The sequence below is a fragment of the Phalacrocorax carbo genome, chromosome Z (genome assembly GCF_963921805.1).
Source record: "Phalacrocorax carbo chromosome Z, bPhaCar2.1, whole genome shotgun sequence".
Taxonomy (NCBI): domain Eukaryota; kingdom Metazoa; phylum Chordata; class Aves; order Suliformes; family Phalacrocoracidae; genus Phalacrocorax; species Phalacrocorax carbo.
Window position 1 is genome coordinate 71,617,399 of NC_087548.1, and position 60,948 is coordinate 71,678,346.

The following is a 60,948-nucleotide window of genomic DNA, read 5'->3' on the forward strand; positions in this document are numbered from 1 at the left end:
CATTATTTATGTCAACTGCACATACAAAATGTGAGAGAGGACAGAAGTGCAATGACAGGTTCAGTTTACAGAACTGGCCAGCTTTGCAAAAGACAGAATTGCAAGCACAAACAAACAAAAAAAAATCATATATACAATAATTATGCAGCAGCTATGCTATAGCAGCTATAGCTATGCAATAGTACATATTTTGAAATAAGCAGGGCATTTTTCTTCAGCAAGACACATAAAGTATTAAGTTAGATGCTTGTGTCCTGAACATATTTGAGAATATTTACTTGTGCTTCTGCACATTCATTTTAGAAGCATCATCCCAGGTTGTAGTCAGGTCATGGTGATCTGAAGAAGAAGGAAAGCAATTCATACTCCACAACTGCAACAGCTTAGAGGGTTACCAGGGAATCACAGACCTTTTAGTGTTCTACAGAGGGAGGTATGGTTTGCTGTCAGTTTCCCTCTAAAGTTCAATCAGCCTCTGCTTTGCTATACTTTTAGGGCCTTTTGGAGATAATTTTGACTTAAAATTTAAGGCAAGTAAGGGCCCACGTAATATGCTCTTCTACCTAACAGATCACAGCTCTTTACCTAATAATTTCTGTACCAGACTCATAACCTTTGTTTGTGCTGCAGCATCTCTCTGGGAGAGACAATCCTGATTCCAAAATGTCAAATGACACGCAATTATTTGTTGAGCACTATCATGAGTATGATATGAATTGTGAAATGAACCCTGCTCTTTTAAGTAGGGAACTTGGCATCTTAGCATCAGATGAACATATTGTAACCATCTATTTCTGTATTTGAAAAGTCCAAGGGAAACAACTGGATTGATCAAGCTAGCACGAGAATTGGAGAAACAGACTGTGCACAAGATGCTATTTTTTGCTGCCAGTTCCAAGGTCCTAGAAATGGTCGCATGTATAAACACGTCTGCTTGTCATAGATCACTCCTGTGTAATGAGGCAAGCAGCACATGGTGCTGTAGAAATTTAAAATGTGCCAAGATGAAGAAACCAGTACCAACACACCAACACAAAAGCACAAAACTAGTCATGCAGAAGATTCTCAAACAATACTAGCTGGAAACTTAAATATGAACCCTTTTTATTAAAAAAAAAAAAATGTTTTCTGTTTACTTCATTGTAGCTGTTTGCTACTTTATACTTTATGTATGCTACTTTATCTATCTTTATCTATCTCAATTACAGCAAATGCTGATACCTAAGTAATACCTATGGGCAGGCTCTTTACACAGGGACTACGCTTACATGGTGTCACACGCAAAACAAGGCAATTTCTATCACAGGTAGAATTAGCAAAATTGGTAAGAATAAAAGAATAAGAATAAGAATAAGAATAAGAATAAGAATAAGAATAAGAATAAGAATAAGAATAAGAATAAGAATAAGAATAAGAGTAAGAGTAAGAGTAAGAATAAGAATAAGAATAAGAATAAGAATAAGAATAAGAATAAGAATAAGAATAAGAATAAGAATAAGAATAAGAATAAGAATAAGAAATAAGAATAAGAATAAGAATAAGAATAAGAATAAGAATAAGAATAAGAGTAAGAATAAGAATAAGAATAAGAATAAGAATAAGAATAAGAATAAGAATAAGAATAAGAATAAGAATAAGAATAAGAATAAGAATAAGAATAAGAATAAGAATAAGAATAAGAATAAGAATAAGAATAAGAATAAGAATAAGAATAAGAATAAGAATAAGAATAAGAGTAAGAGTAAGAGTAAGAATAAGAATGCAATCAAAACAGGGAAGTTTGGTAAACTTTCTTGCTCTGTATTTGAGATAAACTCCAGGTGATGTCTCTGTGTCAAATGTCAGTAATGAATTTCCTATTCCACAAACAATTCATGAGGGTGCTAAACAAGCAACCAACACAGCCGTACTTTTTCATTTGGAGGAACAGGCAGCTTGCATCACAAAATTTGGGCCCGCCTTCTCAAAAAAAGAAACAAAATGAGAAAAATCTTACTATTACCCTTTATTCCTCCAAGGACTCACACCGATGTTCCTCCTTCCCTCCAAATTAATTTGTCCTAAAACCTCTTTTTCCCTATTTCTGCCACTCTGTTATTTCAAACTTGAACTCTTCCTTTCCAAACATCCCATTTCACTACGTCTAGCCAAGAATGAGTTGCTACTGAATGTGTTCCTCCTCCAGCCAGAGCCCACCACAGACTTTCCTAGCCATGTTCCCATGCAGGTGGGTCAAGCCCACAGCAAAGGCATCACATTGCCCCCAGTCTTTGTTGGCCTCAGACTGCTTGCTGCTCAGTCCCTAAGACCAAAATGTCATAAAACTGTCACATTTTCTTAAGTGTTCCTAGAGGAGTGACCTACTTAACTGTGGTGGACTTTCAATCACTGAAATTTAAATCTCAATCTTAAATGTTTTTTCTACTTGCAATATGCTATGTTAAATAAAAAGATAATTCAGGAGTCTCTGCATATAATCTCTGGGGAAATTAGTTAGTGTTTTTATAGCATTTTATGTGACCACTCATTTTTTTAAGAGTTCATCATCCTCAGCAGATTGTTGCCGAAGTCAGTGATGTCAAGTAGCTATGATGACTTAAAGGAAACTAAAATATACAAAGCACACTGCTTCCAAAGAAACTGCATTTAATAATGTAAATCACTACAAGGATCTTTCTTTTCAATCCCTCCCAAACTCTTGCAAAAATCCATGTTGTGTACATTAAAAAGGTGTTTCCCAGCATGAAAGTTTCATATTTGTTTCTGTTCTGAGGTAAGGTGAATGATCTCCCAAAATCGTCTGACTACTTTGCAGCTGAGAAGCATGTACATATGCATGTACAAAAGGCTGAAAGATTGCTGAATGTGTTTGATATTTTAGCACTTAGCATTTCTATAGCTGCATCACTTCTAAGCTCTGTACTAATATTTTCTAACCATTAAACAATCGTTCCAGATCTGGGAAGGACTGGGAGAATTTTTCATCTAGAGTCTTTAAACGCGCACTTACTCCTCTTAAGATCAGTAGCATAAGTTTTAGTTAAGACTGAATATTTTAGATCTATTTCATGACAGGGCATTATACATTAGGAAGATGGAGAAAAGCAGTTATTTGGATTTTTATTACTCTGTAGGTACAGGCTCAGGGAGTTGTACTTTCTTGATGCAGATTTGGTGCAGATTATTTAGCTTTCAACAGTGACCCCTTCTGGTGTGCACAGGGAGATTCTCCACACTGCACACACCATACTGAAATTGTCATTTCTTATATGAAATACTTTGCTTATAAAAATTATTACTTTTTAGTCGTGATCTGAGGAGCATAAGTGGAAAGAAGGAGTCTGACATAAAGGCCTAACTTTCTTCCTGACCTTGCTTTATTAAGACATCTCTGAGTACTCTTGATTTTTTAAACACTAAATGTCATTTAACCGAGATCAATGCCTCTTAGCAGAGCTGCATTACTTAGAGAATATGAATCGATGCTCACTTGTGTGCTAAACATAGAAAAGACTATAAGTAGGGGTCTTGGGCAATAAGACCTGCCAAACAACTCATTATTTTTTTTCTGAAGGTGAAATACTGAAATTTCCATTCTTGCGAATCCATTCCTCCCATCATCACATTTGCTTCTTTCTTTTGAATTAAGAGCTTTAATACCATTTAAGAGTTTAATGGCTCCTTTCAAGACCATTTGATTGTAATGATCTGTGTTGCAGAGCTTTCATTTTCTACTCCTGTTCTGAGACAGTCTTCATTAATTTATTAGGCAAGGGCCTGTACTTTTTAAGCAGGGCGGTTATAATCCCAGTACTGCAATGAAGTTCCAAATAAACATAATATACAACGTAGCCAGAAATTAAAATCCTGAGTACATTCATTGTTTGTTGCCTTCATTTTTGCAGATTGCTAGCTTGTCTTCTAGACATGCTATTGTTTCATTTCAGTTGATAAGCCTTTAAAATTTATGCCTTTCTAGATGAAAAATTTGTTGTTTCTTCTGGAGTGGCATAAGATATGCTGTCACATTCCTCCGCAAAGTGACAATGTTTCTTCATCACTACAGTTTTGCTTTCTCAGTGCTGTTCCAGCATTTGGTTCCACTTGTTGCTAGTTTGAGGGGTTTTTTTGCAGAGGGTGGAGGGGCTGATCTAATTAGATGCGGTTCTAGTGGGAGCCCTTTATAGTTTGTGATATTGCAGAGCCTCTTCTACGCACTGCAGTGCACTTGTTATATAATAAATTCTTATAATTTATTATTATAAATTATAAAGCCTAGCAGGAACTGCAATCAATTTAGTTGCTCCCTTGCTCTGAAGATGATGCAGCACCACCACAGCCACTCCAGCCAGAGGCATATCCAACCTGCTCCCACAGACCCCCAGGGCAGAATCCACACTCTCTTGGGATGGTTTCTTCCAGGGTTTGGATAATGTCAGAAACCACTCCTGATGTCCAGGCAGATTCTCCCTTACTGCCAGTTAATATTGCCACCCTGTTGTCCTGCTCTTCATGGATGCAGAAAACATGCATTTCTGTGGTAGTAACTACCTTTAAGTGACTTGAGTTCACTCGCCTCAGCCGACTGTAATTTTATAGTCATGACTGCATCTCAGGTTTGATCTCTGGGGGTGACTGTTACAATGTCTCTGCTCGGGAGATGGAAAGCCAGCCAACAGACCTCACCACAGACACAGTGAGCACCCAGTCAGAGGGATGGCTGGAGCCACTGCCTCCCATCAGCTAAGGTGGGTTGATCATTACCAAAAAAGCTGCGATAGTCTTTCCCACACAAAGAATGAACGTTTGTCACTGTCCTTGAACTCTGCTTCTTCCATGTTTCTGTCTCTGCTGCTCTTGAGCTGCTGTGGCAAGCCAGGGAGACAGTGCAAGTTTTTTCATGCTTGCTTTTTTCCCCCTTCTCTGCTGTGGCTGTCAGGCCCTGTCTCTGGGGTCTATCAGGTTGTTCTTCTGTGACAGCTACAAGCAAAGACTAAAAACGCAGTCAAGTGTTTTCAGTGGGAGCTGAAAGCTATCACAGCTTTGTGGGCAGCAGGGATGGTCAAGGAAGCAGTGAGCAGTGAGCATATCCCTGATGCATGGATCTTAAATGAGGCTAGGGAGGAAGATGCTAATGCACAACATTGCATAAGACCCATAACAGAAGGTGCTGCCATGGCTGAGCCTAAGATGGGACAGGAGAACTGGGAAAGCTATGACTGGGCCAAAATAGCCTTAAATGATGCTCCCTGATACAGGGGATGGGACAGGGCAGGACATGTGAGAAAAGAACAGCTCTTAATACTCCTCACCCAAACCCATCAGACAAACTGTGTAAACTCACTGTTTAGGACGCCTTTAAGAGCAACTGGCCTGAAGTTAGTGGGAAACAAACTTTCTTGTTTTCTTGCAGTTTTATTGGCATTGGGATGGTTCCTCATTGATTACATTCACTGTGAAAAAGAGGGTGTGAAAATGGGAATTACTTGTTCCCTGTTTCCCAGCTACTGCAGGATTAGCTTTTCCCCAGGCTATTTCAGGACCTAATTCCTCAGCTGGAAAACAGGAAGAGCAGCATCTCCAGAGGATCCTGTTAAGAACATCCAGCTGCTGCCAAAGGCTATTATGTGGCTTACTCATGCATGATGGACCATCACAGGCTCTTTGCCATCCTTTGGAGTATATTTCATGACAAAAGGCATGGGGGGTGGTACATATTTCAAATACCGGGAAATCCTCCTGATGTGTATTCATTTTAATATCATTAGGCCATATACTGCTGCCACAACTTTCCCAAATGGTGAAGTATGCTGAGGTCTGAAAAGGAGGCCAGTGCTCCTTGGAGCATTATTGACTATACTTATAGTGTCTTTAGAGCACCAAGAGCTTTGTTTCAAAGGATGCTCACTCATTTTCAAAGTCCACTAGCTTCTAGGCTTAGGATATTATTCTTTTTCCTCTGTTTTTCTCCAAAAGGGCAATAGAATGTTTTATTTAAAAAAAAAAATAAATTAAAAAGTAGGAAAGAGTTTGAATACAGTCAAAAGTTTGAAACAGTCAAAAATTACAAACTGGATACAATTTGTAATTGTAATTTTTTTTCTGGGTTTTGTTGCTAGCTATATGAAGATTTCTTTCTTCTGTTTGCTTCTCAAAGTTATTGCATTAGACTGTGGAGCATAAACACTTTTAATGGAAAATCTCTAGAGAACAACCACTGCCAGGGAATTTTGTACTGCAGTATTCTCACAAGCAAAATGCAAAAAGGGGTGAACCCAGTCATGCCAATTTGGCTCCAGAGTTAGCCTTCCAAATCCTTTTCTTCAGGTTCTTTAACTCTGACAGTGAAGATTCTTATAAGAAACAAACAAAAATTATATGTAAATTAAAAACTAAACAGCATTAATACTGTACAGATTTTTTTTTCACTGTTACATTTCAGTGTTCTGATTCTGCAGTGTGATATAGGTACCCGGATGCCTGCATTTGGCAGCTTAATGTGAACTGTAAACATGAAAAAATGCTTCTTAGAAGTACAGACCCCAAACTTTCCAGTGCCCAGTTCCATGAACACTCAGTCAAATGAGAGGTGAAACACAGGTGACATGATAAAAATATATTTAACCAGCACTTTGTCACTGTTTCTTGTACAAAGTAAGCACTGAAATTGTTGTGCAGTGAACATGTTCATAGGTGTTTCCACTTAAAAAGAACCCCTCCAAGGGAGACTCGGGTTTAGGTTATAAGTTAATATCTTTTCTCCTTGAGTTTTTGCTCTGATTGTTATCAAATGTATTATATTTCTTGCTTTTGATTTCTTTTTCTGCATCAGACCGCAGCAGAACATAGTGAACCTGTCAAGAATCTGAACAGTCAATGGCAACCAGCAATTTCAAAAACAAATCTGTTTAATCAAGGTACCTAAGGTGAACAAGATACTTAGGCACTTTGCAAGAAAGGGAGGCTGACTTGTCATAGCTTCTTACACTGTTCTTAAGTTCATAAGGGCAGAGTAACTCAGGTCAAGGAGGGAAATCATTGAATAAGAAATAAGTCACTGAAGTGCTTTGCTGAATCAGGCTTTAAGTGTATATTCACATGCAGTGGGAATTGTGCATCAGCTTGAAATTTGGGCAGAATGGAAATCTTTTCAAAGTTTATCGCATTCTTAACTGATAGCCTGAACAAGGGTTATCTGCTGATTTAGTGCTTAAGAACCTGGTCTGCAAGCTGCCATGTTCCCTTCACTATAAATACCCTTTATAGATGTTTAAAAGGTTTGGGGTGGGGATTTTTTTCCCCAACAAAAGGTATCTGGCAAAGTTACCAATTTCTTTACCCTTATTAATATAGTTGTCAGTGCTCTTGCACAATTGCATATTTCTTTCATACAACCCTTATGCAGGAAGTCTTCTGAATATACTCCAGCAGAAATGCCCTCTCTCCCCACACCTGCCCAATATTAGCACTCCAGAGTGCACAAAGGCACGGGTCCCTGCAGCACTGCATCTGCACCCTGGCACTGCTCCACTGAACCTTGTCAGCTCCGCTCACACCACCTTATGCAGCTCGGTAGCAGTCACACTACAACTGATAGCATAATAACCGCACCTTGGAGATTACTTCAGTTTTAATCGTGTGTATATAGGTAAGACTGAGCCTACCTGCCTGCTTGTATAAAACCAAAAACTTTTGTATAGGACCATGCCAGAACTTGTAAAGGGACACCATGCTGCTCTTTGACAAGTGGAGCCCTTCAGAGAAGAGCTCTGTTCCTTCCAAAAAGTTTGAAAGACTGTTATCAAATACAGAACTTCAGAAGCCATAGCTTTCTTGCACTATTTTGGCCTTGCATTTTCATCTTCATAGCTCTCCCCTGCACTTCTGCAATTTGTATTAACCCCTTCTGAGCTCAGTGATGGAGAACTAACTTTATGCAAGAGGACTGAAGCAGCTCAGCTTGTTGCGACCAGCAAAAAAAGGGCTTTAAGCAAGGATTTAATTCTCTCTGAATACAGCACAGTAAACATTGGGGAAGGATACGGACTATTTAAGCTAACAAATGATGTTTTGAGCTACTATGGCAGTCTGTCAGCAGACTTCTGGAAAAACATCCCTATAGATCTTCATACTCCCTTCACTTTTGGAAAGATTTCTTTGTCAGCATGGGGTTAGGAATCATCCCCTTTCCTTTTATTTCTCCTTCTCAAATGGAAGATTTCAGTCCTCTCTGCAGTTTTGCAGCAGGTGGCTAATGTAGAAAATGGAACAACTGTGGAATTAAGAGGACAATTAAACCAAGTATCCCGCTACTAAGTCATTCTGTGAATCAGATGTGAAGATCTTTTTAACCCATGAAATTTTGTAACACCCTTATGTCACCAGTGCGTACAATCCTACTGCTGTTGTGCCTCTGGGAAGCCATACTGACCTTGTGCTTCATACCAAAATTTTTGTGCAACAAAGAGCTACAGGTCACGCAGCCTGGAGAGAAGTGAACTCCAGAATAACTCACAGGCAGGAGACAACAGCTGTTTGTGATGGCTCCCATTGCCCCACTGCAGTACAGCACGGAGCTGGGCATGCAGAAGCGAGCTGGGTGCTGGCTGCAGTGGCCCAGATCATCTGCCTTTCCCTGGTGGTTGGGGGTGAAGGCTGCTCAGCTGCCTTTCTGCCCACACAGTTCCCCTTTCACATGTGATGTTCCAGGACAGGCACTTACAGGGGTTAGAAAAGGCTGTGTTACTCATATTACTGCCCATTACCACCATTGTAGCAGCCAATCAGAGATTTCCAAGTACATTTAAAATACTCTTAAAGTACTCACTCACAGTAGGATTACAACAGAGATAGTGCTTCATTTATAGCGGAACTGAGCATCAACCTTTACAGAAATAGTGCCATATATAGTAACTCCAGCTCTGGTTGATTTGTGGTGCCGGAGAACACAAGTATAGATTTACCCATAGGTGTGCAATGTGTGTCTCAGAGGAAAAAAATGGCACCCTCCTGCTAAGCAAGAACAGTAAGGGTTAAAAATAAACCACTTCGCTGCTAATGAACTCACTGGAATGGACCTTTAAAAAATCAAATCTACCATCTTCATCAATGTCTAATTATTGGACAACAACTTGTCTTCTTTTTGCATTTTTTCTCTGCGAATGTCCCTGTCCTTACTTGTTTGCTGATTCTTGCTGCAGATGATACAATAATACCTGATTTACATATAGATTAAAAATTACCCTGAAGCTTGTTTACTCCTTGGTGAGGAAAGGCAGTAGAACACCATACAGATATATAGGTTCCATTAAGCCCATTTCATATTAAATATTAGAACAAAACATTTTGGGTTTCAGTTTTGCTGGGTCAGTATCACCAACTGGACTTCAGAAAACAGTTGTTTTCATAGCAGTTCAAAGTATTACTCCAGATACTAATAGCTACTGCTCAACTGTCGCTATTTACTTTAGAGTTTAACAATGATTAGGCTTGCTCTGGTTATCAAAAATTCCTCAGTTTGTTCTTGTGCCCTGTTGCATTATCTTCAGCACATCTTACGAAACTTTCCCCTCCTTCTCCCAGTCTCAGACATTGTCAGCCCAATGTGCTTTCAGATCTGGCACCATGAAAATAGCCCTCCCTCCCTCCCCCTCCCTCTCAGTTTTGCCTCCCAACACTGGTTTCTGTATCAGGACATGACCTGCATCCCCAAAGGACGTTAGTCACTGACGAGAGCTGCAAAAGCATAATTCAGTAACAATGGCGAATGCTTTTTCCAAAGACATGTATATGGTTGAACATCCAGCTATCATCATGTTTTCAGTAAGGCATTCTCTGCATAGTAAACAAGAACTAGAGCTGGAAAAATAACGTGCAGCAATGTAAATGAATAAGATCTTCCCGTTTTCCTTCATTTCCTAAGGAAATTATTAAACTTTTCTATATTAATTTATTGAGGTCTTCACACCTTCTACCATGCATTAAGCTTCATTATTACAAAATATTACAGATCTTTTATCATCTCTGACTGCTTGTTTTCAGCTTAACAAGAATAACAAAAGAAGCAATTGCTGAGAATGAGACAGGCATACACAGTATTCCTAAGCTTACTGATTTTCTTTATGCTCCATGTATTATTGAAACTTTGTAGTCAGCTGAAATACATCTTCACTCGTCTTTTTTGTCTCCTTTCTCAGAAGGCGATGATACATATTTTCCCTTTCTGAAGAAACTTGTAAGTAGAGCATGAACTTTGCCTTTGTAAATGCATTTCGGGTATTGAAAAGACTACCGGGATGCTGCTGGGCAGCAGTTCTGCCAGACACAGGAGCTGGAGGCCCCGGCTGGGGCACGTGGCAGCACCCTCCTCCTGACAAGGGCCAGCCCTGCTGTCCTCAGGAACAGGCATCTGCATCACTTGCTAGCCAATTATCTAGTGACATTGAGAAGATGGGTTATGCTCAGTTTTAGTGTTCAGGTGAAGTGCATGTTAGTGGACTTCTACTCATTTTCACTCCTCTATAACTTTAGGTCTAGGCTGCAATGGCTAGTAAAAGAAGGGTACTCATAACTTTCACAAAAACAAAAACTCAGCTTGGAGACATTTGCCTGTTTGACTGCACACACGTATAGCCACGGCTGAGTACCCACAGTTCAACACTTAATCTAATATTCACTTTTTAAATGAAATCACACCTCCTTCACAGCTAGATCAGGTGTAGGACATTGTGTTAAAAAAAATCGGATGAGAAAAGACATGTTGCCAACTGAAGTGCTCATTATTGTGTTAAAAAGAATACCTACCCTAAAACTTCAGGAAAAAGCACCTTTAACAATCGGTACATGTTCCTTGACAAGAATGCCTTTTCAGAGCATATAATGGGTCCTCTAGCATGTGTAAGAAGGTAGGTTTAGAGCATGCCTAAACCTTAAGGCATTGACTGAGTCTGCAGGCTTGAAGCCCTTGTGCTGATTCTCATTTGCAGCAGTTCACATCCAACGGCACCATTTGAAACCACTGGACTAAATCAAATAAGGAGAAAAAGGACACGAAAACGCACATCAGAGTTGTGAAATGACTCTATACAGGACTCTCTAAGCTCCCAGAGTGGCTGCACTTAGAGCTCACTTGGTACTAACGGGGTGCCTGAAGTAGGACCACTTTTCTGGGAAGCAGGAGTAATGGCAGTGTAGCCCCATCCCTTCCTGGCTCTGAAAACACACGCAGGCAGAGTAGCTCTCACTCGCACTCTCTCCCCCGCTTCTCAGTCAGAAATAACCTCTCTTCCTGGCTTGTTTTCTCCCACATCACAGCCTACCCAGGCCTCTGAAATACAGCACCACATTTGCCACCACAGAATGAAGGGCACCACAGCAGAGAGGAGGGGGAAGGCATTAAACAGCTTTCATTAAAAAAAAAAAAAAAATGCTGCTATTCATTGTTATGGTTCACAAACATTACTGAAAAAAGTGCAAGTACCTAACACAGAAGCCAGGGTGCACAAAAGGGCAGGGTTGGCTATACTGTATAAATTTTTCTTCCTTCTCTGTAAAATGGAAGGTGTAATAAAAAAATTGCACCTTCCCCCTTCAACACAGTATTGAAATGTTGTGTCACAAACATACATGCAAGGACAAATTACTGATTTCATTAAAATCATTCCACAGAATAGCCTTTTTTTAAAAATTAATACAGCCCCTTCACGGTTACCCTTTCACTTCTATGTTCATTTTGACATATATGATTTAGTTTTTTAAGACCGTTCACCATGGATCCATTGTGACAGAGGGATAAGGGACAGATTCACTGTAGAAATAATTTTTTGCTGCAGTAATTTTTCTCAGTTCCCTATCTCTTTGATTTCAAAAGAAAGGCCACCAGCTTTCATTTTTTCTAAGCTTCTCTTTTCAGTGATTGTGTTTTCATTACATCCTCTTACTGTATCTTGCACAATTTGATGGCTGTTTCAAGTACAGGAAGGCCATATGTAAGTAAAGAAACCAAAAAGAAAACACACAAATATGAATAAAGTAGATCTGAGTTAGACATTTTTCTTAAAGAAACCTACAAATGCTTATGTTGCAGCATGAATCTTTGTAGTTATGCCAAAATCCTTGCTTTCTTGAGCTAAATGAATTTCAAGAATTAATGATGACATAACCTTTTGATAGCTGGGTGGGGTTTTTTGCTGTCTTGATAACCTTGATATAATTCTGAATATTGGTTTAATCCTCCCAGACAAATCTTTACCCAAACAAAACCCCTCCTTTCAGTGAGGCCAACATTCTAACTTTTTTTTTTTCATTGTAAGTACCAATTTTCTTCATAAATGGTATGGTCATAACCATACTTTTCCTATAATCAAACTGGAAAAAACTTTAACTGGAGGTAAGAGTGCTTCCTATGAAAACTATGTGTTCCACTCTCTGTGTGCATGTATGCCTGCATCTTGGTACATGCCCACTGCACTCATAACCCTGTGTCGTCCTGATATCCATAGGGTACTACACGCACTGCTCCAGTAGGACTCTGACAAGTCAACTTGGAGTTCACCTGTGATTGGCCTTACACAGGGTGCCTTGGCACACTTGTTGTCTAATTATATAACTGATACAAATAATGGTCTTAACCAGAAAGAAGTCAGATGTTCAAAAGGCCTGCAGAAAAAAAACCACATTTGTGGGCTATCTATGGAAGTAGAGTGGATATTATGCACCTGGTAGGATGAAAAATACAGACATTGATCTTGGGATGTTGTTTTTCCTTTGTATTTCATGACTGGGTTGCTGCCATTCACAGCTAGGCACATACCCACTGAATGCAAGACAAAGGTCAAGCGCATCAGCAAGCAAATAACTGAAGGAGCTCCTAACTCAGTCTGTATGTGCAAGCAGTTAAGAAACAAGGATTATACATAAGGAAGAACAAGCTTTGAATTCACCTGAACTGCTGCTAGATAGGAATAAAAGAAGTGCTCCAATGTTGATCACTCAGAGACAGACTGACTGGATGACTTGGGTGTCTGTAGCCTGAGTGGGGGAATCCCCTGGGCAATGACGATGTGGCTCTACAGACACCACCCTCACTTCCTGAAACCCTCTGCTTTCCACGTGCATTATTACGGCCCGCTGCATCCAGAAGTCTCCAAGTAACAGTAACTGGCACTACTGAGGGTGCATATTTTGTAGTTTAGACTATACTATGACTTTTTGATGTTAGTGTCCCTGTAGCTTTTCCTTAAATGGGTAACATGATTTTTTTTCTGTGAGTAAATTAGGTATTAGTTTATGACACAAAACCTCAGCTTTAAAAAGGTATGGCTTAGAATTATTCTATTTTATTCCCATCTATTTTTCTGTGCAACTACTAAGGGACTTGTCCTACAGACCTTTTTATCCCCTTTGAGCAAGGGGAGGATGAGAGTTATTGCAACAGCTGCAAAAGCCTTTGAAAAGGAGACTTTCAGTGTAACTTGGGCACTGAACTACTGTTGCCTTGGAAAATGTCTCCCTTAATGACATGCTTTGGCATCTGTTTTAATTTTGGTTGCTGACATAGCAGAGAGAATTTTGTTTCCCTTCATTATTGTTTTCCCTAGGGAGTTTCCACAGAATATATATAACACTCATATCTTTCTCTTACAATACCTGCGAGATGGATTATACTAGCAGCTCCTGTATTCTTTCTATACCTCTAGTCAGATCTATTAAGAATACCTTTGTTTAGTCTTTGAGAAAACAAAATATATATTTTTTACTGCCATCCTGAGGAACTGGTTATTTCTCTGCATCATGCTGTGATACTGCCTTCAGTCACATCACTCTGGAAATCACCCACGTGTTTTTTCTCTATTATATTAAGACATAAGAAGATTAAAGTTATATATTTCATTTAAGGTGATGTTTAGTTTCAGGTGTTCCTAATCCAGAGTGTTTATGCCCAATTAGATACTCCGGAGGGCTTATCATTTAAAGTTCTTTCAACTGGCATCAGAAGAGTAACGTTCATTTTTTAGAACTAGCTAAAATTAAACCTAGGTCATTACAAGTCATTTGAACTGTGAATCACAGTCTCCATGACTGGAAGTTTCCAGTTGTACAAATACTATGTGCTCCTTCAGAGCATTCCGAAAGGAATGGATGTACATTTTCATAGCTATGTACAAGTCTGCATCAAAAATAGTCTGCAGTATAGGAATGGTACTGAATGGCACCAACATTCAGTACCATGCCTTTGGTCTAAATAAAAACAAATAAGTAAGCCACGCATCCAGATCTTGCCTAAATTAAGTACACAACTGATGCAAATGCATAGTAACAAAGTGATGAACAGCTGGCCTCTGTTGACATAAAACAGGATTTTAAAACAGTATCTAAGGATGACTGAGTTGTAATAAATCTTTATCCCTTTTAAAAATACAAAATTTCATGCACATTTCCTTTTTTTCCCCCTTTAATTCTCTTAACTGTTTTGGGAATTGTTGATCTGAACTTGGATGAGACATACCTGGCACTCTTTTGCATGTGTGTATAGCTTTAGTTGCATCTCCTTTCAGATGTCCGTCTTCCTTAAGTATTTCAGTCACACTGAGGGCTGAACATATGAGAACTGTGTCAGATTTTTTGTCCCCTTCCCCACCTGTCTTCAACAAGGCTCCTTTCTCACATGAGCAAAAGCAAGACCTGGATTCCAGAATACCATTTCAAGAGTGATTGAAGTGATTGCCTTTAATCCCTGCTACCTCCTGTAGAGACTGCATGAGGTCAAATTAGCTTTCCTTATGCCAAAACGGATGAGCATGTTGCATTACTCCTGTCTTAAAGAACGATTAAGCTCGTTGTAGCCAAAGCAGAGATTTCATAGAATAGAATCATAGAATCATTAAGGTTTGAAAAGACCTCTAGGATCATCAAGTCCAACCATCATTTCTGACACCTAGAAACTAGAAGTGTACTTCTCAGGGTATAACATTAGCTTGTCGTAAACCCAATATATGAGTACTAAAAAGTATAACCAATAGCAGCATGTAAGTTTTTGTGCCATTGTGATAGCATAGACATACACAATGCATAGGCATTTTACATATGTGTCTGAGCAATGTGACCACCAACAGGGGAAACAACTGTACATATAGCTGCAAACATGAAGCATCCAACGAAGAAAAAGTTGACAAAGGACAAGATAAATATAAAAGCTGCAGTAGGCAGGGCATCCTGCTGTATACAAATGAAGATGACTGACAAAACCAGAACCGAGGAAAGCAACAAGAGAAGCAGAAGAGATCCCTCTTTCAGGAGGCAGGCAAAGAGTATATAAACATCAGACAGGGAGAGGAAAGACAGGAGGAAGAGGACAGGTCCACATATGATCAGACTTTCCTTGTCAAAGGGCTCTCAAGCCTAATCGCCTCCACCTCCATGATCAAAGCCACCAAGGACACAGCCAACAGCCCTGACTTCATGGCATCAGCTTCATGGTACCACATACCCAGAGATGATTTAGGATATTAGTGTTAAGAACAGGTTTATATGTGTAGTGATGATGATAAATATTCTGTAAGTACTAAATATTAGCACAAAATGAGTTGCTAATGAATGAATTTAATAGAGGCTTTTGAGTTTAAAATTGGCCTATTTTATCAGTCTGCTGAAAACTCCAACCATAATGATTTCTAGTTCCCTCTATTTAAACATCTATTTAGTTACAAGGTAAACCTCTTTTTAGCTTTATGACCACCAAGTGAAAATATGAACAACTATTTTTTATGGGTGCCAGGGTCCTTGATTATAAAGTTCAACCCATCTTTGCTGTGAGGGTACTGTGTCTGAATCCTACCAGGACATGTGCCTCTTTCTCAGTGAAAAGAGTTAAATAGAGGCGATTCGTATAGCAGTGCGAGCATCTTAATGATCAGAAAGTGCCAAGCTGAATGAAGATTGTGCTAGAACTACTGCAGTTAAGTAAACGCGTAACTTTTCAGTGTAATCGGATGGCAGAAACGTTTGCAGGACACCTCCTTCTCTGGTGTTAGTTGGCCAAGCTCCATGGCAGTCCATCAGACCCATCTGAGATACTGGTCCTATCCATGAAAGCTAATGCTTTGCAATTTTATCACGTCTCGAACACTTGCTAGCAAAACATACTTGCTGAAAACTTTAGCAATTAATATTCTGCCTGTCTGTGTCATTTTTAAGGTGTCACTGCTTATGTATCTAGTATGGAATCTCCTGCTGCTGTCAACACATGCTCTATGTCATTTTTAATCATCCCTAATTTGGCAAAAGCATACTCTTTAGCAACCCTATAGCTTCACAGGAGATGTGTGTACCTTGCTGTCCTCCACTTTACAAAGATATAACTAGAATTTCACCACCTCTTCCCATTCCACTGTGATTTGTCTGAAGACTTTTTTAAAATTTTCTTCATAAACTTTGAATGGAAATATTAGTGACAGATCACACCAGCCTTGTGTTTAATCAGCAGTGCTGCCCATTTGCCCAAAGCATTTGATCTGAGTATTCTTTAGTTAAATGCCACATCTTCTTCAATTTTATATTAGAAGGATATAACCTTGCTAGTCTGCATCAGAAGCCATTGTTATTATATTTCTGCAGCTGATGCTGTAACTGAAAGCCTTCTCTGCCCCAATGCAGGAATTTAAATACTTTCTATTTATCTGAAACTTTACTCAGACATCCTGTAACAATGCATACAATTGATGGGTTTTGTCATTTTCATTTTTAAAAATATAAAAATTTAAATTGTACTCCACTAGGTATCAGGAAGTTGGTAATATCTTAAAATATTTAATAATGCATTCAAACTTCAATTTTGTACCCCTGTGACTTTGCAGGCTGAAATGGAACAATGTCATAAAAGACGCCCAGATTAGGTTTCTGTGAAGTAGAGATTAGAACAAGTCATGCAATACTAGGCAAAAGAGAGTTAATTTGAGTCTACAAGCTGATTACACTGCTCCCTTGCTCTGATTAAAATGCCTTGGTTGTCCCACTTCAGACTCCACTGATAGTGCAGGCAATTTTCAATCCCTAAAATACATATTAGTATATATAATGCCATTAGGAATATACTTAACTTCTCTGAGTATGCATTAATCATAATTTCTGTGAGACTTGGTAGGTGTTTGTGGATCTAAAGCTGGTGACCTGTGAGACACACGACGTTTTGTCTGGTCCTCAGTACCAGTGGGAGTTATGGGCTGACTAGGACTCCTCCCTACTGGCTTGTTAGAGCTTCCTCTGCTCTTTCCTACAATCCTGTGCACTGTAACATAGAAGGGAAAGCCTAGGCAATAACAGTAACTCATTTAGAACTCTGAGGACTCACATATGCTTTTCCGCATATCATTGTATGCCAGGGCATACAGCTGAGTCTTTGCCAGGTACCTCTTTCTCTGATCCCAGGGATAGCAGGTCTCAGACCAGCCTGCTGTGTTGCCTGCTACGTTTTCTGGGTCTTACACACATTGCTAAGATGGCTCTTCTTTTCAGTTTACAGATTTACCACACCACTCCCCTGTATTAAAAAATGTTTCAGTTGTTGTTTAGCTCATTTAAAATCACCCTTAAAACAAGGCAGCTTGAAGTGAAAGACAAAGTATCATCATAACTTCTAACACAGCATCATCACAAATGTTCTTAATAAAGCCAGTGGAGTTGGGGCAGGGCATTGTTAAGAGTAGTTTCTGAATGTTTTTGCATCGTGATCATACTTAGATTCCTTCTGTTTCAGGATGCATGCATCAGACAAAACCTCCTGATGGAAAAGCCTCCTGCTCGCAGCCAGCTCCATTAGTTTCTCTGGGCATGCAAATATTTTGTGATTGGACCACAAGGCCTCCACTCTGTCTGTTTACACAACTTCTTGACTCCTTCACATCACATGAAACTTCTTCCTCCCACCTGGATGACTAAGGGTACTGCTTTTGCAGAGTGAAGTGTCTTCATCTGTTGAGCACAATATTTAACATCATTTGGACAGTGACAAAACGCTCAACAGAAATATTTGAACGGGAAAATGTGAGTGGCTCATTACCGGCTCTTGACTGAAATTAGACATGACCGTAATTAACCACTGCAGGATGACATTAAGCTTTGTGTGGCTGAACTCCTCCACGATCTTTGAGAGCCTAACAATTAAAAAATGTAGATAACAACATGGTGCGGCTTCCTGTCTTACTCATTTGTGTTCTGCACCTTTAGCATTGTTCACAATTTCATATTGTTTCTTTTATCAACAAAACAACTTAATTGGCTTTTATGTATGTCCTGTTTGTACAAGAGAGTTTCTCAGATATGCATATCAAGACTGGATTCATGCTTTACATGAATATACCTGGCCAACCTCTCATTAATATGGCTGTAGGACTTTTGAAGCAAGGGTTGTCAGAGTCAGGAATGTAAAGGATACTAATTATCAGGTATACCACCCTTCACCATGAGAGATCAAACACAGCAATCTTCAGATCTATAGCACATGTAACTCAGTTACATCAGAAGATGTAAGTGACAATCAAAGAACGGGTGAGTTCGTACCATCCCCAAAGACACTGTTAACAGACTGTAGCTGTAACGCACTAGAGAACAGGCCAAGAGGGACTTACCTCACTTTCTTCAACAGCTTTCCAAATGTTATTATGTTGCAGAATCGTTGGATTTTTAAATGAACTAAAATAACTCTATCTGTCTATTCCCTGTCAGATATGCAGGGGTCAGGTAGTATAGTGGGGGTTTTTTTGGTCTTTATTTTGAACATATATTCTGAAAGATGCTCTGGAAACTGAACTTTTATCTTCAGAAGAGTTTTAGCAATAAAAGCATGTCTCAACATTGTTCAAATTGTCATCTCAGAGTGAAAGCAGGCAACCTGGGCACAGTCATGCATCTTTAGGTTTTCAGCAGTGTTCGTTCAGTGGCCATGGATGCTGGTGTTTGACACATAGCCATTGGAAAGTCGTGCTAGACCACAGGCTAGGCCACCAAAATCACTTCAGACAGCACCAAAGGAGTAAATGAGAGCAAACGGATCACTCCTGGCCTTTTTGCTGAGCGCCCTGAAGGTCGGTAGGAATCCACCTACTCCACCAGAGACTGGAAAACTTCTCTGCACATCAAATTACAGTGACCCTTGTTCAGAGAGCCTGGTACCAGCCTCCTGCACTGTAAAAGGGATATCAAACGCAACCACTGTGTTTCGTCTGAATAACCTTCTTGTCGTAGACTTTGCAAGCATATGAGAGCTGCTAAAGTGCAACTGCACTTCATATAATTACATCAGTGTGTTCCAAGCATTTGGCTCATACATGATCTCTGTGGCAGAGATGCTAGTTCTCTGCGTTCATTTGTTCTGCTGCATATAACTTCCCATGGCATCTGCACAGTAATTACAAACACAGATTCAAACAACTGACAGAGGCAATGTTACTGAACATACCTTTGACCAGATAAGCATCTTGACTTCGGTGTATTCAAAAAAGGCACTACAATTACAAACTATCTGCTTATTGTAAAGGAATCTGAGCAGCTAGGAAAGATGTGAGTCCTGGAAGTGCTCTGGGGCATAACAGCAAAAAAAGTTCCCCAAAAATGGTTTTTTATTCTTCCTTAGGTGAAAAGCATGCTGAAAACAACTGGTCAAAACACACCATTACTGGCTTCTTTAGCTGCACTGCAGCACAAGAGAGAGTGCACTCAAACTCCCCAGGCCTTGAAACAAGCCCTTGAATGTCAGGTACTAACTGCCACAAAGAGCTGCCACTTACCCATCTCCCTTACATATCTCTTAGCAGCTTAGTTGCTTTGAACTCATCAGTGAGAGGCATGTTATTTGCAAAGACTGTTAACTCCTGCTACAGATTCTGATCTCAAATATTTATTTTAATAGGAGATGAGCTTGCTCCTTGCCACTTTTCTTACAGGAACTTGTTCCTTGCCACTTTTGTTACATCTCCTATTAGAATACAGTAAACATATGAAAAGGTGTCCTTCACAAGTGTGAGGACTGCAGATTTAGCCTTGCAGTGTGTTAAGTTTCTTGTAAAATGCATTATTAGAACAGGGCAAAAAACACAGGGCAACTCTCCTGTCTTGCTTCAGTAGCCATGATGGCTGATAGATTACTTACATCTGTCTGTGAACAAGAAAATAACTTTCAAGGTCTCTAATTTCTTTTTTTTTTTTTCATCAGAATTTCTGATCTTACAGGCTTACAGATTTTGAATAACAAATGGAAATGACAGCCTTTTAATCCTTGCTTCCAACATCCTGAAAAAAAAAGAACCAGTAGCGGGGGAAAAAAACTGTGTTGTCTTTTCCTCATCAAATTCAATGCTTCTTTTAGTGTGTTTAGATGTTATTACGTCAGTAAAATTACTCCATATTCACTCATTACTCCTCTGCAATGTTTATTCATCAGCACCTGAACTTTAATTTCTTATGATCTAATATTGCATATTTCTATTACTCATTTCTGTCCACAATATCAGCTACTTTGCCCTGCATTTTGGAAAGAAAAAAAATGATTAAACTCATCAGTGAAGATGTACAGGGTTTACACATTGCTTGAAGATTTGAGTGACATATTGGACAACTTCTTGTGAAGTTAAGTGTTGCAGAAATGAAAAATTCTTGTCACAAAGTGGCAAAGAAGGCTTCTTTCAGATCCATATTTCTAAGCCACCAATTTTATTGGTCCCTGGCTGCATTACTATTTTTAGATATTAATCCACGCCACTTACTCAGGCAAAACTCTCTCTTGGAGTTCCACCATTCTGCCAAAGAAGAAAGAATTAAGTGACACTGGTTTTGAGTATGTTTCTCTTCGCTTGTCAAGAGGAAACAGAATACAATATGCTCTTCATTGTTTTGATCTACCTGAATATTTTCTTCTGTTTCCTAAATATAAGCATTTGTTATACTGGATGTGATATTTCACTGCTAGAACCAGTCCTTAGAAATTCAAAACCATGTCTGAAACTGCTGATTATTTTCAGCATCATCTAAAAGTGCAACTGCTTTTTGCAATGAGGCAATGACACGAGGCCACATTAGGCTATCCCCCTCGCATCAAGCCACACAGCAGCATAGCTTTAAAATGCCTATAGGATTTTAATCCCAAGTGCAAAAATAATAGAATGTTATAAGAAAAATGGATAAGAAACTAAGGATAAGATTCTCCAGAAGAAAAACTGAAAGCCAACCATAGAATAGTGTTCTTTAGACCTTTTAAATATTGATATGAATAAAAGTGGTGGACCTTAGGTTGTTAACACCAACAGGCAGGAGATAATCATAAGGGTGTGGGGGTGGGGGTGAACGTCCAAAACTAAGCTTCTGAATTCTGAAGCGCAGGTCTGTTATTTGCTAGCTACAACTGTTATGGGCTTGTGGTAAAATGTAGTAATACCTGAACTAAACAGAAGTGACATATACCAAACTCTCCAATGAATAAAAAGACACATGCCATAACATGAGGCAAAACCCTCAATTAAGAGGCAGATCACATGTGTTTCTACATACGTAACGTTTAGGTGGAGGCAAGCATATTGGTAAAATTGGAAAAAACCCTGGAAATGGGGGAAGTTCCTTGCAAATCCACCTAAAAACCCAGGGATGGCCACTGATGCCCAAGATCAGTAACTTCAAGCACCAGAAAAGCAAAAAACCAACACTTTCTCCTCAGCTCCCCAAAGAGCAGGAAGTCAAGACTGAGTGAAGTGACTTTGGGAATGAGTGTGAGAGTATGTGCATGAAATTATCAAGGATAATAGTCCCAAAACCACCAATTCTTAAAACCCTAGTATGGAAACACACTGTTTTCTCTGTCATGCTCATGACAGTAAGACATGAAAATAAAGTAGAAATAAAACTTCTAATAAGGCATTACTAGGTTATGTAGACAGAAGCTTCCGTAAGATATAAACCTACCATAAACCACTGCAAGTTTAGCCAACCAACCACTAAAACAAATATTTGATGAATCACAATAAATTTTTTTCAGTATCACTCAGAAAGGCTTTCTGATATTTGAATATACCAAACAAGATAATCAAGCCTGAAAGATAAGGAGAGAGAAAATAAATATTGAAGTCAAGACAGAACTCCACATCTGTGAAGCATGAGTCTGTTACCAAGCTTTGTATGCAACACTTCAGAGCAGGATCAAATGAAGGAGGTGCAGAAAGCTACCAAATCTTTTCTCCAGTGAAAATAACCATACGTGTTACAAGACAGTGTTGAATTGTACCCACATTGTTGTTCTAAGATGAAGCTGTGCTGATGGCTGCAGTAAATGTAAATAACATCCTGCACTGCCTCAAGGCTAGGTTCTCCTCTCCTGGAAATCTAAAGGAAACTTTTGCCACTAATACCAGTAGAAGTAAAACCAAACACAGAGAAAGCAAAAAGACACAGCATAATAAGAACACTTTCAACACAGATTTATTCCTGTAGACCTAAATGATACTCAAGGTTTGCCTGTGTAACCTGCCAGTGTGTTGCTTAACTGTAAGAGATGAAGAGGATCTGTAATCATTTAAGTATAATGAAATCCTATTTGTATGTCTAAACTGACATCATATACTGGTCAGTATTCTTTCCATGTAGGTCAGAGGGCTTGCTAAATGCATTTGACATGACTGCAAGCCAGCTGTGCGGTTGCTTGAAGAAACCCAATTGCCTTCAACAGCCTTAAAATCTATGCAGCCAGCAGCCACTTCAGCATGTGGTTACACACTTGGCTTGCACCTATTCACACTGAAGGATACACTCTCACATGTGGCTCCTTCCACCTGCTGATAAAGTGCTGAGCTACATCCAGATCTTAAGTACTTTCCCATATAGAAAGGATATGAGACTTGGCAACACCAGTGATCCTAAGAAACCATCATTTTTCTTAGCTGCCCAGTCCAGTTGTGTGTAGAACTGGCTACAGGGTCACATACAGCTCTAGGAATTTCAAGTGCAGTATTTGCACTGGAGCTACAGCCAGTGATGGCAGCAAGGCAACAGGACAGAGTTGCTGAATAATCAAGTGTGAGAGCAAGCGAGCTGGCAGGGAATGCCAAAGGTGCCAGCTCTTCACTGCCTTACTGTCTAGCTGAATATCCAGCTACTCCTCAGTGAAGAACTGCTGCCATTTTCCACTTGCAAATTACTCCCAGGGCCTTTGCTTGGAGGCAGGTGCTATGTGTCTTGAGGCCCTGGGAAGACCTGGATATACAATTTTAGTCTGGCTAAGTGGGAATATATTTCTTTGGCCTTGGAGCTGTATGAAAATAGCTGTAGTAATTTTGTTTAGCTCAAGAGGAGGAACTAAGAAGTTTACGCACCTAAGAGTTCATAAGAATGCTCTGCATAAGATCCAACTGAGGTGTCTTTTGTCACACATGGATGGAAAGCAGCAGGGAGGTAAGCATGCTGCTCTAACAAGACATGAATTTTGGGTACCACGGTATTTTTCAGATTCTTCAACACTTGCAAAGGCCTTAATAATGGCAAAAGAATTGTAATGTGGAGATTAAAATGAGTGAGACAATGAAGCCAGCTAAACAGCTTGGTAGACTAGCTCAACATTCATAGCTCCCTAACTTGTGATTGCCCTTCAGCTGGTGCCATTTCAGGCACAGAATGCACCAGTGTCACTAAAAATCTTTTCAAGTATTTTAACTGAAGGACTACATGCTCAAAACACTATCAGAGCACCAAAAAGCTCTTATCCAGCTTGTGGGAATTGCCCCCTAACCCCTTTGAACAGGAAGTTCTGGTTACAGTTTGCTTTCCTCTAGAATTGAATGCTCTTAAATCAGTGACAGAGACATACAACCTGCTCTGGCCATCCAGTATGGGCAACAGTAAAGCTATCCCCAGTTAGATGTTTAATACAGAATGCTATGTCACGCACCTACAAGGAAGGAGTGATCAGCACCCTAAGTATGGGTGGAAGTGTTTTACACCTGGAAATCAAAGTGACAGTATGTTTTATCCAAAGTGTATGCCTGTCCTGGTTCTAAGGTTCCATGCTTTGTTTTTTGTATCTTACAATGCCTTGTGCACTTACATTTAAATGTATAGCAAACCATAAATATGCAACCAGATAAGACAGAATTTGGCTTTTCCAGCTCATCCTTTCCTTTCAGCCACAAATCCATCTTTCTAGGGTTAACTCCCTGTTTAGATTTCTGATAGCTAGAGTATGACAATGAATGTTGGGATGCCTGTAAGGCCCTTTTTCTTGTTCAAACAGCCAGATAACACGAGTGGATCAGATAGGGACATCAGTGAATGTGAATGGGCCACCCAAAACTGACTCACAGGGTGTTTGTCCACCACTGATAATGCTAAAGATGAAGATGACTATCAGATGGGTTAAACAGCAATCAGACAATTAAGGGAGACTTTGGAAAAAAAGGAATCAGCCTGAAAAGGAGTATAAAAGCAGCACAAGCATTTGCAGCTGTGGTGAAGACAAGCAGAGAGCAGCAGAGTCAGGGCAGACCCGGAACACCCCGAGTTCTGCTGGTGCCAGGGCGGACAGAGCAGCCTTGCTGCAGGGTACCGCTGGGCAGCTGCACCCCATCACTATGAAGGACAGAGAGGAGGGAACCCCTGTTGGCAAGTGCCTATGGGACCTTGCAGGGGGCTTCCTCAGTGGCACGTGGGTCTGGATTGCAGGGGTCACACTGGTGCAGGCACAGCTGGAGCACTCTGTCACACACAGCAGTACTCAGGAGAGGGGACATGAGCTTGTGGCCTACGTACCCAATCACCCATTTAACTGTGGGCCAGCACACATGGATGTCATTATAAATTTTAGGGATTGTAGACGGGCACATAACAATTTGTAAGTGGCTATTAGTGCTTTGCAAGCATTTATTATCAGTTTATCTATTATACGCATAGTTCATTGACTGCCAATTAATTTCATGTCACTAAATATGATGGAACACTTAGTTCCTGATTTGACAATGGGGATTTGAACATTCCTACAGTTCTAGAGCAGCAGATGATTACAAAACAAGTCCAGCAACCTAGGCTTAAAAGAGAATTGTGAAATACCTGAAACATCAAAATTATTCTTGTAGTGAGGATAAGACCCATTTGCGTTAGTAGGTTTTCACAACTTTTATGTAGACATCTGCCTTCTCCACATTCCCAAGTCCTCCAAACCCACTGTGGTTCCTTGTTGTAATCCTTCTTTGTAATGATGAACAAGGAACATAAGCCATGTTTTCATGGCTGATCAGGTTGCTGAAAAATCTGTCAAGAACAGTTGTTATATAGCTGATCCTGTCTCCTACCTGCAGCCTTCTTTGCTATGTTTCAAGTGAAGCTGCACCCTAGGGTTCATTATTCTGTAAGTACAGTCATCTTGTGTGCAGCACGTATCACACTACCAAAGGTTATCACATGTACATTGTTATCACTTGTACATTGCTTTAACGTGTTATGATACTAAGAATATATAGATGTAGCCAAGGTAACAAGTGAAAAGCAAGTTGTTTCTTATTGGAAAAACATTAAAAAGCAGATGCATAACAGCCAGTGATTCAATGAAACTGACTGACTCAGAAAATTGCATATATGGAGAAATCAGCAGGAAGACTTATGATGTCTGCTTCGCGTGGCAGTTGCGACCTTGGCTGACCTCTGAGCTAATTTTTGCACAGGGTCTCAAATTGGACAACACTAAGAGGAATCTACCAGCTGCTCTTGAGTTTGGATGACTCCTGAGGAAACTTGTTTACTTTAGTTTACATGAAGTCTTATGGAAACTGCTTCTGCTTATGGAGCGATGTCCTTTGGTGACACTAAGTACACCTGGTAAGGCTGGACGAAAACAGTGGTGATATCAGAACAACACTGCTGCTTTGCCTTGACACAGACCTTGACTTCAGAAAGCCCCTTTTTCCCTGCAAAAGCTTGCACCAAACCTATGAGCATTGACCTCAGATACTACATGAGAAAATTTTTGCCCATCTTGGCTTTGTTACTCACCTCCCAGCCAGGTTCTCCTGACTCTGCAGCAACTGTCTGGCGTATTCAAAAGCTAAAATAACACCTGGATGTTGCCACGCTATGTAAGATTGTACATTAATGTATCTTGAGAGAACATGACGGTAATTTTATAAGAAGTTACATACTTCCTTCAGAAATAAGCACTCCATACATCTAGCATGGTACAGTAACACTTCTGACTGCAACAAGGCAGATGCCTTTAAAATCAGTGACCTTTTTTCAAGAGGAAACTACATTAGAAATAATGAAGTAGAAAATCGATGTTTTCAAAAAGTGTGTACTTTAATATTCTGCTAAAAGTGAAAGAACAAAGACCTTCAAGTACAGAGATACTGTGTCTCAAAAGTTATGTCAGTGACATCACGAAAATGCTGCGTATGCATGAAAATAGCTGGGCAAGCTACTGCAAAATATGTGATGTTTTAGATTCAAAACTTGACCAAACTAAAATTTCCATTTTCATTTTTAGTGTGAAAATCCTTGGACTTAAAAATAAAAAATGAAAGCAAAGGATAGAGACCAGGGGGACAAAGCTCCTCCCACTGTAAGGGAAGATCGGGTTTGTGACCACTGGAGGAACCTGGATATGCACAAGTCTACGGGACCTGATGAGATGCATCCCAGAGTCCTGAGGGAATTGGCTGATGGAGTTGCCAAGCCAGCCTCCATAATATTTGAAAAGTCATGGCAGTCAAGTGGGGTATCTGGTGACTGGAAAAAGGGAAACATTACACCTATTTTCAGAAAAGGTAGAAAGGAGGACCCTCAGAACTACCGACTTGTCAGTCTCACCTCTGTGCCGGGGAAGATCATGGAACAGATCCTCCTAGAAGCTATGCTAAGGCACATGGGGGACAGGGAGGTGATCCAAGGCAGCCAGCATGGCGTCACCATGGGCAAGTCTTGACCAACCTAGTGGCCTTCTGTGACTGAGTGACTGCATCAGTGGACAAGGGAAAAGCAATGGATGTCATCTATCTGGACTTCTGTAAGGTTCTCTGACACGGTCCCCCACAGCATCTTTCTCTCTAAAGTGGGGAGATACAGATTTGATGGGTGGGCCGCTTGGTGGGTAAGGAATTAGTTGGATGGTCACATCAAGAGGTTAGTGGTCAATGGCTTGATGTCCAGATGGAGACTGGTGACACATGGTGTCCCTCAGGGGTCCGTACTGGGGGCACTACAGTTTAGTAACTTCATCAGTGACGCGGACAGCAGGATCGAGTGCACCCTCAGCAAGTTTGCAGATGACACCAAGCTGAGTGGTGCAGCTGACACACAAGAAGGACAGGATGTCATCCAGAGACACCTGGACAAGCTAGAGAAGTGGGTCTGTGAGAACATCATGAGGTTCATCGAGGCCAAGTGCAGGGTCCAGCACCTGGATCCGGGCAACCCCCGATATCAATACAGGCTGGGGGGATGAAGGGATTGAGAACAGCCCTGTGGAGATGGATTTGGGGGTACTGGTGGATGAAAAGCTGGACACGAGCCAACAGTGTGCACTTGCAGCCCAGAAGGCCAACTGTGTCCTGAGCTACATCAAAAGCAGTGTGGTCAGCAGGTCAATGGAGGTGATTCTGCCCCTCTACTCCGCTCTGGTGAGACCCCACCAGGGTTGCTGCATCCAGCTCTGGAGTCCTCAACACAAGGACATGGAACACTTGGAGCAGGTCTAGAGGAAGCCACAAAAATGATTTGAGGGCTGAAACACCTCTGCTACGAGGACAGGCTGAGAGAGTTGGGGTTGTTCAGCCTGGAGAAGAAAAGGCTGCGGGGAGACCTTATTGGGGCCTTTCAGTACTTAAAGGGGGACTATAGGAAGGATGGGGGGCAATCTCTTTAGCAAAGCCTGTTGTGACAGGACAAGGGGTGATGGTTTTAAACTAAAAGAGGGTAGATTTAGACCGGGTATAAGGAAAAAATATTTTACAATGAGGGAGGTGTAACACTGGAACAGGTTGTCCAGAGAGGTTGTGGGGGCCCCATCCCTGGAAACATTCAAGGTCAGGTTGGATAGGGCTCTGAGCAACCTGATCTACTTGAAGATGTCCCTGCTTACTGCAGGGGGGTTGGACTCGATGACCTCTAAAGGTCCCTTCCAACCCAAACCGTTCTATGATTCTATGATTATATACCGTCTTTGCTGGCTTTCCTGCTATCCCTTCTCCAGTGAATAAAAGTACTAGTATGTGAACAAACAGTAGGGTACGGAAGTGTTCATCAAACATCACACTTCCTGACTAATCCAGCTCAGCTGTACCTGACTGTGAAGAGAATGCAATTCCTTAACACAGTGATGATTACCTCTGCTTGGTGATGGCCAGTACCTGGTCCGTTTCACTATCCAAAGTTCAAGAGTGCCTTTCATGGTAGCTGTAAGGTCCATGAGAGGTCTTTATACTCTTCTGCCTTTTAGTAGATAAAGACTAATGCGCTCACACAGAAGATTTTAAAACATTTCCCAACCATGCCTGTCCTAACAGAGTAGTACTGGGCCATTTTCATAAGCCTTGAAGGAAAGGGCAAGATTTTCTCTGCTTGAAACTCCTTTAAGATATCAGGCAGCAAGCATGGCCATAGCAAACTGCAGGGGCTATCTACAGCTTTCAAAAACAGTATGTTGCCACAGATTTTCATCAATACACAGAGTCTTCTACAATAAGAGAAGTAAAACTCAATGGAAGAAGTGAAACTGAGGAAGAAGTGGTTTATGTAATGGTCCTAACAAGAAGCTCCTATAGTATCTCCTGCCTTTTTCATTTGTAACATGTATTGAAGCAAGCTTTCTGTTGAAGTTGTTTTTCCGGCATCTTTCAGACTTTAAAATTTCCCAACAATATATACATCTCCTATTTTAAAATATGGTCCTGGGTTATTACCAATTTTGTTTTATTGTTATAAAGCTTAATATGACATCATTATATATGCTTGCTTCTGTACAACAGTATTCCCAAGGTCAGGTTTGCCTGCCTACCTACCCAAACAAAAAAGAAATTTGTTTTCAGGCAGATGTGCCTGACCTGTTGTACAGCTAGGTTGTATCATCACACAAACATTAATTCTAGCAGGAAAAGGAAATTGGGAACACTCACCTGGGGTTGGGAAAAGAAGAGGGACCAGACCAGAGCAGCTGTTTTTAACAGCTGTGTGAATTTAGATTTGACTTAAGTCAGCTGTGTAACTGTACCTGAATGATGCCTTTGAGTCTTAGAAAGATGTCAGACATACAGGTCTAGCCTAGTAACTTAGATCATGGAAACTAGCCTTAGCTAAGCTCCCACTGCTATGAGAAACTTGGTTTTGCAAAGTACACCTGTGAGATACACAAATCACAGGACATTATAAGTGGCATGTCTATCTCCACACTTCAGCTAAACTCTACATGGATTATTGTATGTTTGCTTTAACATTATTTATTATCTTCTTCAGACAGTATCCTCCTTCAGTGGTGTTAGAATAAAACAACAGAGGTGGGTATACATCAGTGGTGGATTCTCTGTTTCTTGAGTTTTGTGATCTATTTATTTCTAACTGACACTGCAGCAATATGGTGTGGACTCCATATTCCTACCATTTTGCCAAGTCAGAACTACTCTGGCACTTATTAAAGCAGATCCTGTCTTGCTGTATTTGGAAAACAACTCTGGACTCAACAAAAAACTAAGAGTTCACATGACCACTGCTCCACCATAAATAAAACAGTATCACCTTTGGAATTTTTTATTTTAAGTATTTCTAAGCAATGCTAGGCATCTTTAAAGATATTTAATTTGGTTTTCTATTTTTTAAGTTTGTGGCAGCTTAAGAGGAACTGACAGTGTGATTTCAGCAGCCAAGCAAGAGTTAATTACATTTACTGCCTAAGTCCACAGCCTGGCTATCCAACCTGTAAAAGCTGAACTGCTGTTGTGTACAACTTAGGGGCACCTGTCCAGAGGAAGCTCAATGTTCCCCGAGCTACAAAGCAGCTGTTGTCTGAAACCTCTTTAGCCATGTATATGCTGCCTCCCACCATCCACTTATAGATCTTTTGTTGTAATTTTACCATTGTCATGTGGGCTTGAAGCAATACAATACTTTTCTTTGAGACCAAATCACCCTATCTTGAAAAGGATCATGAAAATTCATGGCAGTCCTCTTACAATAAAATACCTCAGTGCTCCAAAATTCTGGATCCTTAACGTCCATTTGAAAATTGTTAACTTCCACCAAGTGGCTCTAGAACTGGAGGCTACTTAATGCGTCCCTATACTGCCATGTCTCTGCAGTTAGTGATCTATAAAGTATTAACATCATAACAACAGCGGCGTGGAATAGCACCACTCAGGTACAATGAACTGGTGGGATGCAGCTAGAGTCAATACTGGAAGTTGTGTGAAATTTATTTATATTCACTGGTCAAGCTCAAATTTGCATGGGCCCTACCTAGCACTTACTAAAAACAGTGTTTCTAAGAACGAGTTAAAACTAGTGACAAGGGACTCCATAAACATGACAGTGCAAGCATATTTCACTGGTTTTCAGATGGAAGTGAAACTACAGCCTTAAACCATCAACCAGAGACAGATACTGCAGAAAGTCCCACCCTTCCCCTGTTGTAGGAAAGAATAGCTGGGGATAGGGGAGTGCAAGCTTTGATTTTTCTCGAGATAAATCTGGCTTTATGTTGCTTATGTGTTCATAAAGCATAATCTCAGCACTGATTTCTGCACCACCACCAAGTGTTCCCGCATCTTCCAACCTCAATCAACCTGTCCCATTTGCTCTCTTTTACCTTGCGTATGAATTCTGTGGCAATCTGATCTGGCTAGAAAACATTATTACTGTGAAATTAGCTCTCTTCAAGATCAGTTTTTTTGCCATGGTGCAAACTTCCATTGGCCGGAGTCCATGCATGATTTCAGTGCAGCAGGGTAGCTAGGTAATACCTTGTGTTTCCATGGCCCTTCTCCACCAGGCTGAATTCCACTATACTTTGTTTCACCCTTTTCCCTTCTCGCCTGTGTACTCCCTCCCTTATTTTAAAGCAGGACATCAGTCACAATGATGATTCAGGATGCCATACTAAAAACACAAATAAATAAAATTGAAATGTGTTTTTGCCTGAGCTCAGAGCCTAAGCTCATTTTCATCTCTGTGTTCCATACTCTCTAATTAATTTCTTTGCAGATGTGCAGCATTAGGCTTCACAGGCAGATGTATTCTCTGTAAGGGGAAAAAAATCTGCTTACACTGCAGCCTGTCACCACTCCTCTGACGTGTCCACAAAAGGCACCTGCAAAAATAATGTTAGTCTCTTCAGATCATATGCAATGGGATTGTTACTCTCTCCTCTGCCTGAAGAAAGTATGAAAAACTGAAGATACAAAAAACCAAAATAATAAAGACAACAATCAATATTGCTACAACAGGCAGAAATTTCACTCTGCCTGTAGTATCACTGCAGCAATTACACAAACTCATCTATTTCTTCAAGAAAAAAGAAAGGATTTGTAATTCATTATAATATTTCTTTGCATATAACATGGCAGAATTCTCAAAGCATTTTCAAATGGGAAAACTGATGCAGCAATACCGAGTGTCTTATACAAGGCTACATGATGATTCAGTGCCAAAATAAAGATAAACACTACTTCCCCATCCCTGAAGCTCACTTTTCCTACACCATTATTTATCTAATATCAAAGCGCTTTTCTAACTGTAGAGCTTAGCATCTACAACCACATGAGAATCAGTTTCCATTTATTTCCACTGTTCAAACACACTAAATGCACAAAAACTGGCTTTTTATAAACTGCATAGATTTACATTTAGACAAAAGTAGTAAAATTCCACCGTTTGACGCTTAATCTTTGAATTCAACAAATTAAATATCAGCAACTTCTAAAACTAGGGTTTAATTCTGCTGCTCCTCCAAGCTGTTGTGTAATTGCTACATAAATTTTGTGCAGTCATTTAGTAATTTACCTTTATTTGAGCTCTGCTTCTCAGATGCTAAAACTACAACCCAATACACAGACATAAGTCATTTTATATTCAAGGTTTGTTTTAAAAATCTTGAAGTAATCTAAAAGGCAAATTTTAGCTGGCTAAAGACTACATTTTTTGATGTGAAGCTATTCCATTGCCTAACATTAAAGGCATTTTGAGGAGGGTGATTTTTGTGGTTAAACTGGGGGAGTACGACTCGGGAAAGAAAAAAAAAAAAAAAAAATCACACTTCACATCTGTTGTGCCCCGTTAAGACTTGCTGTATGGCCCTGTCCAAACTGCATAAGGCAGGACTCCTCAGGGTACAGCAGAGGTGAGGGAGCCTGCAGGACTAGAGCTGTCGTTACATCACAGGGGTCTTTTTCCTTTTTAGGCTGTAAATAAATAAATGCCTCTTACATGTAGGTGCCTATGGTGATATTCATCCAGATTGGATTGCAGAATAGGATATAAATGTCCTTATCCTATACCAATAAGAGCACACGAAGCTCAAACAAGAGCATCTCCACTATTCTCCATAATGTGTGTTTGGGTACTAATCTAATTCTGTCACTATTAACTTCCCATTTTAGGCTGAAAAACCCTCCACAAGGCGACGCGCCTGGCACACGCCGTTTCCCCAGCCACCTGCAGCTGGGGCTCCTTCCGGCCTCCTTCACCAGCCGCACCGGGCTCCGTGCCAGCCCTGGCGCTGGTGCGGGGTTGCTCACCCCCGTGGACCGACCCGGCGGAAGCGCGCTCTTCCCTCAGCGCCCAGCGCTCTCTGTGCGGGCCGCACCGCCGGCCGCCATTTCCACTGCGCCGCCCGTGAGGTAACGCCGCCGCCGCCGCCGCCATCTCCCAGCACAGGCCTCGCCCACAGCCCCGGCCCGCACTCCCGCAGCCCGGCTCACCCGGCGCGGCCCACCGGGAAAAGCCCATCTTACCGGGCAGCGCCCGCCTCCTGCGGCGAGGGGCGGGGCCGCGCCTGCGCAGCAGCGCTGCTGGCCCGCCGCTGTGTGGGCAGGCGGGACTGGGGCGGGCGCATGCGCAGAGCGGCGGCGGCTGGTGTGTAGGTGAGGCGGGCGGAGGGGCGGCGGGGGGGCGGGCTGCCCTCGTCCCCTCTTGTGGCGGGGGGAGGGCGCCGGGTCTCCTCGTATCTCGCCTCCCTGAGGGGTAGGTCCTTTCGGAGTTCAGGCCAGACCTGGAGGGTGGGAGATGGGCCTGATCCAGGCGGGAGCACGGTGGTTCAGCCTGCGGGCAGGCGTCGTGTGCCGCGGCTGGCGGCGGCGGCGGGCTCTCCTGGAGAGGCTGTGATGAGGGCAATCTCCTGTCAGCCCGCCAGAGCAGGGACACTGGCACGCTCTTCGATCTTCCCTGAAAACCGTGAAGGCACATTTCGAACCTCTGGAGGCCTCGGCTTCCCCGCTGCCGCCCGGGCCGGCCACCGGCTGGCAGGGGACGGCCTGGTCCTCTTCCGTCAGGCCTGGGAAGTAGGCTGAGGGAGGGGTGCTTTACCCTCCTTCTGTGAGGAAATGCAGCTGGGCGGTCGTGCTGGGGACGCTCACCGGGCAAAAAAAAGTTCAGATAACGTGAAATGAAACGGTGCCAGAGGGTCTGACGAGGTACAGCCCTGTCAGCGAGGTGGGTGTTAGTTACTGCTCCTCTGGTACCGGTGTGTGTGGGGGGTCCCCTCTGCTGCCGTGTGGAGTGCTGCAGGCAGAAGGGAGAGGAAAGCAGAATTCCTGTCATGTGAGGCTTCATCAGGATAAAGGCATTTTATAGTTTTTCATCCTGGGTTGAGTTTGTTCGTAGAACTTTTTTATTTCATGTGTTCTGGTGACTTTAGCATAACTTTTAGGGAAGGTGAAACTTTATGTTATTTTCTGCAGCCCCATCAAAATGGGAAAGCTGTAGCGTTGTTGGCAACTGCTAGGGAAAATGTTTAAGGATTTATGTCTATGGAATAATTGTGGTTTAATCTGGCAGGCAGCTGAGCCCCACACAGCAGCTCGCTCACCACCCTGCCCCACAGCAGGATAGGGGAGAGAATCGTAAGGGCAAATGTGAGGAAACTCGTGGGTTGAGATAAGAACAGTTTAATAATTATTATGTAATGAAACAAAGAAAGAGAGGGAAAACAACAGGGAAACAACAAGCGATGCAACCACTCACCACCCACTGACCAACGTCCTGCCAGTCCCCGAGATGCGATCGCTGCTTCCCCGGCCAACTCCCTCTAGTTTATATACTGAGCATGACGTCAAATGGTATGGAATATCTCTTTGGCCAGTTTGGATCAGCTGTCCTGGCTGTGTCCCCTCCCATCCTGGCTTCTTGTGCACCAGGCAGAGCATGGGAGGCTGAAAAGTCCTTGACTAGTGTAAGCACTGCTTAACAGCGGCTAGAACATCAGTGTGTTGTCAACATTATTCTCATGCTAAATCCAAAACACAGCACTATACCAGCTACTAGGAAGAAAAACTCTATCCCAGCCAAAACCAGGACAGTGATATGAAGTATTTTACATCAATACATTTTATAAAGTGCTGAGCATTTGTCTTGCATTGCAACACCCTGCATGTTACCATGATATAAAGGATATATTTATTGTACGTCAGTTTCCTTACCCAGGTTGAATGTTGTGGAGGCTCATCATGCTTGTATAGTGAGTAAAGGATATTTGAGGTCTGACTGACTTAACATTTGTAAAGCAACCCCTCCATTATGTGGAAGGTGTGCATGTACTCTTCCTTCTTGGATGAAGTCTATGGTGAAATCTGAGGTGTAGAAGTCAGGTTGTCTCTTGATGTCTTATTTGGAAACAAAAGAAGATGAGATAATAATGAGTGCTGCTCTAATTTTGGTTTGTTTTTGTTTTCCTATGAAAACTTCTTTTTAGGTAATGTAAGCATTTCAGTTACACACGAGAGAGGAAGCAGGCATGTCAGCGCTTTGTCCACCACCATCTCCTGCAGTTGCTAAAACAGAGATCTCTTTGAATGGCGAGTCACCTTTATTAGCTGCCACTTTTGCTTACTGGGACAATATTCTTGGGCCCCGAGTGCGGCATATCTGGGCCCCAAAGACAGAACAGGTACTTCTCAGCGATGGTGAAATAACTTTCCTTGCTAACCACACCCTGAATGGAGAAATACTTCGGAATGCAGAAAGTGGTGCAATAGATGTGAAGTTCTTTGTCTTGGCAGAAAAAAGGGTAATCATTGTGTCATTAATCTTCGATGGAAACTGGAATGGAGACAGAAGCACATACGGACTATCGATTATACTTCCACAAAGTGAACTTGGCTTCTACCTGCCGCTTCACAGAGTGTGCGTGGATAGGTTAACGCATATTATAAGGAAAGGAAGAATATGGATGCATAAGGTAGGTTTATTGTTCATTACTAAAAACAGTTGTCCAAGTTGTCTTGAGCAAAAGCAAGAATTAAGATTCTGTGACACCTGTTACAGAGCAGTCCGTACACAAAACTCAGAGACGGCTGACCTCACTACAAGTATACAATTTTGAAGGTTAAAAGTTATCAATATGTCAGCAAATTCAAGGCTGGTGTTTTTAGCCACATGATTTTTCCTGATAATATTTTATAAGCTGTACCAGGCTATCTAGGTGAAGTAGGCATCCTATACCATTTCTCATCTCTCTGAATTTGATATAAATTGTTGCTTTTAACTGTGTTAATTAGTATATTGAAACTAGGTAGAATTGTAAATTTACTGTGTTTCAAATCATTGTTTTCACTGTTGAGGTCCAGAAGAGGAAATCGATGCAATCAATGTTGTCATTGTTGTTACAGTTTTATTTTTCAAAAAAGGGTATCAGCAAACAGTTTGGCAGGTGTTAAATTTTGTAAAACTAACAGGAGAAGCACGAAAATACATCTACTTTAGTCCAAATATTTCTGTTTTTGAAATTCAAGAAGGAAAACATGCTAAATTTTTCTGAAGAACTGCAACTCTTATCTTTAGATACATTATGGATATTTCCTTGTTAAGTGAAAATTGTTCTGTATTTTTGTTTAAAATAAATAACATTCTAATAATAAAAATTAAACACTCTGTCGTCTTCATGGAATACAAGTTGTCTTGAGAGGTAGATTGCGTGTCACTTGTATATGGTGATGCATGTTTGATAAAGTTCCTGTTGCTCTTCTGTTTTGAGACCTCTAGTCAACATACTTTAAACTTCCTTTTTGAGTCCTCTTATCTGGACTAAATAAGATTCCAGAAACAATAAGCTGATGTTAATTTTTATGTGGTATTGTTTCCTTTTTGCTACATGAACAAACTCCACTGATCTTTGCTGAATTGCCCGATGATGGCTGGCAGTGTTTTCCATCACATTGACTCTCAATACTTCTGGGGTTTGTTTTCCAGAGGCAAGATACGACATAAAGTTAATTTTCAATATAGTAGAAAAAAATATTTCATTTCTTATCTAGTCTTCTAAAAGTCTGCTCGGTGTTAGTGTTTTTGATATAAGTGAATGCTATCTCATGTTCTTGACTACATTGCTTCTCTGCCATTTAGTGCCCCCTGTACTGACTTAAAGTGAGTGGTTAAATAAGAATTCTCCATCATTCTTAACTATAGTATGTCTTCTTTCTTTTTTGAAGTTGATCCAAATCAGTGTGTTTCAACAGTAGAAATAGCCTTACAATCATAGAATCGTGGAATCATTAAGGCTGGAAAAGACCTCTAGGATCATCAAGTCCAACTGCCAACCCAACGCTACCAGGTCTCCTAAACCATGCCCTGAAGTGCCACATCTACACAGTTTTTTAACACCTCCAGGGATGGTGACTCCACCACCTCTCTGGGCAGCCTGTTCCAGTGCCTGACCACTATTTCAGTGAAGAAATTTTTGCTAATACCCAGTCTAAACCTCCCCAGACACATGTCAGGGGACCAGCTACACACAATCTAAACCTCCCCTTCAAGTGGCATTGAAAATGACAAAAGAATGTTTTTACTTGTTTCCTCAGGAATTGGTCATTAAATTCTTCACTCTTTTTCAGATGTTTTTGAAGCAGATAGGTCAGCTGGGTTAGCTGAGACAGTGATATATTCTGAAGTAGGTGTTTATTGTCTTTCTTTTCTTTAGCTTTTTACTTTTTCTTTTTTCCTGGAGCAAGATCAAAGATCCCTGCATATATCTGCAGTTCTGCAGCTTTACCTAGAAGAGAGAAAACTGCTTTGAAAATGTAGGTGAAAATTTAAGCATGAATTGTAGAGTGATAATTTTGAATTAAAACAGGCTCATACTGTGGTGGTGCTTTGAGGCAGTTCAGCAATTACGGCTACAATAGGACAAAAAATGTCAAAGTCATACCGGAATGGTGCTATGTATCTGTTGTGGAATTTCTAATGGTTGTGCATATGAGCTCTCATGAATTCTGTATAGAGCAGACAACATTTCCAGCTAGGCTTCAGAAGAAAAGAAAACTTCTGAACTCAAGGACTAGGGGAGACATGGAACAGTGTTCAGACTGGCAAAGACAGACAAGCAACTCCAAGCAACTCCTCTGTATGGGATTAGAAACCCCTTTTATCTGCTTCAGTTTTATGTTTCAGATGTTTGTCTTATAATTTTGAGCAGTTATATTTTTAAAAAGAAGTGGCTACACCATTTGTTCAGCCTTATCTTCATGAAGACTGACTTATTTGAAAGCAAAGAACCTTCATTGTCAAGGATGTCTTATTTCCCTGACACTGAACTCAAGGATGGGGGTGCCCCAAAGGAATCTGCCTTATTACAGTGTTTTTAACAGATGCTTCTGCTAGATGGTTAGACAAGTATTATTGCTCTTCTAGGGCAAGTTACTGTAGCGTGTTCCTCTATTCATCTTCTCAGACAAAGTTACATGAACGCTTTTCCCACTTGAAGTTGATCAACTTTGAGTAGTAGTCACAGGGCACTAATATGTAACCAATAAAAATGCAATAACCTGTCAGCGTCTAGCAAAAGATATCATTAGTTCTCAAAGCATCTTCTGTTTTTTGCGTATTGTATTGATTGTTCCAGTGATTAATGCCAAATTCTCTCTGTGAATAATAACTTTATTCCATTTCAAGTTGCATTTTGAATGCAGTTTGCTACTCGGCTGCTGCTGAGTCTGTTTTGAGAACTTTGTCCTGTCTCTTGTGTATTGTGTTTTGTATATTTTGAGTTTTCATGTCTCCTGTACTTGGTTATAAAACAATGTTTTGAAGACTTGTCAGTGACTCGAGGTGTGGAAAAAAATAAGTCCTGTTTTTCCTACCTTCCCCAAACAAATAATTTTTTTCTCATTCTGGAGATCTCAGTTTTCTCTTGCTGCATCAAGAACCATCAGTCTGTACCTTATCCATCTGAAAATAAAAATCCATACATAAAGTGGAATTCTGCACCATAATTTGATCATTTGGCATTTTCTTGATCTGTAATGAAGAAACTTAATGTTTTGTCATTGTCATCTCACCCTCCCTTCCCTGCTGCTCCTGCCCAAGCATGCCCAAGGTTTGGTGGGGGGCAAAGCAGGGATCATTGATCTGTTTAAAATGGCATCACTTCCTGCTAATGTCAACTCGGTAAAAGAAAAAAGAATTGAACACCAAAATTTGAATCTAAGAAGCATGACTTTACAGGGAAGAAACTGTACCATTTGACTGTTGTGTGCATATGTACATAAACAAATACCAGAGCATTTATATTTAACTGCTTTTCTTGCTCAGGAGAGGCAAGAACATTTCCAGAAGATTGTCTTGGAAGGCACAGAGAGAATGGAGGATCAGGTAAGGGCCTTCTGGTTGATGTGTGTGCCATACCATGAAAAAACTATTTGACTGCATCTGGTGACTGTAGAAGTTGGTGCTGCTTCTTATTTTTGGGATCCAGGAAGATACTTTGGACTGGCTGATGACCTGCCATGCACAGGAGGCAAAGTTTCTGAAGATAGGATGATGGAAGCTGTGAACAAGTTGAAGGAAAATATATTTAATCACTTTATGGGTAAAGTGGAAATCTGTGAAGAGTATTACCTTTCAGAAAAGGAGTGTAATTTACTTGAATTTGAAGCTCTGTAAAGGTAGTAGCTTCCATAGATTCATGCTCGCCTCCTGTCAAGGATGGTTTTTCACTAGGTCATTGCCTTCTCGGGTTACAGAGGTGTACAGAGTCTGTCATGTTGGAATGTGGTTGGAGACCTAATGGATAAGACTGTGAAAAGAATTTGATTTCTGAAACTGTAAATATGAAATTGTGGTTTCAATTTCTTGTGATAGATAAGTCAGATAAGTAATTTTGTATGTTAGTAACTAATATGCCTGGCTTTGGTTTCCTGTCATTGTTAAACACCAGACTTGAATCTAAAATGCTTAACAGTAATTGCAGTTAGTGTGGTATGATCAAATTATGTCACTCCAAAAACTTCTTGTCTAGGCCAATCAAATTGGTTGTGAACATTGGCATAGGACCCTGGAAATACATTTTAGACATGATGTTGAGAAACAAAATATATGTTTCCAGTTCAGAATTATTGATGAGCAAAACCAAGAAGTCCACGCGTCAATTTCCACTCATACCACACTTCCAAACCGTGTAGGAAGTTAAAGATGTTTTGCATGTCATGCTGCAAGTTCACGTTAGTAGTAACTTCTGATACTGCACAATGTGCTTCAAGCCTTTTGTTTGTTGTGCAGGGTCAGAGCATCATTCCAATGCTGACAGGAGAAGTCATTCCTGTAATGGAACTCCTTTCATCTATGAAATCACACAGTGTTCCAGAAGAAATAGATGTAAGTCCTTGTGTTCTTTGCATTCTGACTAAAAATTGGCTTTGGTACCCTGGTTTGGTACTCTCTTTGGCAGACAGAACCCCGCAGATGTTAAATTCTTGTACACTTCAGTTGTTTAACATCAAGTTCTTCGAAGTTGTGTAGGGAATGGTTTAACATAACTGTTATAGTTTGGTAAATATAACAGTACTAGCAGCAGTTTTTATGGTCAGCGCTTAGCAAAACTGACTGTGTAGGATGATACTGTTTTTAAGAGTGGAGAGGAAAGGCTATTTGATGCAAAATGAAATGAATGGGGAGATAAATGGGTTTAATGTTAATACCTTTTTCAGCATGATTTAATGTAGAAGTGATCTGAAATGCATTAATTTAAGAAATTCTGGACAAGGTTATAGAAAAAAAACCACTGTGAGGAATCTGACTTCTGACTGGTGAAGAATGTTTAACAATCGAGTGACTTTCTCATTTTCAGAATGCTTTGACTGAAGTCAGAAGGTCCTTTTAAGGTTGTACTTTTTTGGGCAGTCCTACAAATTAGTTTAAATAGCTTCCAAACAGTTCCTGCCTATCATTGAAAGCAAAAATCAATTAATTGGAAGGTGTTGCAGACCCTTGTCTAACCTTTGTTTGTATTTACTTGCATTTCAGATAAGTGACACAGTGCTAAATGATGATGACATTGGGGACAGTTGCCATGAAGGCTTTCTCCTCAAGTATGAATATCAGTTTTGATTTATGCTGTAGTAGAATGGTTTAAACTTGTGTGTGCATCTCTCTCTCTGTATGTGCACGTGAACATGTGTTAGATTAGTTTTCTTTATAGGAGGGGGTGGATGACATGTATTCGGCTTTTGAGATTTTTCTCTAATATGCTGCAGAAGTTGCTGTCTTCTTAGAAGAACAGCTCTGGGCTAATAGCTGCATCTGTAGGCTGTGTTGTCACAGAGTAATTTTCTTGATAACAGAATTCCTATCAAATATAATTTTACTTCGATGCTTATGTTTAATTTTATGAGGATATAAGTCAAAGTCTTACCTTTTTACAAAATACCAAAAAACCTTGGTTGTGTTTACTGCATAAACTATGAATAAGAGCCATTAATGGTATGGCATACAGAACACTTATTATTAAATTGTGTATTTCTCTTTTCCCCCCGTTTTTAATTAATAAGTGGAAGTAGTTGCACTTGAGAGCAACTTGGTTTCTTCCTGTGGGAAAGCATATTTCATAGATTTTAGCTGATGTTCTGTTACCTTTCACAACATCTGCAGCGTAACTGCATGCATTTGTGTAGTGCATAGTGCCATCTATTCATGCAGCATCCCATACACTTCCAGTACTATAGAAAGTCCTGTGTTAAATTAACTAATTCTTCACAATAATGCAGTATGTAGTTCCACAGAGACTTTGGAAAGTAATGAAGCAAGTATCACCAAACGGATTATGTAAACAACTAGAGCCATTGATTCTGCAATGATGAGCTATTCTCATACCAGATTGGGCAGGTAGTAGACTGTAGGGTGTCAGTTATCTCTCCCTGCTACTTCCTTCCCCTAGAAATTTTGTCCTGAAAAGAAAATAACAACTTGGACATTCATGTGAAGGACCCAAATGTCTGCTTTTGAGCTTACCTGCAAAGCTTATCAGTTTATCTAGGTTCAGATTTCAGGTCTTAAATATGTAATATAGTGTTGTATGGGTTTATGTATGTCATTGAATGAAAATTGGATTAAACCAAATAAACTGCCACATCAACAATACCAACCTCTAAAATAAGCAGTCATGCTTTCTCAGTAACTTCTGAATGAAACTGAACATCTCTTTCTGCCTTGAAGAATTTGTAAGTATTCAAATGGCCTTAAATTTAACTCTTAGAATATAATTGATAATTGATTCATTTAATTGATGATGAATAAATAATTGATAAGATAAATAGTAGCAGGTCCATTATAAAGTCCACCTCTAGGATTTTAGAGTGTGAGTGTTGCTATTATAATCCTTATGAAAGAGAGGTGTTTATTGGAACTGGTTAGTCACGTACAATGCATCCTTCAGTAAGATAGCATAAATGCGCTTTTGTGTATTCACAGATGCTGGAGAGAATTTTTTAATAGTATCTAGACTTTCTAGGGTGTCTAGACTTTTTGAAGCTGTGGGCCAGGTGTTAGTTTGAGAAAGTGCAGGGGGAGAGGGAAGATGAGGATAAGAAATCACAACAGAAGTTTCTTAAGGACAAGTTAAGAGTTGTCAGGGTTAGTCCAGGTATATTTACTGCAGCCTCCAAACTTAAACTAAATCAGCTCTGTGCTGCTGGCAGCTCACAAGACAAGATCACTCAACTTCCAGCATGCCTGTGTGTATTCTGCGGGACTCAAGCTTGTGATGTGCTCTTGCCCGTGTAGTTACCAAGAGTAGAACAGTTTTGCTGACAAGTCTCCCAAAGCTGGCTTCTGGTCCACAGTTTCAGAAAATAAGGACAACCATGGAATATACCTTCTTTTAAAATGCTTTCAAATCCTTCATTATTAATATGTCTTCTGTTGCTTTAGATGAATTATTTTATCCAGTTTCTGTAATACAGTTACATAGTAGCAGTAAGCAGTTGTTTGCTCTGTAACTGGTGTTCAGAGGTTCTGAGTGACAGTCTTTGTTCATCAAAATGAAAATGTCGATATTGCCAAACCTTTGGATTTCAGCAGTAACCTGCGCAGCTGTGTGACATCCTATGAGTATGGGCCTATATTTATACTAGGAGCACTTCACTCTTCTTGTGAAGTTGATTGTTTTATTTGAAAAGTCTGATTAAATGTATTAACCTATGTTTGTTTTATTTGTAGTGCAATTAGTTCACACCTGCAGACCTGTGGTTGTTCTGTAGTTGTAGGAAGCAGCGCAGAAAAAGTTAATAAGGTAATGCACTTTCTAATAAACCAAACTTAAATGATGATTATTAGGAGTATTAGTGTGTTATTTGAAACAAGGTTTATAGATAAACATACCCGAGGTTTAAGAAGGAAGGAATTCTTTTGTCTGGTTGTCTTCCTTCAGCTGATTGGTCTAGCAGTTGATAATTCTGCCTGAAAGTTGCCTGATCGGTTGTATTCTGGCAACAATAAGAAAATCAGTGTATCAAATTTAATTGATACTGTGTATAAACAAGTAGTAAATGAGTCTGAGCTTTTACAATTATGTTAGCTGAAGCGTACAAATTGAAGAGGTCTGAACTGGCTTGCTTACTTCAGTTATGTTGGTGGCTGTTGTCTGTGCACTCTGAAGAAATTAGTATTTGCATAATTTCTCTTACACAGGGGAATAAATGTACTGCACCATGAACTGCTTCTGTTTCATGTAACCTCAAAGCTGTTGAGCCTGTAGTCAAACACATGTGTTGAAACAGGCAAGCTTACTCAGACCTTAAACCATTCCAGCAATTAGAGCATTTTTTTCTTTGTAGCTGTGTTTATGTTGACTTCATCTTTAGTCTGTTTAAAACTTAATTGGTAAATAAGTGTGCAGTTCAACTGTTGATCTTAAATGAGATTTGACTCAGCTTTCCAGACAAACCAGAAGGAAGAGGGAAAGTACAGATATAAACCCCTAAAACTGAGTCCTGTAACAACAAAACACTTGGTGTGTTGTACTTACTGGAGCACATCAGTAGGAGTGATGATCAGGAGCTTTCAGGCCTAGAAACACAAGCAGCATTAGCTGTACCTCTTAAAGTGGAAGAGTATATATATACATCATTATGTTCTATTTGGGAGGAGAAAAGGTGACTCTTGCAAGCTGTCATTTCAGAACATGAAGATAGTTACATTTTTGTGGTAGACATTTTTTCTCCATGCTGTTACTATTGTTAACTCTCTTGTAAGCTTGTTACGAAATATGTAATTTGAACCAATATGAAACTGTCACTTGCAATGCTTTTCCTCTAATATTTTGGTGTAAATTGTTTCTTGATGCTTATTTTAAGCTTACCCAGTATGTGAAGGAAAAATCAAATGAGGATGTTTTCCTTATTCAGAATTCTCCAAGCACCTTTTTTGTGTACAGCCTTTTGATTATACCAAAATGTTAGTTTTTGATAAATTGAAAGCAATTTCTGGAAGCAATACACTTGTGCTTCCTGTCTATTGAAATATTTCTTAAGCATGTTTCTTTCTAGCGTAGTACAGTGTATCAGCATTTTGTTCAGTGAGACTTCCCTTTGACTCGCATTTAATTAGGGTGTTACACCGTCCCTCCTAATAAAAACACTGAAGTTAATCTTCAGTTAGGGTATTCAGAGACAAATCATAACAAAAATATTTTCTTTGTGAAAGAATGTATTTCACTAGCTCAGTTGCCTTTCTACACTCACAGCTGAGTCCTTCTGGAAACCTCTTTGATTCAGAATATTCCTGCAACTGGGAACAAAAAGAAGGGTTTCATAAAAGTGTATACAGCCTCAGAGCCTTCAGGTATTAGGTGCCACTGCACTTAATGAGTATACCTATGATGCTGTGACGGCAAGATTCTGTGTAGTTATATGGCATTATAAGGTTTCAATTTATACTGGGGCCATGCAATTACAGTTGTCCCACATCCTGAAACCATGGCAAAGGTCCTGCAGTGGCATGTGTGGAGAAGCCATATATTCAGATAACTTCATTTCCTGGTAGGGAATGTTTTTGTATATTGGGCTTTTCTGTCTGATTATGTTTTTAATTGTGATATACTAATTATTGAGCTCTGGTTTATTATGTAAGACTGAAGCCTTCCTTTGAGGAAAAACTCATTTTAGTTCTCAAAGTTGATGCCCTTTTTGATATATACATATATATGTATATATCTGTGTGTATTGCTTCAAGGTGATCTAAAAATTAAGAGCAGTGGGCCTGCTGAATATGTTACAAATAAATTGTAGACTATGTGTATTATCTATTATTCATTTTATAGTATGCTGGGCTCCTTGCTGCAGTGACATATAATAGTTGTCTTTTTTAAAAGAATTCAAGGCACCTTTAGTAAACCTGTGTTTTGAAATAAGCAGTTTATGATGCTTTATAAAAACTGGGAGGGTGAGAAATGCATTGTTTTGTGTGTATTGGCAGTGATGGTAAAGTACTTCTGATCAAATGAACAGTAAATCCTGATACTTGAGTTGAAAATAATCATGAGCAACAGGGGAACCAGAGAAAAGAAAATTCTCAGTTGAAATCAGCTTAAATCAACTAGCCACAGTTAATATGTATTGTTTCAGGCAAGTAAGACCTGTGCATGATTAAGTTAGCATAACAGAGGAAATGTTAAAGGCTTAAGTGGTTATAAAAACCTTAAAGTTCATGGTTCGTAGAATAATTAATTAAAAGGCTTTAAGGTCTAAATATTTATGAGTATGTAAAATAATGTATTGATAAGGAAAAAACAGTCTAGAAGAAAGGAAGTCTCAAGAGACATTCAGAGTAAAATTCATAAATTCTGTGCAGGTTCTTATCAGCAGCATGCTCTTTGTGTCATGGTGCAACTGTTCTGAAGTAATTGCTTTCTTTATGGCATGCGTTAGCTTTACTAAGCATTAGTCAGGAACTAGGTTGTCATTGTTTTGGGTACTGCATGAACATATTGTACAAGGATAGAGCCTTCTTGAACACCTGACAGACACAGATACAGCGCCACAGGTTAAGACTGAAAGATTAGCAGAATGGAATGCATGTTGGTATTTGGAGATGACTGCTTGTAGCTGTTGCAGCAGGGGAGTTGAAATTGGATAATGAAGTACCTTTGTTGCTTTTAATGGAGAGTTTGAGGAAATCACTGAGGAAGTAAGCATGGATACTTCTTTAGGAAATTGACTGTTAGCGATTGGAGACCATAGCTGCTGTTTCAGTATGGATTGAATAAAATAAGAGGCTTAAAAGGCTAGGAAAGTAATCATAGTAACTCATGTTTAAGTAATAGGAAGAGGTAGCAGAAGGCAAATGTGATGTGTTCGACCTAGCTGGCTAAAAAACAAACTTTGCAAAATGGTATCAGATTTTTTTTCATTTGACAAGAAGTTGGAGTAATAGGGCTTACAGGTTAATAATTTAAGGACGTCACTTTTTGGTGACCTTGGTGAAGTTTTGGCTTTTCTAATAAGCATGATGAACTTCTTTGTTCATCATTTGAAATGCCTAATACGTTCTAGTCAGCAATTGCATTTGAAGATCAGTTCATTCTTTACATTTTCATGTTTTTCAAAATTGTTGTTTTCAATGCAGATTGTGAGAACACTGTGTCTGTTTCTTACACCATCAGAGCGGATGTGTTCCAGGCTCTGTAGAAATGAGTCTTCTTTCAAATATGAGTCAGGACTTTTTGTTCAAGGCTTACTCAAAGTAAGTACACTTAGGGAAGTTCTATTCTTCTGTAGTTTAAGAACATTTTTCAATGTATGTGCATACACACAGTCATGTTCAAAGAAATACGTCATCTTCCCTTGATTCCCTTGTGGCATGATAGCTTTCCTTCTAACTATTCGGATGTTAGAATTCCAAACCAGTCTTTTCTCTGACACATCTATGTCTTGAGTATTGTCCAGAATTGTTGCTATACTTTGAGGTATAATAATAATACTCTTCTGTGCACGTGAGGCTAGATTCCCAAAAAGCATTAAGTTTCTGTTTTGTACCAAAACAAAAAACGAACAGTCTGTCAGGCCTCCAGTTTCCAAGTATTTTAAAAGGACTATAGCAATGGGTGAAGATGAATATAAAAATAATGCTTCGTGCTCTAACGAGCAGTCTAAACGTAGCAGATAAATAAAATACTGTAATGTTAATGGGCTCACAAACCAGATGATGCAATACCGTAATACACAGGTTACCTCAGTACCTGTTTTCACTGTTATATTAAGGGAATCATCCAGTATGAAGGACTTTTTACTGGGCTACAACCACCAGCTCTCTCAAACAAGACATATCTAAACAAATGGGATTTAGACTTCAGGCATGATTCTTTAATATTGTTTTGTTCCAATATAGCTTTGGTTTTTTTTTAAAAAAAAAGTAACTAGAAGAATGGTTTTTTTCACTAAAACAGGATGCAACAGGAAGCTTTGTGTTGCCCTTCCGTCAAGTAATGTATGCCCCATATCCTACTACACATATAGATGTAGATGTCAATACTGTGAAGCAGATGCCCCCTTGTCATGAACACATCTATAACCAACGACGATACATGAGATCTGAGCTGACAGCATTTTGGAGAGCTAATTCAGATGAAGAAATGTCTCAAGATCATATTATCCACACAGATGAGAGTTTCACACCTGATTTGTATGTACTTCTCTCTCACATCTCTCAAAGTTACTTGATTTGGGTCAAGAGAGTATAGTAGTACAAAGTGAACTTTCTAATAAACTACACTAAGTATTTTTGCTTTTGAGAAGCTCCTTCAGTTCTGGTACTTATATTCATTTTGGAGTAATTTACCAGTTCTTTCAGTAGTTTTGTGGCATTAAATATTACTGATATTCATTTTCAGTGATACTTATGACAATGTTATGTTCATTTTGTTGCCCGTTTTAAGCAGGGGTATAGCAAAGCTAAGTGTATTTGACTGGGCCCAATGGCTTTCCTGGGTTTAGTTAATTTCAATCTGAAAGTTCTGTGTTACAATTCGGTATTAGCTTTAAGAATAGCAGGTTTATAATTCACTAGAATTTTGAATTCACTTTAAATTCCTGCCAGATTGTAAACAGTAATGGTATTGCTGCATACAACTGTTGGACAGTTAGTGTGCCTTCGTGGCACTACCTCATGTCTGTTTGCTTTCTTTTCTGTAGAAATGTCTTTCAAGATATCCTGCATCAAGATACATTAGTAAAAGCCTTCCTGGATCAGGTAATTGCTGCTTTTTCAAAAAGAACAAGAGCTAAAGTTCACTATTTTGAGCCCTAGTAACAGATAATTTAACAAGAATAGATAATTTGTTGGGTTGGTAGCTCTTTTTCATACTAGCACTATGATTCTTCCCTGCATAACTAGAAAGAAAATACTTGCGTAATTTGTAGTATTATTATAATACTGAAATTCCTTCTTACGTATGAAAAACAATGCACATTTTCTATTGCTGTGCAACAGTGTCTACAATTACAGTATTCAGAGTGCTACCTACTGGGCTTAATTTCATATAATTTTAAAAAGGAAAATGATACTTCATCCAAATGGAATTGTAAAACAGCTTAATTTATTGCATCTGAGCAGCTAAGACTGAATGTTGAGCATATCTACAAATTTGCTGTTAATGTGCCCGCTTTGCTTTCATTAAGGATATGTTACTTGTGTATGCAGTGTTTCTTTATATTCCACATTCATAAAGTGATTCCTGAATGTCCACGCCTACCTAATTTTCTGGTACAATTTTTAACAGATCTTTCATCTGAAGCCTGGCTTGTCTCTAAGGAGTACTTTTCTTGCACAATTTCTGCTAGTCCTTCACAGAAAAGCCTTAACTTTAATAAAATACATAGAAGATGACACGTAAGTGAACATATAATAGAAAGCAGGCTTTGAGAAACTTCCTCTGTTCTTCTTTACAACACCATTTTTAATTTTTTTGCAGGCAAAAAGGAAGAAAACCTTTTAAGTCCCTTCGTAGCTTAAAGATGGACCTCGACATAACAGCAGAGGGCGACCTTAACATAATAATGGCTTTGGCTGAGAAGCTTAAACCAGGTCTACATTCCTTTATCTTTGGGAAGCCGTTCCACACGAGTGTACAAGAACGTGATATGCTCATGACATTTTAAAGTTCTCAACTGCTAATGTGTAATATTGCAGTCTTGCGTGGCACAAAAATAACACGTCAGTGTGACCACCACCTGTGTGACAATCATGGACCTGCCTGAGGACAGACCGTTAGGAGCACAGTAACGCTACAATCTGTCTGAAGCAGGAGGAGGTCTTGTTAGAGCTAATAGCAATGAAGCTAGACGAGCATGATTTTAATGAATCCATCTCTTCTGTGTCTTTTTTTTTAACAGTAAAACTAAATGTTACCAGAGGTTCATTTGCCATATGGGTTTAGTAGATAAATTTGAACACATTTTGGTATATGACAAAGGGAAACATTTTGATTTTCTTTCCCCAGAGAATTCCTTCAGGTGTGTGTCAGTTTTCCTCTGTTCTGCTGTGTCAGCATTTTCAGTGTTTCCACAGGAAACAATATGTACCTTCTCTCTAATAATGGAGGTTGCAGAATAGGGGCCGTCCAAGGGTTTCAAAGAATTTTCAGAAGTGGTTGTTCTTGTGTATGTGGTATAAATCTGGAATATGTCTTCCCTCATCTCCCTTTTAACACTACTGGCTCCTTCATTTAGAGCATTTAAAGGCTTTTGGGTTTTTTAAATATACTACAAAGTGCTATTCCTGTGTGCAAACTGTTGACTACTAGCAGCTTAAGGAGCAGCATTTGGGAACTGGCTCGTTATTTAAGCAGCTTTGTGCATGGAAGTGCCAACCAGGATACTCTGTCACAGACTGTTGGGCCATCCTGCAGGGAAGCATTCAGTGATCCAGCATAATTGAGCTCTTTCAAAACACAAAGTTGTGTCATTCAGCAGCAGTTGTCCATCCTTCTCTCTGTAAACTGCTGCTGGTTTCGCCATGGTCAGTTAGATTCAGTTCAGATTAAAGTATTAGACCTTCCCAAAGAACACCAAGGTGATAGCCAAACCAAAAGATAAAACAGTAATTTATTTCTACATTGACATTAATATATTTAGCAATCCTTAATTCGGAGGTGAGCACAGCTATGAACTAATGTGATTGGCATTTTCCTAAGTGAATTCTAGTCAGAAATCTTGCCAATCTTCTTAGTTCATCATAGCACATATCCAACTTCACTTTGCTTGAAAATAAAAACACAATTTCTATTTGTATGCCTCGACCGTTCTTTCTAGTAGCAGGTAGAGTGGTGTGGTGTCAGGTTAATCCAGACCCTTTTTTTTTTTTTGAGTTTTGACGCATGGTTGAAGTCAGTGGTGCATCGGTACTGCAGGTTGTTGTATTTCTTCTCTTTTCGGGCAAACAGAGGAATACATTTGTGTCATGCTTTAGCGTAACCTCGTAACTTAAAATTCATTGTGAAGGAGCTGCACTTGTGGTTGGAGAAGGCTCTGTTGCTTTATTACTTAAATTGTTTACAACACTCTTTGGCTAACAGGATCCTGTTTTCAAGATAGTTTTTTAGTGTCTCTTTCATGGAGCAAGGCATGAAAGTTGCCAAAAGTTAGATTCAGAACTTTCCCTGAAATGGCCAATACTCAGATTTTAAAAGGCATTCTGTCCTTTATTTGGCTGTTCAGAATTCTCTTATATTTCCTGAAAGACAGAGATTCACAGTTAAATATTTGGAGCTTCTGAAAGATGTAGAATTGAGCCCCAGCTGCACACCGTTTTTGTGAATTAACATCATCAGCATTACCCGGTTGAATAAGTGATTACTTTTTTATGGAGCAGTTTTTTTGCTGTACATGTGTGTAGGACTCTTGCAGTGAGCTCAGCGCTTCATCAGAACTTGTCAGAATTATGCTGACCTAAGTTGCTTGTGCTGAGATTCTGTTTGTCTTCCTACTGTTATTTCCTTTTGTGTTCAGTTGATCCCTTAGAAAAGAGCCTGATTGCACTCTCATGTCTAAGGTGATGAAAAAAAAATAAACACTGCTGAAACTTCTGATGTAGAAGTTGTGTTGAAGTATAATGAGTTTTAAATGTGCTGCTGAAATTAATCACTTCAGCTTCATAGGCATTGGAAACTTAACATTGACACTAGCAACTACTAAAGCTCTGTTTGCTGAAGATGGTGTCGTTTTCTGAAATTACTAAAAGCTGGAAACTTTCTCAGTTGTTACTTTCTTTGCACAGTTGTCACAAGTGCAGAATGTATCGTGAAGTAAATTATTAAATGCATTTGCATGTTGTGTGGTAAATCTTGCTCAGGAAACAAAATATTCTAATAAAATTCATGCACAATTTTTGACTTGAGCTGCTGCTGATTTTTTTCAAAGAATTTCTGTTCTGTGTCTGATATCTTTATCTTTTATCCTTTGAAATAAAGTAGACTCCTTTTTCCTTCGTGTTAAAGTAAAAATTATGCTGAGATAGCAAACCATAGACTGTCATTGGTAGAAAGTTATACGTTACTTAGTTCCTCTGTTTCTGTTAAGGACTTAGGCTTTCAAGCTGAGGCTGATGTGACTTGCTGTGCCTCTGATGTGCTCAAGTTAGAATTTAGCCTCTACTTTTAAAAAGTTTTAATCCCATTTGTAAGAATCTAGAAATCTTTTAAGGAGTTCACTTATATCTAGCAGTTGTTGAATACCTTTCTTCAGGATTTTAGTTCCCCTACAGTTAAAAAATAGGACACATTTATTTCTTCCAGTTGGGTTTGAAAGGGGAGTAAGTAGTGTTTTATAGCATTTTTAATGGCACATTTGCCCTGATTGTGATTCCTGGTCTTTGCATACCTATAGAAGTAGCACAGAAAGGCATCCATTGGCATGTCTTATTTGTTAGGACCGCAGAGGATATTCCCAGTCTATGCATCAGTATGCTGTAGTATCCGTTTTAGTCCAGAGCAAAATGGGTATTTTGGTAACATTCTTACCCCTGAGCCACCAGTATGATACACGGATACAAAGTGCCAGGGCTTCCACACTCCATTCTCTACTGGGAAGAGGGGTTATAAAGATTTCCTGTTCTCAGATCTGTGAAGACAAAGGAAAGTGGTCCAAAATACAAGGACTATCTCATACATGGGTGTTGCTCACCTCTACTGTCTAATGAGAGCCTGCAAAGAGTGTGCTTTGTCCTCTTCAGCAGTGAAGAGGCACAAACTGTACGCATGAGTCTGCAGAGTAGGTTTTTGCAAGTGAATAGAACATGGTTGTGTCGTTTGCCTCTGTCCTGGGATAGAGCTACACTCTAGCTGTTCTACCTCCTGCTTGGGCAAAACACCAAGGAAACTCTGTGGCAGCAAGTCCTTGTTTTGTCCTTACTTTAACTTCAGCAAGTCTTCCAGCACTCTCCCACATGCCCTTGTAGCCAAGCTGGATGTTAGGCACTGCTGGGTGCCCCTGGCCGGGTAAATAGCAAGTTGGGTGGTCGGGCTCAGAGGCAGTGGTCACTGGGTCAGATCTGCCTGGAGGCTGGTGCCATGTGCGGTCCCACAGGGTCTGCCCTGGGGTCTGTCTTGTTTAACATCTCTATCCATGAGCCGGTCACCTGAAGGTGACCAAGTGCACCCCGACAGGTTTGCAGGTGACACCAAACTGGGGGCACCAGTTGATATGCACAAGGGTAGGGCGGCTGTCCAGAGGGACCTGGACTGGTGGGAGGAAAGGACAGGCCCCCACGGACTTGGGGCAGGAGCAAAGGGCAGCCCTGCCCCAGGTGAGCAGAGCCCCAGCAGTGATCCTGGTGAGGTGGGGGCAGCTCTGGGCGGGAGACCCTGGGTCCTGGTGGGCGGTGAGCTGACCAGGGCCAGAGGGCTGGAGATAAGGGAAGGCTTCCCCGTGAGGACTGCCAGGTAGCGGGGACAGACCCAGGGAGTGGTGCTGTCTGCCTCTTTGGAGGGACAAAGGCCTCAGCCCTGGTCGGACCCCATGGCTGAGCCTGCTCTGGGCAGGGATCAGGCTGGAGACCTATCATGGTCCCTGCCAGCCTGAACTGTCCTGCTGTGCTACAGCCTGGCAGGCAGTCTGCAGGCACTGGAACCAGAGGACAGCTGAGGTGGGCAGTGACCTCTGGAGGGTAGCGGGTCCAACCCCCTCCTCGGACCTGGCCAACTTCCAGTGACACTGCTTATGGCATTGTCTGGTCAGTTCTGAGTATCTCCAATGGCACAGATAAAAGCAGGGGCTCAATAAACTCCACTGTGAAGCAGAGATGTGCAAGAGCTTAAAGGTGGCCCTGAATTACCAGTGAAACTGTGGGTGCATTAATGCATGAATCCCAGAGAGAAAAGTTTAGGTATCAGAAATATGGTATCTATAGGGTCTAGTACAGGTTAAAATTAATAGCAGCACATCCTTTATTTGAAACATGAGGGCTAATCAGGACTTTTTGTAGAAAGATCTACCCGTAGCAAGGAAGCAAAGACTTGAGAGAGGAATGTAGACATACAAGCAAGGGTAGTTAGGTAAAATCACTTAGGATATTTTTGGCTCAGTGTCAAAGTAAAAGCTTGATGCTGTGAAGCAGTGATATCTCAAAGGCAAACTTCTGAAGATTCATCCCTAAGCTGTGGCTAACCCAAAATGTTTAAAAATATACAACAGCCAGAAACTGATTTGTGAAACCTGAACTTCAATGCCAGCTTCTCTTCCATTTAGAAAATCGTCTCATTATAGTGCAACAGAGTGTCTTTTCCAGCTTCAGTTAAATATGACTAACAGTTGCCAGACTTTTGGTTTTCGGCAGAAGCAGCAACATAAGAAATTACAGGTCAGGGAATACTGAAATTTAGTACTGCAGCCTATAGATAGAGAAATCCAGTATTTCTGCCAAAATGTTCAGTAGTGTAGCTGACCGATGAAACTGCAGTTTCAGCCTTTCGCATCCAACCATAGGGACGCAAAGCAGTTTGTCCTTGCTGAGATTTCTGTCTACCTCAGGCTGCCTCTTCACTGGAGATTAATCTTGCATCACTTTGCCTTCTGCTGGTGTTCCCTGCCCTGCCTCTGTGACAGCAGTATTTGGAAATAATTTCAGATAACCTAGATTCTGGAGGAAGGGCCTTCTGGGATCTGGGGGGTTTTTTAGTAGCCAAGGGCAGCTGCACAGACTAACCACATGGAGCACAAAGGACCTGGACAATAAGTAATGACTAATTAACTTTATACCAGTTTTTGGCAGAGAATTGGGCACTGGCAGGCTGAGGGGCACTTTGGGTTCAGTCTGCTTTTAGCATTGTCACTGCCAAGGTCTGACATTTCCCCTTCAGGTTGGAGACTGAGAGGTAGCTGATGCAGAGTGATTAACACGTTTGTCGATTAATGATCACAGTAGAAGGAAATGGGTAGGGCAGCAAAATCCTCAGTGATCTAGGCAATCAAATACACCAACATGTAATTAAATACCATTGCAGAGTATTAGGCTTGACTATGAAACTTAATTATAGGTTTGAAGCCCAGCGAAACACATAAACACATAATCACAATCAAATTACAATTCTGTTAGTGTGGAGGCGCAAACCAATCTCCTCCCAGGCCAGAACTGATGGACACAGACCTGGTGACAGGCTGTCCAAGGAGGGTCCCTCCAGCACCCCCGTGGGCTGGGGCATGCAGGTCAGCATCACTGCTCTCTGCAGGCATTCGTGCTTCTGCTGCTGGAGGACCTGCCTTCCTTTCTTTCTCAGCCTGATTTCATATTTTACTTCCTATTTTTTCTTATTTTAAGCTGACTTTTTTGCCACCCTTGCAATTTCTTTCCCCCACCAAGCTCCTCTCAGCACCCCACACCTGATTGCTTTTCCCCATTGGTCCTAATTTTGCTACATCGGTACCCAAATTTGGTATTTCTGATCCCATCACTTAGGCGATACTGGGCATGTGTGGCTTTACCAACAATAAAGCTCAGTGTGAATGGCTTTGCACCCCAAAGTTCCCCTACTGTTGTTCACTTCTGTGTGGTTGGACTTTCTTTACATTTTCAATTCCTAGACATAATTACCTTAGCCTCCATTCCCCTGCCTAGCTCCTGTCAAGCACGAGCAGGTTCTCACCATATGCACTGACTGTTTACATATCAAGGCAGAAGAGTAACTTGCTTTTCACACTTCTGCTGTGGGCTGCCTCGAGACTCCCATAGCTTTGGCTGCTGTTGGGCTGCACGCTGCCCCAGACCTCCGGTGTGCCAAGACCAAGGGGGTTGCGAGCTCCGGAATGTGCAGGAACTCAACTGATTGAAGCCATGAGGCACCTTTCGGTGCCAAGACCCCCAGGATGAGGAGACAGAGAGGCACTGGCAAGGGTCCTTACAGGGTACAGGAGCACAGGGTAGCGGCACAGCACCTCACAAAACCTGTGGTTGTGGTTCGGGGATCCACAGCGCTAGCATGTCTTGACCACAGTGTACTCCTGGACGCTTGATTCCCTGTGACTCCATCAAATAAATTTGCTCTTTGATGCCAGCTGGTTGTTGTCATGGTGGCTCTGTAAAATTTGAATTGCACTTTAGACCCTTTCACCATCCCTCAAGTTCTCCACAAAAAGGGAGCTATATTTCTGAATGGTGTTTTAGAATAATTGCAGCCCACATGACTGTAGTATCTGGCTGAGCTGTATTTACAGCTATTTGTATTTCAGGCAAAATTTTCACATAGATATAAAATGTATACAAATAAAACAGAAAATACAAAGCTGTGACAAATACATAATAAAACATTCCAGTCACCTTTCTGATAATGCATTTTAAAAAAATTAAAAAAAAAAAATTCATAGCTAGTAGACTCCATTAACTTTCAGAATGTCCCTTTTCAAATTAATCATCCAGTTTTCATTCCCATCTTTGCATATTTCAATATATTTCTTTGTCCACCTGTGAACAAACCTACTACTCTGTCACATGTGAAAAGAAATATCTGTCTGTTTGACTGGTCTTACAGATGTGGAGACAACGTGATGTCTTTAATTAGTTCCAGAGAAGTGCCAGCTTGTAAATGTGCTTATTACAGAAAAAAGTAGCCAAACCTATAGGACTAGCTGTACACATTAGTGTCAGAGTATATCTAGTTTTTTAATTATGGAGCTTTGTTAATCAAGAGTGTGTACACATAAAAAATTGTGCAGGGCTTGAGCGGATGGTAGTGTTGGTGAGGGCTGCATTAAATGTTCCAGCATTTTATGTGGCTTTGTTGTGCTTTCTCTGCTGGCAATTTTGTTTGAGAGTGCGAATTCACAAACTGAATACCAGGGGTGCCTTTCCCTTTGTGAAAAACTTTCATTTTTTTAGTCCCAATGTTTTTGTTAATTTCTGCTGCCTAGTAATGACACATATTACACAGCCAATGTATTGGGATAAATGCCAGAAGGTCTGAGTGTTGGATTAAGCATGACCCTTCTACAAAGGATAATATTTGGAAGTTGCAGCAATTTTGAAGCTAGCCTTGGGCATCCAAGAGCTACCAGAGTGATGCTGAAGCCACAAGCTCTAATCAGGGAGAAACCTGACAGCAACGGATATTGAAACAGAGCTTCAGCCTTTCCAGTTTCTGAAAGCTGCAGGCCAGCACCCTCTGCACGAGGAGGCAGGTGCTTCTGGTGGTCTCAGCTGTTTGCTGAGCTTCCCATACCTGCTTTGGTTCCAGGGAAGACTATGAAATGAGCTTAAAGAAAAATATGCTGGATTCAGGCACAGAGGAAGAGAGATTAAGTTATTTTGCAGGAGACTGAAGAAACAATCCAAGAGGCAACAGTCTGGTGCTCTGAGCCCCAGCCCGAAGGAGGCTTACCCGAGGAAGGGGAGCAGGATGGGAACCCAGATCACCTCCCACCAGCCCCTGTTATGCAAATTCTGCCTTTTGGCTCTACAGCTCAGTGAGGGACAGAGAAGTCTTCCTATGGAGGGGGAAATGTCCCCATGGCCTTGCAACAGTTTAAATGGGGAAGAACTAAGTATTTTTCACTTGAGGCCATTTGTCTGAACTCCGAAGAGCCTGATTGTGCAGAGACTGAAAACATTTTTGCTTTTAAACCCAAATAGGGCTACTTCTTTCCTGAAACACAAGCCAGTGTTATTCTGCTGTGCAATGAAAGATCGATTCTTCGAGCTGTAAAAAGGAGGCTTTTAGATAACTTGGGTGCCAGAGGTCACAAAGCCATCCTCTGCCCCTCTCAGTGCACAGAGACCTCCTGTCTATCTGCAGGCAGCTGCTGGAAACAGCTTTGCTGCAGTCTGTGGAGCCTGTGACCAAACCAATCAACGAGCAGCCAGTGGGACTTCAAATGCTCTCTGTTTGCAAAGAGAATTCATAGAATATTTTGAGGAAGAAGCTGGGAAGAACAGCACAATGACACAGCAAAAGCAAACTGTGTGGTTATGGCTGTGCTGAAAGGGCAGCATTTACTCCAGTGCAAACAAAGGATTTGGGTGGAAGGAGGAGGACTTGGAGTGGTTAGGCATTAAATTCTTCCCAAGTGGGAAGGCAAAACTAAAAGATCCATCCATGGAGGTCAGGGAAATGAGCCAAAGCCTTCTTGGAAGGGGAGGACGAAGAGCAAAAGGATGCTGGGGAGGGCAGAGCAGTGAGAGACCATCCATGGTGTGCTAGGGAGCCCAGTGGTCGAAAGGTGCAAAGGAAGGCTAAGCATGTCAAAGCTGCATGTGATAAACATAGCACTGAGATGAAAACCAGCAGATGCATTCACAGGACAGGGAACAGCCTTAGCGTGGTGTGTGGTTATTCAAATTCAAGCCTGTTGCCTTGTTACATAGTGTTAGCGCTTGGTGAAATGCTGCGGGAGTGGTTTCATAGAGCAAAATAATTGGTGCTGAGGACATAAAGTCCACACTGTACGTGTTTCAGCAGTTTCACTTCAGATGAGCTTTAGCTCCATCCCATTCTCTGACTGCTCACTAGCTGCTGGAGTGCCTCTTCCCACTCAGTTCAACGGGATGCAGTCCATTTTATGTAGTCCATTATGTGAGCCAAACCACAGTGAGAAAGGATGGATGATCAGCTGAATGATTTTAGGAGAGCATTGCTGGGGTGAGCTGAAACCCTGCTGCAGATGTACTCTCTGATCAGGCAGCTGACCACAAGTAATGGGTACAAGTGTGCAAATGAAATTAGAAGGGCAGAAGGATAACAGAAATCAGAAAATGGGAAAAGAAAAAGGGGAAAAGGAAAGGGTAAACTATCCATGAGCTCCGAAAGAAGAGGAGAAAGGAATACAAACAGGACGTTATGTTCAAAGGTAGCATGGCATGGGGCAGGAATCTGTTTTGAGATCTTTGCCTCTGGTTAGAAAAATGGTATGGTTTCACCATAAATGCATTTACATCTTCAGCATTAAAAGAAGCCTGAGTGGCAGAAACCAAATAGATATTAGAATGATCGTATTTACGTGCCTTTAGTTTTTTCCTCACATCTGGTTAGGATTCCTATACTTTCCTTTCTAGTGAGAAAAGATTGTTGAAATGCATTTATTGGATTCCTTCCTCCTCTCTCCTCCCTCCCAGCTAATCACTGAATGCAGACAACATTTTTATTTCTAGCAGAAAATTGATGCAGCATGCATCAAAAAAAAGCAGGGAGAATCATGTCTCAGCAAGTATTTTTGTATGTGCTTTATTATGAGAAGAATTTTTTAAATTATTGTAAAATATCCAAATGCTTGTAAAGAGATATGGCTTGAGAGGCTATTGAAGTGGACTGAAAAACATCTATTGATATCAGCCATGGGATGATGTCCTGGAAAAACTTATTGTGTTTAAGTTTTCACAATTCATATGAAACTGTTTACAGAAAGGAACTCGTTACTATGTTCACTGCTGTAGGTTCCTGCGTTTCCAGTGCAGCCTGTTTTAATTCCACTTCTACTTAGGTTTACAGGGTTTCTCTCTAAGGGCTTTGTGTGCTGCAGCATCTCCAGTTTTCAGAAGTTTGGCTTCTCATGAGAGAACTCCTGCAGTACAGAGAAGCAAGGCATCTTGGAGCCATCTCACACTTTCTTGTGGGCAGAAATTGTGGAATTCTGACTATTCTGCATGACTATTCTCCAGCCAATGGCTGGAGAAAAATAAAGCCATTATTAAAAACAGCACTGTTATTTTTTCAAAAAAAAAGCAAGACCTATCCAGTTCTTACACTGTTTGAGACCATGTCTGTAAGGCTAAGCAGTGCAGACTATGCTGACTTAAGGACAGACTTCAGAACCAGGATACTTTTAGTGGTTCATGTTTGAATGCCAGTCTGCTTGGCTTGGGGCAGGGGGGAGGAAAGAGAACCAAGGACAAGATCTACATGTTTCCATGACTCCTGAGGCAGGAGAGAGCCAAATGCCATCAACCACAAGCTGGAAGGACTTTGTTTACATCGTGGCATCTCCGGCTTTCAGCTGGGTGTGCTGAGCATATCTGAAAAATCAGCTTTGGTGACAATCACCTGAATAGTGTGGGTTTTAGACAGATTTTTGATGCTCTGTGTTGCTAGCCTTACTTTTCTTGTTAAGAGATTACTGTGGTGAGTACAAATGATGCTACAGGCAGGCATCTGCAGAGGTTTATATGTGATGAGGTTTATACCTCATTAGTCAGTGTTAAGTGATTGTGGTGAGCCACTTGAAGCCAGCTAAAGATGGTCCGGAACAGGAATTATTCAAGGCCTGCTATGTCTTAATAGTGGTTTGCTTTACTAAATGATTCCTCTGAAGGAGACGTTTCATTTGCTGTTATGTTTTATTGGGAGTGTGTGATAACAGCTCCTAATAGTATTCTGGGTTAAAGGGTGGGAGAAAAACCTCTTGAAAGTAGAAAATTTTAGTTAACAAAACAGCTGGTTTTTGTCCCAAGTGCAGATGTGTCCTAAAGTCAGTTTGAGCCAAGTCATGTCTTGTCAGTAAGAAAGCTAGGCTTTTCCCTAGAAGGTGTAACTACAGCACAATATTTCATATCCTTGGTGACGCAAACATGTCATTAATGATCAGGTAATGACAGGTTTGCTCATTTGGACACCCAAAACCAGCAGTGAAACCCTGTGGTGTTTCCATAATGCTGAGCTTTATTCAGTTAGTGGGGGTAAAAACACCAGCCTAGGTTCTTCCCTGTCCTTCTCCCTTGCAGCTAAGCCCCTCTTAAGCACGGAGCCTTGCTGGCTGCATAGCAAAAGTGCTCACACAGTCACTCTTGCATCCTTCTGATGCGAGGTGACATCTATGTTTCTGATATCCAACTTCGCTGCTCCCTTTTCTGGCCATAGAGGTTTTCAGGAGGAACGGAAGGGGAAACAAGCAGAATTGTAAGCAGAAGGAAAAGGAGAAAGTAGACCAGGTTCTTACTAAATACCTTCCTGGAAATCTGCCATATAACTAGTTTTCATTAAGGCACTTAAAAACAGTGAGATGAGAACTCTAAGTCGTTGTAACAGTTTTTGTGAAACAATTAGTAGCCAAGAAAAACCCACCACCCAGCATGTGAACAAAAAAGAAAACAAATACCACAGGATTCTGATTCAGTTGCCTGTATATGCAGCTAAACAAAACCAGAAAAAACAATCCTTTGTTAAAGCTGTTTCAGCTGAGATTACTTTGTTTGCCCTTCATTGTCTATATAGCAAGTGCCAAACTGTGAAAGTTGCAATGGAAGTAATTCTCTTAAGCTTTTTACTCTTTCATTTCAAAGCTTGCAAGGATATTTTTAAACCTCTGAGTTATCTGGTTTTTACAAGGAGTGTTACGGCCTGTAGAAGTGGCAGTCTCACTGGCTGAAGAGCCAAACTAACAAACTGAAATTTCCCTGTTCTTTAATCTCAGGCACTCTAAATCCTTGCATGTTTCTGCATGCAGTTTACTATAACCTTGGACCCCATTCGGATACAATGATCACAGAACTAATTGCACTGGAGCAGTCCTGATGGAACCATCTCCCACTTCAAGTAATTAATGAGAAGATTTTTGTGAATATAAAATCAGAAACACCCCAGAATGACATACACCTGGAAAAATATAACAAGAAAACTTCTCTAATGTAACACAAGAGAGAATTCCAGTATATTTGGACTAGGATTCAGCTCTTCCTTTGGTTCCTCCTTCTCTGTAGGAGGTGGAGTTGGGATTTCACAGTCTGAATTCCAGTTCGTGAATGGATGTCACTTTCAGGGTGTTTCAGATAACTCTTCTGTCTCTTTACTTTGGAGGTACCTGTAAACAATGTTTTGTCATGAGCTAGCTCATCTCAAGATCTTCATTATATAATGAATACCTCACTGAATTAAATTTTTTATTGGATTTTAAAAAGACAGCTCTTTGGACCCAGCAGATTCAGAGAAGCTCAGGGGACCATGCATGAATCTGAAAATCATAATGGAACTTGGTCAGCAAAAACAGTGGTCCCATGATGACTTCCTAGAAACTAAACTTCTGAGACTGCAATCCATGATGACAGGAACAGAAACAT

The 60,948-nt window shown here is 40.5% G+C and overlaps 1 protein-coding gene across 5 annotated transcripts; it reads left to right on the forward strand.

Moving 5' to 3' along the window:
- The first annotated feature begins 33,017 nt into the window (after positions 1 to 33,017).
- C9orf72 (C9orf72-SMCR8 complex subunit) lies at positions 33,018 to 50,814 on the forward strand. 5 transcript variants are annotated; one of them, XM_064437729.1, is made up of 11 exons: positions 33,020 to 33,083; positions 34,910 to 35,395; positions 38,743 to 38,802; positions 39,709 to 39,804; positions 40,453 to 40,517; positions 42,643 to 42,715; positions 46,048 to 46,164; positions 46,868 to 47,103; positions 47,613 to 47,670; positions 48,200 to 48,309; positions 48,392 to 50,814. In XM_064437729.1, the coding sequence occupies exons 2-11, from the start codon at positions 34,952 to 34,954 to the stop codon at positions 48,576 to 48,578; spliced, it is 1,446 nt and encodes a 481-aa protein (XP_064293799.1). In that variant the 5' UTR covers positions 33,020 to 33,083; positions 34,910 to 34,951; the 3' UTR covers positions 48,579 to 50,814. The 5 variants fall into 5 exon arrangements, with proteins under 5 accessions (XP_064293803.1, XP_064293804.1, XP_064293799.1 ...); XM_064437730.1 differs by lacking the exon at positions 33,020 to 33,083 and adding an exon at positions 33,140 to 33,183; XM_064437732.1 differs by lacking the exon at positions 33,020 to 33,083 and adding an exon at positions 33,458 to 33,651.
- The last annotated feature ends 10,134 nt before the right edge of the window (positions 50,815 to 60,948 follow it).

Coding starts and splice junctions, on each gene's coding strand:
- C9orf72 (XM_064437729.1), top strand. CDS start 34,952: ATGTCAGCGCTTTGTCCACCACCATCTCCTGCAGTTGCTAAAACAGAG. Junction 42,716..46,047: donor GCGCAGAAAAAGTTAATAAG/GTAATGCACTTT, acceptor TTTTCAATGCAG/ATTGTGAGAACACTGTGTCT. Junction 48,310..48,391: donor AAATACATAGAAGATGACAC/GTAAGTGAACAT, acceptor ATTTTTTTGCAG/GCAAAAAGGAAGAAAACCTT.